The sequence below is a fragment of the Rhopalosiphum padi genome, chromosome 1 (assembly GCF_020882245.1).
Source record: "Rhopalosiphum padi isolate XX-2018 chromosome 1, ASM2088224v1, whole genome shotgun sequence".
NCBI classification, from domain to species: domain Eukaryota; kingdom Metazoa; phylum Arthropoda; class Insecta; order Hemiptera; family Aphididae; genus Rhopalosiphum; species Rhopalosiphum padi.
In genome coordinates, this window is record NC_083597.1 from 76,743,803 (window position 1) to 76,807,354 (window position 63,552).

Sequence of the window (63,552 nt, forward strand, 5' to 3'; positions counted from 1 at the left end):
CGTACTTTTACAGGGTTTTTATCTGGTTGCTTTAACATTCCATGTTTTCGTATCGGTTTTAATACACTAGGTAGGTACTCAACTATTATTAAATAAGTTCAACGCATAAAACATTAATGCGAGTATATGCGCTTAAGGCTAAAATTAATTAATATTATAATCATCGTTTAAAACTAATCAAGCAGAAACCTTTGAACTTTGATTTCGTAATATTAATATTTATTCATAACAAAGAATATTTCATCATATTTTATCTTTTATAAACAGTTTTTGTACTGTAAATTATTGGTACTTATGTATAAATTATTCGAACGCGTAAGTCTTACTTATTTTGTATTGTAAAATTATTATCGAAACTACTTCGACAGAACAACGCGAACCGTGTACACCGATACATACCCCGTATAGCCATTGTGGGTATATGGTGGCGAGAAAGCGATATATTGCAAATTTCATTGTATATATATTTATATACGTGTGTCCGGTGTGTGTGTAAAAAAATAGGTATTACGAAAGAGAAGTATATCTTATTTCCCCACCGCGTCCGGTATTATAACAACTTACTATTCAGAGAGCACGACGTTTGTAGGTACAATAATATTATAATACACGAGATTACGCACAGACCACATATTTTGGCACGCGTGCGATATATTAGAGTGCATAAAATAGTGAACGTTTCGTACAACAGTAGGCCCAATAATGATATGCATATGTGCAACGCGCACAGTGTGTACAGAGAGTCTGAAAAACGTTGATACATATTACATCGCATCGCGGATGACTATACTTGTACACTGCTTTGACGCGTTGTGCGGCGTGCAAATGCGATAATAACAAATCGTATGTAACATTCTTGTCATTACGTATAGTGCAACAATAGCTGATATCCGAGGTAATAATTGTATTATGTGTTATTTATGCAGTAACAAAATTATTCGCGTCAGACGGATTTAACGGTTTCCTGTGTTTTCCGCGCACGGTGTATACGAAACACAGACCGAACGTACCTATCCCGCGTGTCACGTCCGCAGAAGCAAATAACACTATTCGTAAACCGACTAAAATGCATCTATCGGGATCGATTTTACGGTTTATGTTTTTTTTGCTCCCGTGTACGCGTTCAATATTAATACGCGAGGTATGCCGAAGGCTCACACACATTGGATATGGATAAAATAAGGAAATCGTCTGCATAAACGCGATGTATAAATGTATGCATGTATGTACATGATATGCATGCCAAACAGTTTTCTCGTCGAAATAGGTGCCTAATTAATGTGAATAATGTAACGACGCTTCATTGACGTTTTTTTTGCCATATATACGAGTGAATTATATAGGAAACTTACTGTTGTCGTATACTCCGATTCCTCGAAATATACAATTTAAATGAACAAACAAAAATATCAAATAATACTTTATTTAAAGAGTGGTAACCGAAGTCACACGATCACCACCACTGCTTTTCTTGGAGTTTTCATCCTCCTTATATATCAATTATATTATGTCTTCACCTAGTTACCTTATTGACTAAGCATAAATTGTATTATTGTTATCTTATCCTACTTACAGTATGTTAAATTAAATTGTTATAATTGTTATGTTAACCTACTTGTGCGTTTGTTTAAATTAATAGAAATAGTTACGCAATTTTACTTATTACCTATAGCCCTATACTAATAGGCCAATAACCTATGATTATTTATTAAATCTAATTTTTAAATACTAACATTTCTTATTTAAGTATATATTTAATTTAAAGCTTAATACAACACTGTAAAATAAATTTCTAAAAAGTACCTTTTCACGAAAAGAGAAGAATGTTTTTGTTATATTTTTTCTAAATGAATTAGTAGGACGATAGAATAGCTGAAAAAATAGTCACTGAATGTCTACCAGTGTACATTGCGGCTTAAACAATAATTTTATAGAGTAATTATAATTTTACTAAAATTAACGTTTTACGACTATTGTTAACATATAGTGGAATAATCATATTCCAATAACATTACATCTTGTCATTTTAAGTTCAAAAAAACGGTAGCGTTACAATTTGAGTATTTTGACTTATGTAATTATAGGTATGAAAGTGTAAAGACGAAACTAACATATTAATATGTTAATATTAACGTAATATTGTATTATAAAAATATTGTAGGTACATAAAATAATAAATCTTTCTGCATTAGTATAAACAATAATTATTATATAACTTGACTTAGAATAGGACATACTAGATACGTACACAAACGGCTATATCATGTCGGAGGAAAACGCAACTCGATGCGCAACCTGTAGAGTAGATACGCAATTGACCATTAAATATCTCCTTATTGAATGCTGAAGAACAGCAACTGCCAGAAATAAAAATAACATTACTGATTTTCTATTTATAAGTAAACAACAATTTCAGCCAATTGTTTAGTCAATACTTAACCAAAAAAAAAAAAAAATGATACAAAATATATTTCAATAATATTATGATATATCAATATACAAATATAATTATATAATATGTTTATAATAAAATTAAAATTAAACAAATGAGACGTTAGGCACAAGCATAATTTTAAATGTTGAAAACAATAATATGTATAATTAAATGGATAACAGCTCTTTTAATATTATTGAACGATAGATCATTATTGTATGACAAATTTATAGCGTACGAGCAATGAAGGTATTTTAAATGTCGTCTAATAAGTGAGGGAGCAGTGGATTTCATTAGCAAATAATAGAAAATCACATGCATATGGATCCGTTTGATTAGAATGCTTATTATTATACCTGCAAACACATAAAGTAATGAGACTATACAGAGAAAGTTTGGACTAGAAATATATTTATGATGAGAAACATAAACGGGAACAACGCTTTTAACAATATAATATTATATGATAAAAGTATTATATTTATATTCTCGCTGCGTCCAAGTAGTGGCTTTGTCGGGTTACGCTTTGAGTCGGCCGCGCACAATCCTAAATCATGTATGGACACACCGTCGCCCGAGGCGTGGTGCCGTTAGGTCCGGTGAATCTTAGCTAGGATCCTGATTAACCCCGCGCACTACGGTGTCCGAAAACTCTGTGTCAGGAAACTTCGACGGTCCGCAGCCACTCGGGAAGTTTGCCCGAAGTTTCGACTAACCGTGAAACGGTTCTCTCTCCGGAAAGTTTCTCGCCGCTCAAAGTCACTTCGTCCTCACACATCTGTTCCTCTCCCCCTTCCCAACGGCTCTAGAGTGGGCAAAGGACTATTCGTGTATATAAATCGCTGGAATAATTTAGAAGCGTATCTGCCTCGCGCTCCGTCCTCCGCGGATACGCGTTCGACTACCGACTACGATCTACGCGCACAAAATGTGTATAGACTCTGACTTTGTTGTCGTCAATCCGCGCAAACGGAATCGATTCCCAAACGCGAGCCACTCACATTCTACCTCAACAAACTCGTCTCGTCGCACGTGCAATATCCTATACACATAGACTGTAAGTTATTTCCGCACACGTTCACTCGGACCTACACCGCTGTCACGCGAAACTTTACTCAAAGTCGGATCGCCGAAACGGTCGACTGTTTGACACACACACACACACACACGTACACACATCTGGTCTACCGACGCGGTAAATGCGGTGTCAATTTGTGGTCGACCGCTTTGACATGGCACGCGTAATATATAATATTATTATTTATACTAATATAATATTATATAATGTATGTATCGGCGGTGGTCTGCAGATATGAGACTGCACGCGAGTATTATTGTCATTTAAGCCTTAAGGATTGTGTCTCGTCTTAGCGAAGAAGTTGTTTATGATTATTATATATTTTTCCGATAAGAATATATGTTCGGATTTTGCAGGTCAATTTTTTTTTTTTTTTAATTTATATAGTTTTCATTATTCTACGCATTGACTTCATTCGTAAAATTTCATCACTCAGCAGCTTAATACATTACAACCATATTGTATAGCTATATTTCAGTGAGTGGTGAAATATTTTAAAAACATCAAACGAAAACAACAGAATTAGTCTACTATAAACGATCAATACAATATATAATATCACTATTACGATTTTCCGGGTACCTACATTACCCGTGTTTGTTTAAAACATACAAAGCAAACATTTGGTATACATTACAGTGCCCTTGTTCAAGTATCTGATATATTTCATCGAACTCTGACGTTTTCTATATAATTTTAGCTTAACCCTATATATTATACTTAAGTAATGTTAAAAATTTGGCTAATTCTATATTATAAATGCATTATGTTTGAATGTATGTAATTGTACCAACGCTGAAAATTACATACAATAATCCATAATATAATATTCGTTTATTGCATTATCGTACTTTCATTCAAATTATATGCACCAATTTCACGGTTAACAAGACTAAAGTGCATCTGAAATGTCTCATTTGAGTGCATCATACTGCAGCTGCTATGGCAGTCTGATTCATCAGGAAATAACGCAGTTGAACAAAGTGTATAATCGATGTGCTTGACCGGCGCCCAACAGCCATACGAAATTTCATCTGGCTATCGAAATGCATTTACGTTGCAACTATTCAACGGCTCAGTCCATAAATAATACTATGAATCGTGAACATTTAGTGAGCAAAAATAATAATTTTAAATGAAAATTTGTATTAATCCAGATAATTTTTAATAAAAAAAATCACTTAAAAATATGCAATTGAAAAAATTGAAAAAAATATAAAATAAGGAATATTGATTAAAACAAATAAGTAATCAAACCAATTTTTAGTAATAAGACATATTTTTGGACATATTTCATTATTAATCGACTGGACTGAAAGTGGATTTAAAATTAAATCATAGACAGTGAAATATTGTAATGGAAATTTTCTGATATTGATTATAAACAATACAACACATTATAATAATATATTAACTGACATTTTTTTAATAGTTAAGAAGTTAAATAAATAATAATTAATGTGGCTTGGGATGTCGAACTTTTCTACTTATATTTTATTATTTATTAAAGCTTGTATATTATTACATTTTGCTCAACTACGTTAATAACTTGGATAATAAATTTCATCATCTTATCAAATTTTATATAAGTTATTTATATAGATATTATATGAAACAATCTACATTTTTAACATAGCCTTTATATTATTTCTATACTAAGAAAACCCAATTTTTCTATGAATTAAAGGCACACCATTTAAATTTGATAAATATTTTAATATGATTAATTAATCGTATCTGAAGTTAACGTTCTTATATTTTAATAAATATATAATATTAATTTTTTATATTTATAAAAACTGTTTAAACTTTATACACAGCTGTGTATAAAATAATAAAAATGATTTCAAAATAAACATGCCAATTAATTTAAAATCACTAAAAATATAATATTTTTGAACTCTACAACTTGAATGAATTCAATAGTTTACTATTATGTCGTAATTTTAAAATTAATATAATATGTATCCTTTACAAACTTAGCTCATTTTTAAGGTATAGAAATCGCAATTTTAAAATTTAAAATAATAAAATACCCGTAGCATGTAATGTCCATATCGAAGTTCGATTTTGATGTAATACTATTCATAAACGTACGTTGATAAATGATATAACAACTTTAAATATAAATATAATTTATTAAAAGTATTAATAAATACAATGTATATAAAATATGCATATGATATGATTAAGATAATCTTAAAAAAATATGTAATATCTTTATTAAATTAATATTTCATTAATATAGATTAGGTGTATAATTAGGTACATATATTTATATATAATTTATAATTTGAATTTATCCTCAATACAAATCAGTGATTATCTTTAAAGTATTCAATATAAAATTTAAAAAAAGGTGGACAAGTGGGAAACGCTCTTCTGTATATTACACGTCGAGTAGGTCACTGTAATGGATGTGTTAAATTTGTATTCAATGATATATCATTTTATACGAACACCGATTCTGAGCGGAGACAGTCTGCATTTTATGTACATTACATGATATGTTTCTTGACATTGCTATTAAAAGTCGCTTTTTTAGTATTATTTTAGCGGTGGGTTGATTCATTTTTATTATATAATTAGTATTTACTTATTATAATAATATACATATATACCATAGATTATTATTGTTATTAAAATATTAACCTTAGAATTGATAACATCTTACTGTAAATAGTAGGTATAAATAGATAATATCTTATAATTAATCAATATATTATTAATATATAATTTCATATAGTTAAATTTATAATACATATAAAAGTTTTAAATCCACGCAAATTATATTTTAGAATTATAAAAAAATAATTAATATCATGGTTTGTCGTTAAAATATGTAATTTTATCCAAAGCTGAACTAAAAACAATACAAACATCTGTGAAAAATATTTATGTATGTATATATGTTAGATTGTTTAGTTATAGTAAAAACCAATTACGAATTACATTATTTAGATTTTCAAGAATTTATATATATGTAGATTGTAGGTATATAAATTAAATGATAGCTGAAAAAGGGTCCCCGAAATTCATCTAAACGTTTATTATTGGTTGATAGAGTGAATATCTTAGAATGTCTATTGAAATCACGTATATGTTTAAAATGCTTAAATACCTATTTCAATTTAATTATTGAAAATAGAATTCATCGATATATATATAATAAACGTCACATCATAATTTAATGAAATAATGAAAGAAAGTACTTGAAAACTCGAATAAAATAGATTTGTAATTATTATTTAATTTTTTAGGTCTGAAAAATTGTATTTGAATTACATACACGCGTAATGTATATTATCATATTATAATATTTATTTTAAATATTTTATAATAAAATGTATAATCATTTATAATATAATGATTTTTTTTAATACCACTCATCTTATTTCGGTCAATGTACGAGTTATCCATATGACCTACATATTCATGGAGATTTACACTTTGCCCTATTCCATCATATACATACATATTATATAACATATTTTATAAATATAACATATAACATATTATATATAGTTTATACAAAAGTACTATATATAGCGAATTAACTTAAACCGTACAAAGAACGAAACGTATTCAATTGTGAACTGTAATCCAATTTGTTACACGAAAATACCGATTGAACTACCGATAATAACTCCACTGACACATTTGTTTCCGGTTGGTCAGCGCACAAATTCAATATATAGACACATACACATAGTTGGCGCGTAGAGGATGATTTCATTATCGAGAATACTCACTTTTGGCGTTTTAATTCAATTACCCTTGTCAAGTTAATGTTTTAACGCGTTTCCGTAGTACATTTTTATCGAAAAAGGATACACATTAAAATTAAAATAAAAAATAAATACTATAAATCATTTACCACCAAAATGGTCATTAACTCATCGATGCCCATCGAATAATTTCCTAAAGTAAAATGAACACAATTACAACTTTGACAATATAATTTTTAACAAGGTAATTAATGCACTAATGATATGAACTCGTTTGCCGAATTATATTATTTGAACAGTAATAGTACAAAAAAGAAAAAAGAAAATCTTTTTACATAGGTTAATTAGTTAATTTATTACATTCGAGAGTCGTCTGAAATCTCCTACGCGCAAATTTTCAGCGAATGTGTTATTACCTTATTAGAATACATATTAATACATTATTTTATGGAAACACTTAATATTCCGTTACGTATTGAATACTTATTTTCGTTTATTAACTAAATGTCGAGAGTACAAGAAAAGAAACATATAAAAATAGAATCATATTTTACACTTAGATAAAATAAAAGTCATATGTCGTGAACGAAAACTGTCACTGTGTAATATGAATAAAAAAAAAAAAAATACGAAAAATATTTGAAGATATTATCAGATTCGTTATCGATGACATGTAGTGAAATTGTTGTGAATAAATGCGTCTGAAGATGGAACGTTTGTAAGTATCGCTCCGATCGAGATTGACGTTAGATCACGTGATAAGTTTTCTGGCGTTCAAACAGTTATTATATTATTATTATTATTATGTTTGTCGCGCAGTCTCTTTATAATGGACTGCGAGAAATGTATTTTATGATACACGAGAGTCACTCGCTTTAGCCATTTATCTTGAACTCAAATCACAACTAACGACAACAATGATTTAAATATTTTATTCGTATTATAGAATCGTATTGGTTGAGTACTGTTCTGGTATTTAATGGACGGTAGTCTATGATAATAGTATTGTGTCTTACGCAGTCAACCCTTAAGAAATCAATAGCCTAAAAAATAAAATATTGTAAAATATTATAATAATTATACATTTTATATTGGAAAATCATCATATTGACAAAATGTAATGATAATCAATGTGATAATATTCGATCGTCACAAACGCGACTGATCCACACGTGTCATATTGTCAGAGATTAGGTATATTTAAGATATTGAAAAATTGACTATGTATGTAGTCTGATCTAGTGGACCCAACTCATTATAAATATTGATCAAAATGTCCGTATAATAACTCATTAATATGTATTATTTTTGTATATTAATTTCACTAATACATTAGAAAAACATTTATACGATTTTATTACTAGTTCGATGTTAAATAATTTTAGATTAAAATACTTAAAAGTATTCAAGTTTTAATAATTTGGTTTTTTTTACGTATTTATTATGTTAGAAATCAATAATATAGAAAAATAATTACTACACTTTTTATAATTTAAATTTAATAAAAAAACATAGCCAAGTGGATACCACTCTGTTGTACATTTGGTTTCGAATGAGGAACTAGCTGTAATGGGTGTATTAAATTTTAATTAATTGATATTATATAATTGTATACGAAACACGATTCTAATAGCAGAAACGATATATACTATAATATACACATTACATAATATATAATAATACTAAGTAATATATTTTTTGATATAACTAATAAAGTTATTTATTTTATTTTTAGTATTACGATAGGATGATACAATATTTTTGAAAATATTGCATTTATTATATTATTTGTATTTAATTATTATAATAATATATAATATATCCATACTATATTATATCAACTTATATAACTCAAAATTACTGTAATTACCATAAAACAGTAAAAATAGGTTTATAGTATAAATAGTTAATACCATAAAATGAACCAAAAATGTTATTGTACATTATAGTAAAATTCATAATAATATAATATACGTAAAAGTTTTAAGTTCTCGTGAATAGTGTCATTAAATTATAACAAAATAATGAACATCTTTATTTATCGTTTAAATAAGTAATTTCGTCCAAATTTTAACTTAAAATGTCTATAAAAAGTAATTGTCATCATATATTTTTTAGATTTTATGGTTTCAGCATGAAATACTAATGAGGAATCTTGTATTAAATTTTCAAATCTTAGGTATAAAAACAAACATATTTATGAAATTCCAACTACAAAATAATTTACTAACTTTCACGATATTCATGAATTATATTAAAAAATCTAACTTTGAACGCTTTAAAAAATATTGTTACTAGAGATTCGTTTTTGAATTATAACAAAATATAGATATATATTAGTATAGTAAAAAATCTGGTTTATAATAACTATTTAAGTTATTCCTTATATTTTTGATTGGTTTACCCGATTATAGAAAAAGTACTGTGAATTTTTTATAATAAACTTTCTAAAGTACAAACTAGATTCAATTTTATATCCAGGACCACACTCAAAGTTAATATTTGAAGCATTTTATTAACATCCTTTTATGACATATATTGTACATACACAAATCACTTCATTCATCGGCTCATCGCTCCACTTAATAATTCGATTATGCGGCGCACTAGATAGGCATTTCAGGTACACATGATCATGCTTATTTTTATTAGACATTCTAAAATCACTGTTTTTTTTTTTATTTTAGAAATTAGAGGAAACTTCACATAAATTCACATAATATTGTGTAGTATCTACCTTATTAATTACTGCAAAATATATACATTCAATAGAACCAAATTTGTGTTTTAATCATTAATAAAGTTAATCAAACTTAAATAAGGTAAACTATTTTTACGACACATTATGGGAATTAATTGATATATTAATTTAAAATCTGGCATTTTAAATGGTAATAATAATTTACACAGTTATAACTCAGTTTAAAATGATAATAAATACAAGCTTATGATATGCCTTAGATAGTTTTGTTAGACTATGACCAGAAGTATTAAAATAAACATGAATGCATATATTTGAAAATTAGCTAATGCAAATTATTAGTCATGATATTGTGCATAATATGTTTAGTGCAATTCTAATTATTTTAATGTTATAAATTACCATAACAACTATACATTTATGTTTTGAAACACAAGCGAATTTAATACCCAGGGTTAGTCATTCTTTATGGTTATAATTTTTAAATTATCGGACATGATATTATTATTAAAGTAAAATATCTACTATAATATTAAAAAAATAATAATAATAATAAATAAATAAATAAATAATAAGAATATTTTATTCAGACCTATTTTGATAACTCGCATAAGGTTTCACATTTTTTTTTTTTTAATATTAAAACAACTGTAACCACAAACATTTTTGAATATACATTAACACTCTTGTTTGTTTTTATTTGTTTTTTTTTCTAGGTAAAAATGAGCTTGTTTTAGTTATATTTTTAAGTAATGTATTTACTTCTTGATATTGCAGTTTTGGATGAAAACTTTAAAATTACAACATTCAAATAAATAATTAAATTTAAACTTAACATTTTGGTAGTTTGCCTTTATTACAACTGATTTGGATTAATTTAATGTAAATTTTTTATGAATTCACTAGTCATGAATAGTTTATTATGTAGTTAAAAAAAATATTTAAATAATTTATTAAAAAGAAAGATTAATCAAAATAATTTTGAACACATCGTAAACATAATAGAATTAATTCATGTATTATAGAAGTTTTCAATTAATATTAATCTCATTTATAATCAACTGATCATCTCTACAAGTATAATATCTACCTATTAAAATTAATTAAATATTGCAAAAGTTGCAAAAAATTGTGCATTTCTAATACATTTGGTTAAATTTATTCAATGATTAATGAAATTTACAACTTGTATAATATTCAACTTTATCAGATGATTTTAAGATACATATTATCATAAAGACAACGAAAGAATCGGTTATTTATGCCTTGTCACATAATGAATATCATTTTTAAAAATAAAAGTATTGTTACGCAAAATACTGAGGACGTTAACTGCATTTATATGATTATTATGCTAGATACCTTGATTGCATAAAAATGTATTATAAAACTCAAAGACTTAGATCCTACTGGGCCTTCTAGTAAGTTTTTGAATATGGTGAAAATGTTTTTGCTACTTAATTGGAATCTTTGTGATTACAGTTTTGCTCATACTACGAGAGTGGAATTTTAACACTTTCATTTTATTGTTCACATTGTAGACAACCAGACACAGGATTAAATTTGTTCACATGGTGATGGGCGTCAACTTGTTTAAGCATAAAAGCGGCGGAGGGCACAATTTAAACTTTGAAAGCCTCTAGCGCGTACACGTTTTAAACTTTCTGCATTGTTTGTTTAATATTAAAATAGCATTATATGATATGGAAAAATATTAAAGGAAATTATTTAATTATTCACACGTGGTTTTAGAAGCATACCTGTCTATAATATTTAATGTGGGCGATTATATTTGCGCAAGGCATTGAAAAAATAATGCGTACGTACTTTAATGTGAAATAGTTTCTACTGTAATATAATTCCTTCAATTTACATTTATTTAAGTAATCGATCAATTCTTAACTACGATGAGTTATGATAAATTTACGTTTAATGTGCTAGCCATATGTTTTTTGTGCTCGAGAATATTCATAGTTCATTACGCTCAATTTATTATTAATCCAAGTGGTGTTATGGAAATAAAGTTCACAAACGATGTTCAATATAACCAACAATATAATATTTTGAATGATCAAACGTATTTTAAATACATTTATTCTGAAAAAAATGGCATTGTTGGTTTTCAATGTACCTAATACATAATAGAATAATAATATTGTATAGAAAAAAGTATTTTAAATTAAATATTTTCAGAACCACATTATAATCATGGCATCTGTCCATTAATAATAATAATAATAATAATAATAATTTATGATTTTATCATTGATAGAAAAAAAATTAGTTATATGGTGTCTACAATATAACTCCTATTTATGACAAGAAAACAATTAGCGGTACTTAAATTTCGACTGATCGATCCTCATAAATGTCATATGAAATAAATTTAACAAAACCAGATATACACACAAATCATGTTATAATATATAAATATTATTGATTGGAATACACAGTAGAGATAATTTTTAATAACTATATTAATGACCTTTATCGAAACAAAAGCAAACCAAATCCGTTATACAAAGTACTATTAACGAAAATGTACATGTTGATTTGTATACTAATTTTTTTTTATTGAAATGATAAATAAATTCATTTCTCATTACTCACGTGACAATAAACTATTACTTCATCCAATCTTATATGCAGCTGTAAGTCTCAAAATAAAACAAGTAACAACACAGGACGAACACATTCACGTGTATAGTTCCCATGGGGATAATTTGGAAAAACCTATCGGGGCACAGATACAGTAGTGAACTGGGGTCGTAAGGAAGTGGATCGTAAGTCACGAATACTAATTTTTGAATGTCAAAAAGTTTATAGATGATTTGTCACCAACTAGCTACAGTGCTATACATACCGTACAAAGTCGCCTCACGTGAATGGACCACGGCGGCGGTAGAGAGGATTGATCGAGCAGGAAATGCTTGGATGGCAGTGCTGTTTTATATAAATATATTCTTAAAACGTTTTCTAGAAAAATGTCTAAGAAAATCAAAACGCAGTATTTCTCAGTATAATCATAAAAACAAGGATAAGATAAGGTACGGCTATGACTGAATATTACAGTAAATTTATATATAATATATACATTATACATATGAATTTATGATATATTATTAATTAGTATGTCATAAATAATATTTTCGGTGATGATTATACGAATCATGTAATTGTGATAATAACATAACAATGCAACAATAATGATAATTATTCAATAATGGGTTGGTGATATCTGATAACTCTGCACACTGTAAATTTATGTTAACATCGTTACAGAAGAGTTGACTAGATAGATGCATTGAATACAATTTGTATAAATACGTAATAACGGATATTAAAAGCAAATGCCTACAGTCTACACATTATTTCCAAATCATAATCATTTTCTGAAATACAATATTCATGTTGTTTAAATAAAAGTATCGATAATTTTAAAAACGGCACTTAACAGTTAACACCTCTATACACTCAGCCATTCAATAATATTTTTGTATACCCTCTATTATTAACTTCAATTCAATGAATATATTTTATCGATTAATAATATTTTATTATTATTACTATTAAAGCAATTTATCATTAATAAACAATATAAGACGTCACTATATAACAGATATAATCTCAAAATATTCTGTCCGAAGAATATTTACACTGACGTTCACTCTTGCCAATTCTGTCCTATGAATAGTGGAATTATGGATAATTAAGTTGATTAGTACGGATAATCGGCATACAAAATATCTGAATATTCTATGGGCTCTATGGGCTAAATTCTAATTCTAATATACAATTTAAAAAAAATCTAAGCTCGCGGAAATCAGGCCTATTTAAATATAGTTTGAAATTTGTGTAGATATCAATATTACGGTTTCAGAGTTGTCACCACCATCCACCATCATAGAACATAAATCCAGCTAGCTATATACATATATATATATATAGAACGCCGACGATGGACGAAGGGAGTAGAGTGATCACTTGCATTTGACGTTTAATATCTACACTCCGGAACTCTGCGCACAAAGTGTATTTCGATTTTAATCTTTCTCGTTGACATAACCTAACGTCGATGCTGGATTGTCCGGCTCTTGTCTATAAAAATAACTTTTAAATCATACATTTGTTTAAGTTAACCACTTATATAGAACCAAGGTACATTTTATAAGATATATTTTATACACGAGTACGTGATTTCGCGAGAAATATTTCACACTCATAACCTAACATAATATATAATAATATATGTACCTATATAAAGTATAGTTTCCCAACGGCGAAACGCGATATTTGCCTGGCGGCTGTTGATTAATGACGGCTGCGGCTGCGGCTCCCGAAAAGGCAAAGTGACAATTATTATTTACAAAGGGTGCCGAGGCGGCCGCGCAGACTAATGGAAAACGGCCGACGGTGAAAAGGGGCAAAATACTTTGACGCGTAATGACCGACCGCGCGCCGCAAGAGCGAATCCGACCCTCACGTAAACGTACACACGCGACTACAACTGGTGTAATACTATGTGGGAGACTACTGCTATCATTCACTTTCTATATCTATATTATATATATATAAAACATTAGAGGGTTATTTTTTTTTCATATTTCCCCTTTTCTTCACCCAAAAAAAAAAGGTTCGATTACTAAACAAAACAGGGACCTGCAAATATTATACATATTGATCAATTTTAATCCATCGAACAAAAGCTCTCAAGTTGTATAAATAGAACATTTTTAATAAACCCAATAATGATAATTATCATCATAATAACCTAATGACATACATAATTTACAATCAATTTGTAAGGAATTGATTGAGTTATGTAATATTAAATTAATAATATATTATAAACAAATAGTATTTAAAAATATTAAAATTTTTCAAATATTGTAAATAATTAACTTGGATTTTAATTTTCGGTAATTTTAAACTTATTATAATATAATATTATACATATTATGTAGTGTTGAAATTAAAGCTCAAGTAGGTTTAGGATTTAAGTATTTAATTTAGATCAATAACACGAATTTATGATTAAGTTAGTACTTTCTGAGGTTCTGTTAATGAATGGTCTCCTCTTCACGTGATTCATATTTGTATATAATTTTTCTTCTACATTTTATCATTATTACTTATTGTTTTATTTTGTAAACAGATTGAATATTTAAAAAAAATAATAAAATAATAAAAGGTTAGTACTTAGTACTATAATAATATCACTATGACATACACGTATACAACTATACTGTATCAGAAACTCATAAGTAATAACCTATACATGCGTTTAAAAATCGAAAGTTGTGTCCTTAACTCCTAATAATATATAATAATATAAGTAGAAGGTTTATAGTTAATAGTAACTAGTAAGATACAATAATGATACGTACCTAAACGTTAAAACATAAATTGTAGAATACTAATAATAATTAAATATTTCGACAATATGAAACGCGTTTTTAAATACCCATTGATAATAAACTTAATAATCTACTATGTTTATTGTTTATTCATGAAGTGGTTTTTTTTTATGATCAATTTATTTTGCTTATAACAGATTGAATTATAATTGAATAGATTTTTTTTTAAAAGTTAAATCTTGTAAAAATACGCCTATTGCACCAGACGAAGTTATCCACTATAAACATATGATTAAAATACAAATAAAATTCCTCCTTACAGTTTCTTCTTTTGATGTTGATATAAATTGGTTGTGAAATAAATATATTTTCAAGCTGTGAATAAACTTTATCCATTCATTTAGCATTTGACACTGGGTATTTTAAAACATATAACATTAAGAAGTATTCCACCTAGAAAAATTACTGCCATTTATAATAACTATAATAACTCTCGCTAACCATCCCTCGGGTAACTTTCTAAAAGTCGATCTTTAGAAAATATAATGATATCATCATTCATTACAATAAACTGCAGTATACATAACAATACTATTTTGTTGGAATTAAACTTATTATTTTTGATTGTTTCCCAGACTTGTAAAAATCTTTTAAAAGTGAGAAATGGCTACATCTAGGCCCCTTGTAGTTCCTATAAACTTTAAATATTAAATCTTAAATACTATTTAATGTCATTTTGTTTTTAATGTTTGACGATAAGTATACCTAGATAACAATAAAAATTGAATAGCAAAACAACATAATCAACATAATGTTATTATAACAATTTCACTAACTAATAAATCAAATACCTATTTAATAAATCTAATGCAAAATATTGTAAATAATAGCTCAATATTAATTTAAGCTAATATAATAGATTAGACTACACAATGATTCATGAAAATAATTTACACGTAATATTAGCAGTATAATGTACACAGGTATTGAAAACTTTTTTTAATATATTATTTTTGCTTTTCGTATTGATAACTATTAATAACAGTTAAATAGATGTTTAAAAATATAATTGTTATAATATATATATATAATTATAAAATGAAAAAATTAATGTTAACTTACGTAGTTCTCTATAAATACCTAATACCCTTGCAATTTCTTTTGTAAAATTGTTCTTAAGTAACGGTTGATTATGTTAAACAAATTAATGGTTTCGTAAAATTCTCCATTTCACAACTTCAGAGTTTTTGTGGCACGTTCACTCAAATTAAAAATTATTGATTCAACTAAAATTTGACAGCTTAAAAAATTAAAAAAAAAATTTATTTATGTAATAAATTAATAATTTATAATAATTAATAAACATAATATTATATAACCACTAATAATATAATTAATAGAACACCATTATATTTGGTTTTTAATTCAGTGTAGTGTAATCACATTCGACATACTTAACTTACACAGAAATGATGTGGTATACCACTACTACCATCAGCATATAACGATGATTGTATTGTTATGGTCGTTCATATTAATACACAGAAATTAATTGTAATACACGGGTACCTATTGCTTCCTGCAGGCGTACTGTTTTTCAAATATTCTATTTTATCCGTGTATAAAATAATTATATATGTTTGACGTAATACACCGGTTGGATTTTTACTGAAAAAATCGTAAACAAAACTAAATTTAGATTTAACAAAATAGATTTTTTCATTGTCCGACATTAATTAATTAATAGCAAAAAAAACCTAATTAAATTTGATCTGATCATTCTTTTGTATAAATATACAATCGTTATTATTCGTTAACAACGCAAAAAATTCCAGACATCTTATTTTGAACTGTTTTATGCTAAAAATATTCGTGACTTTAAATTACTATTGAAAGAAATCAATGTTGTGAATTCAAACAAGGTCACAATAATGCTGGAAAAAATTAAAATAATATCGTTCATGAAAATAAAATTAATTAAACAACAATGGCCACAGATTATGTATTAATGCGTTAATATTTTGTAATTTGTTCTTTGAAGGATACCTACTTCAACGTTGTACGAATAACATTATCGATAATGGTTTTTACATATGAACGGAGTCAAGAGCTGATTTATTTGTATTCTCTGGTTATTATGAATAATTATTGTGTATAGTCGCTATTTTAATTAACTCGAGGAATTCCTTTTGAACATAAACAGACTTTAAAACAATACGATACTTATTACTGTGTTATAAGTTATAACATTCTGAAAATGCATGATACAAGATAATTATATATATATATATATGTATTCGTGTGTGTGTGTGTGTGTGTGTGTGTGTGTGTGTGTGTGTGTGTGTGTGTGTGTGTGTGTGTGTTTGTGTGTGTAGTTTTTTAGCGTATAAACACATACACGCTATTTAAATTGCATTACAGTACAACAACATACTAAAATACTAAAAGATTATGGAATATGTATAAGCTAATGCCATGGTATTTGAAATGTTTGTTTTTTCTATTTTTATACTTGGATTATCAAATTATCAGTTGTTTATAAATATAGTTCGTAGCATATACATTATGTAAGTTAGTACAATTTATATTTTATTTTTTAATTCTATCAAATTTAACTATTATATAATAATGTTATTAATTAAACTATTTATCTTGTGTTTCATTTAGCAAAGTAGCAAAAAACAAATTTTGAAGGCGTATTAGGTACTTACACTTACACTTATTTCACTCCACTCATAAGAAGCTTAAATACACTTATATGTTTAAATACAAAAAAAAATTCTTGTTTAATATTTGTTATATTTTAAAGGTTAACATTTTAAAAGTATATACAAGCCACTTAAGTCATTCTGATTAAAAATAAAAACAAAAGAAATTCTAACTTTTTACAATAACCAATATAATGGATGTAAAAATTAATATAATTTCTGATAGAATTCCTAGAAATAAATTTTATATTCGGGATTTTTACGGAAATCTGATTCACAAATCAATTATTTGTTGATAAAAAATTATTCATTGAATTAAGCTTCTTAAAAATGTAATATAATATCCCACAAAAGTTGTTTTTATTTCTGTATACAAATATTAAAAATACATGAACATAATTTATAGGTACATTTGAAGTTAAAATTTTGACAAAATTCGTAGTAACGTAGTGATATTCGTAGAATTCGTAAAATATAATACATAATATGTAATGGTAATTATTTTATTAGATGTGATACTTTTTAAACGTTAATTAAAACATTATTCGTAGGAATTTAAAACTTTTACGTTTATATTATATTATTATTAATTTTATTTAAGGTAAGCAATACATTTTTTTTCGCATTATTATATTATCTATTTATACTATCAACCAATGTTACTATTTTATGGAATTTACTGAAAGGTATTTTGAAATCTAGTTATATAATTTGATATAATATGGTAAAAATATATATAATTAAGATAATTAAATAATAATATAATAAATGAAATATTTTCGGAAATAATTATATATCTAAAGTAACCTACTATATTATGACATTTTAAAATATATAAGTTGTCATTTGAAAATCAAAAGTTGATAGTAATTTCACTATTAAGTATAAGGGTGAAAAATAAAAATGTTTGACAGTTTTAGAAAAGCATGAAACTATAAACATTTTGAAAAAAAAATTTAAAAAAGTCAACACTTCTTGAAATAATGAGTGTTTAATGATACAAGAATCACTCCGTATACTTAGTAGTTAGTGATATAAACTGACAAACCATCTCCACTATAAATCATTTTTTGAATACAATAAATAATATAATATATTATCATTTAATTTCAATTCAATTTAACATACCTATAATAGTGACCCCCTTGCGTATCTTTTAAGTGTTAAAAACATTATTTTTTCTATAAAAAAGTATGTATATTATAAATTATTATTTTATCATATTGCATTTTTAATATTCATATAAGCATAATATGTTTTGTATACTTCTATATTTATATAAAAATAAATATATAGTATATAAAAATCGAATTTCAGACGAGTATTAGTTTACATAGAATTATAAGCATTTGAGATGAGCGTAAACCATAAAATGTTGGTCCACTGCTAAGCTCGTCAATAAACTTTAAATAACTAATTAAAACTAACAAAAAAATTGGTCAAAATTTGATTTTCATAAATCGCGAAATAACTCTAATCATGTTCTACTTCGGAATATGAAAACTAAAAACTAAAATATATAGTTTTTCTTCGAAAAAATGTAGTTTTTTAATAACTTATAATATTATCGGTGTATTCTGAAATAATGATTGCTATTATAATAATAATTCTCGTGTTTAATGCATCACTCCGTATATAATATATTATTATGTGTCACTCCTCGGCGCGGACGTGCATCATTTTATTATTGTTTGAGTGGTCGACTGCATAGGTACTCTGCACCGACAACGCGGACGCCAATAATTCCGGTGCAGACGATTGGCGTGCGACAGATATATAATGTTCGTATTGCGTATTCGCGGGACGAAGTCACCGCCGTCGTCTAACGAGCCGAATGCGGCGGCGGTGGTTCGGCGTCCATGTAATACGGGGATAGGTAATGTAATCGAATTTGCACGCCGAAATCAGCGCGGCGGTGAATTTGCTTTGGGTTCATTTTTTTTTCTTCTAGTTCGCCGCATTGCGCGCGATACGCGTTTCGAGTGTGTGAACGTATAGGGTCGGACGTTGGTGTTGTATATGTACATATTATTATTATTATTATATTACGTGCAGAGGAGAGCGGAGAAACCCCGTACGAGAAGCGGCAAGACCGTATGATAAGGTTTTTATCGACATTGATGCAATTTATAAAATACAATTATTCAGGGTTTTTTTGATTAATATCGTATGAATTGAAGCTGTTAATAACTGTAAATTCACTTCGTTTGTAATGAATTCAGCTTAAAGACTTATTGTCCCGAAATTATTACAATCATTATTAATTTTGGTTTTTGAAATTTTCAAGTTTAAATATATAAACATACTTAGATTTACGAAAAAATAAGAGAAAAATACAACAGACCAATACGAACCTATAAGTACAAAATAATCGGACCCGAATGTCAGGCAGAAAACGTCATGTCATTCCTCGGAAGAATCGAAATGGAGAAATACATTTAAGTGAAACTCAAATAGTTTTAAGTCCCAAAGTCCCTCTCAATTATTGTATTCAAACTGTATCCTTAAATAAGTCAAATATAATGTATAAAGCTAATGTCTCTGTGGCCGAAGCTGAAGACCAACAAAAAAAAATAGCTAAATTTGTTTGGTAATATTTTTATATATAACAAATATTATGCTAATACTATAGAAAAAAAATAACACGTTTATTATTTTGTTTTACAATTTATCATTCTAACTACAAAATAATTGTATAAATAATGTACAATATAATTAATAAATAACCAATATTTTTTCATTACATGCCTTTTAAGTAGTAGACTCTACTTGTAGTGTCAAAATTTAAAATTCCCTTTATTATTCAAAATAATTGGAAATGAACATGAACATTTTCCAAATTATTTTATAGTTAAAAATTCATGTATTTATATATTATAATATTCAGACCTAATGTTTATAAATTAAATTAAAAGTTTGACATAATTTGTTATAACTAAATTAAAAAAAAAAAAAGCTAAGCGTTATTTTATATATAATGAGTATAAATTTGGACAAAATAAGATATTCATGCCTAATGTAGTCATTTACTCGTATAAGTAAAGTGATTATTATCAAATAAGTACTTTTTTTTAATTCGCCGATAATTTTACCGACTAAAAATAGTATGCAATAACAAATAATACACTTCTAGTTTATAGGCTTCTAAATAATATAATATCAAAATTTTTTTTTTTTTTTGTCGGAACGACGTTTAAATTTAAATATTTTTATATCACCTAAACAATTAATATATCGTAAAATAATATACTATTATACATCTTATATTACAACTTATAACGTGCCCTATAGGTCATAGTAATTTTATTTAAACACGGCTATGTTACCTATATAAGTATATAAAAATGCTTATTTGAACATTTAAATGAATTATTTACAATATTTTATCTTAATGGTTTTTTTAATCTGGTGTAACTTAACTTTAAACTACGGCAGTTGAGCAGTTTTACAAAATAATTTTAAGTCGAAAATTCATAATGTTGCTAGAACATAATTTTATATAGATGTTTGTTAAATCAGACTTAACAAATTTGGAAACGGTCAAAGCTTAAAACTCTAATAATTATATTTCTGACCTAGAACGTATCCGTGAAATCTTCATCAAATGTTTATATTATTTATAAAAATCCATAAGCATGATGGTTAAAATACTTTATTTAAGAATTCCTTGGTGCTTGCCACTAAAATATTCACAGAAACATTTCGCGCTGCTCGGTATATTATATGAATATGATGAGCGCCTACCCAGCGAAAACCTCGAACAAACGTCATCATAAAGTAAAACGATAAAATATATTTTTAATGATATGACACACGTACAAAGTACGTATTATATACCAAATATAACTTATACTAGTTCCTATTTAATATACAAATAATATTAAGTAAGTATATTATACATATATTAATTTCGTATATGCGAATATATTATAATTATTTTTCATCGAAGCATCACTAACTAGAGCTATAAATTACATATTACTTAATACTTATATTTGATAAAGTTATATTATGTAAATACGTTACATTAAATTACGTACAAATAGATACCTCCATAACAACCAATAGTATGTAAATATTATACTATAAATAAATTTGAACATAACTGTGACTATAGGTTATGGATATAGAACAAACAAATGGCAATGTTACTTTAGTAAAAAATGTCCATTCTTTGTTGTAAACTTTTTATGATATGATAATAATGTTTGAAAAATCATATTTTATTAAATTATTGACCTGCTTATTCCAACAGTGTATACATTTAAAATTAACAGAATAGGTAGGTTTATGGACTTTGCGTTTTTATCGTATATTTAATCAAATTATTTAATTAAATAGCTGTAACATTCAATAATACACTTTCCATCTAAAATAATATACGAGTACATGATGAGGAAAATGGGTTTCATGATTTCCGAGAAAAACATATCAAAGAACCGTAGCGCTTTCCAAATTTAATTTCTCATAAAATCATGTACTATTATTATTTTGTGTACCTATATTACATTGTTTTGTTTGTTTAATTATCGTATAATAGCTCAAAAAACTGTAAATCATTAAATTATAATTCAAAAGACAAATAGCTGCCTTAAATTAAACACTATTTGTCAAACCAGAAAGGCTACTTTTTCCTCAAATGTATTGCGCTAGAAGGGCTATTTAATTTATTATTGTACCTGTTTATGTATATGACTGATTTTTAATTAACTAATTTACACCAACACAAACATTTAAATTGTATATTGTTATCATTTATATTTATACATACTGATTGTACACAGACTCAGACATAAGCTTCTTCTTAAAATCTTAACGTAGCTCATCGATATTTTCCCAGGAATCACTACCACATTCTGATTAAGCTACAACTTACACTACTAGTAGTATATCGTGCGCCATAAATACATACATACATATATATATATATATATAGATCGGTCGGTCTAAAAGGTAATGACGCAAAGTACTTTGGTGACCAAAATTGCATATTATTATTTTATGTTTCCCGCGCGATGGTCCGTTTGACATATATCAATGCATAGTTTTACTCATAAATCATCACGAATCGGAGGTACGAGTTCTAAATTTCAATGATGTGATCTTATAATTAAAAATATAACAGGTGTAACGTACCATTCACAAACATCTATCTACTTTTTTTTAGCTTAAGAGATCGACTGATACACAACGAATACCTACAATATAGGTCTTATATACTTAAGTACTTATTATTTAATTGTATTATAATATTTTAATCATAGCAGTTGAATTGACAAAAACGGGAATAAAATATTTCTTAATATTGATGTGAATGGGCATTAAAATTTTAGTAAAAACGGCTAGGTTAAGTGTTACACTTTTACTCAATATGAAACGGGACTGTAAACTATAAACCTTTTTAGATGATTTTTTGTATTATAAATAAGAATGATAATACGAATCATTATCAGCGAGTGTGACAATATTGTGGTATTATAAATATAATAACGATTATAATGATTTAAAAAAACTGTTGGGAATTGAATTTTAAATTAATCGTGATCAACCGTTTGGCTTTCCCCGTTGAATAAGTATCTCGAATATTAAAATTTTTTCGCATCTTTTACGCTACTATATCATAATACGAAATCCTTCCCCGTTCCAAATTCTCAAAACCTAACCAAACCTTAAAAATTCTTACAGGCCTCGTCGCAAAGCATTATACATAATTATAAATATATTTGCCTGGTTATAATATATATATGATTATTTCGGCAGCGATACTTTTAACACATTTAGGACTGCAGGCCACAGCTGTAACTGTTTCAAAATCAAACGGTTCCGCGATGGTTTGAATCAATTATAATATTATTATATATGTTTCACGGAACGAATTGTGTACATTTGCAAGTGCACAATTCAAACCTATATTATACGTCAAAAGTCACTAAGAAACTTGCATATGGTCCACGAGAAGACTTCAAACAGATTATTATTGGATTTAGTGTTTACTTAAAATACAATGTTTATTTAGGTCTAGAGCCCGGATCAATAAGGTCAATATTTAAGTACAACTGTAATAAGTATAAAATAATGGAATATCCAATGGATCTATCGAATAACAAGTTCAAATTAAAACCTTCCACCGATTTACGTAAAAAATATATTGAAATGTACAAATTGTCTGGCTGTACGCCTTATACAATATAAGCTTTAAACACAATAGATATTGATATATTTAACGGGACTTTTAATATTTATCTTAGGACTAAATGCCATTGATATAATTGGTATAATATATGGTTTGAATATTCATCGAGCCGATCGGTAAATTAATATAAGCGTAATACATTGTATAATAAACGTTTTTAAATTGTGTAAATATAAAATGCATTTTAATCGTACCTGCTCTACTAATTATTTGCATTTTATTATTTGATTTGCATAGTACATTAGCTGTAGCTGGTACAGTAATTCATACAACATAAATATATTTTAAATTAAAATATTAATTTTTACAGCAGATACAAATAATTAATATTAGGAGAATAACGAGACGTACCAACTAATCAATAATTATTTATATGGTTAATGTGGGATGGTGCACAATATTATTAATTATAATATTATATATCATCTGAAAATAATTAATTACTGCAGTAAAAGTGGGGCATAAGCTTTTTGTATAACATAAAAGCCATTGGACGTTAGGCCAGGAATCTTCAGAAAATTGAACGTGATTAAAATTATGAAATTAAAAGCGAGGTATGTATAAATTAAGGTATACGGTAACCATAGCCCGGGCACACTGAAATGATAAATTTCTTCAGTGGTGGCAGTTAAAAGGAATTCATATTTATTTAAATTATATTAAAGAACCAGGGCACAAGTCTGTACGATTTCGATAATATTATGCACGGCGAAGACTCAAAGGAGGATAAATTACAACAAATCATGGAAATAAAATATTCGTGAAAATTAAAATCTTGAGAGATAAGATTAAGTGAGATAGCTGTACGAGTAACTCACGTGGGATCATCTGTGAAAATTAAAATGTATTTTTATGACGGGGAAATATGAGTTGTATGTAGTCAATGTATACTGAGTAGAATGGTACCTATGGTAATAGATGTAGAAATTCAGAAATAAATAAAACAAAATAAGAAAAAAAATTGCACCAGAATAAAAGTGAAACTTAATATTATTATTATACAAAAAAAAAAAGAAAGAAAATATACTAGATACGTTCTTGTGCGTAATAAAATAATTAAAAAATAATATTTCGATATAAAGCTTTAATTGAACATATTTGAATATCATTTTAAATTTGTATAAAAGTCACCCGATAAAAAAAATTACCAACTATAGAAACGTACCAAACCAACTATTAAGAAATATTATTTCAATCATCAATATATTTACTTCTCAGTCAACGTAGAATTATTTCTATAGTAGTTATGCTGTGACACGCTCACACGACTATGGAAATTCTACTTATTATAATAACTCAGTGAGAAGATACAATCAAAATCATTCTAGGACTACTATAAATTCGCAGATGGTCGTGCATGTGTGACGATATGTATGGAAAAAAAATAATAAAAATTAGGTTCATAAAACTAAAATGTTTACATTAGTTATAATTTGTGTCAATTGATAAACTATTTATAGAATCACACGTTTGCAGTAATTTATTATGAAATCGTTTGTGGTCAATTTTTCTTTTGTATAATATTAACAAAATAATAAACGAAGTGTATAAAAGTATGCGTTAAATATATATTATTGATAGTAAAAATCTGTCATCTGTTTAACGTATAATCATCGACAAAGATAACCCTAGTATTTGTACATACCATGTAAATTATATTATAATAAAGTTTTTAATATATATATAAGACATATTCTAGTTAGTCGATGAGTAACGACTGATACGTGAAACTAACTATATGATACTCGACAAATGGATTATAGAATATACCTACACCTATGAAGTAATAAAAATAATTAGACGTGTAATAGTATATTATACTACTGCTTGATGATCAGTTGAAAGATATATTATTTTTTTGAGTAAAACTGTGGTGATTACGAATCTAACGGTAGTGGTCGAGACCAGTAACCTGTAATATAGTATTATATGATATGTTTTTGTATTAATATATTTACTCTCTTTGTTATTTTATGTCATTTGCTTTAGCAAAATGGTTGTTCACTACTCTACTTTTGCTCACATGCTATACAACTTTAACATCGATTTTCTATCACCGACAACGCCACAGCGGTGAACATGATATAGTTTAAATAATAAGATATTTAATATATATATATATAGATAATATTGTATGCAACTAAACCATCCTACGCCCGTTAGTGTGTTTATGATACGAGGGATATGTCGAAAAGGTTTTAGGTACACGGATATGTGTACTTGTTTTTACTCATAAATACAATATCTCAAACTATCTGCAGTGAGATATAGCGAGTAGGCATTCGCGGATTTTAAACCGTTTTAACGCCATCATAATAATATTATAAACGCACAATGTGTGATAATATGATCGCTATCTTGTATACGAGTACAAGACAAACTTCGGTGTACCGATAGCAATTATATTAATATATTATATAGTCCCATATTTTGATATATTATACGTTACGTATATTATAGTTTAAGTGATTAATCAACTCTTTCGACGACGACGACGACGACGACGATGTACCGACGCATGCACTCGTACGTGATAAACGCGGGTGCGTTAATTAATTTCAAACTTCTTCAACCCCCATACACCAAACCTCAACCATTCCACACCACACCCATCGGTCATGGCAATTAGATTTAGCGTTGGTATATACTGATAATCGACTCGCGTGTCTCCCTTCCGACGGCCACCGCGCGTTCAATGCAAAATAATAATATCTAGTGATATAATTTTCACATTAATAACACAATGTATAGGATTTATTATTTAAAAATATTGACATTTGTTTTAAAAATATAAGCTGTGCGTTTTTATGAAAAACGAAGTATAATATTATTTACATGACGAAAACCAACCATTCGAGTTCCAATGTAAATTATTACGAAATATATCAATATAAACCACACGTGCGTCGATTAATATTTACTTTCGCCATAATAATATATATTATATTATTAATTTTGTATTCATGAAGATACTCTAACATATTGCTATTTACATTTGACTTAAAAACTATCGTTTACTATGCCAAAACATATTATACTCACTGACGTACCTAGCTTCGATTTTTTTTTTTTTAGTTTAATATCGTATTGATTTATACCACAAGTATACATATCCCCTATCTTAAAAAATTATCTAGCCTATATTTCTGTGTTCCAATATATATTATTTCAATTGTCACTTTTAATAATAATAATAAAAAAAAAAAAACAGGATATTACCATTAATTATAGAATATTACCCAAAATCCTTAATTCTGGTGTTATACAATTCAATTTGCCTTATTATTGCTATTATACGCCCGACTGATGGAGAAACATTTTTTGAGATCTTTTTTGAATAAATAAAAATATGATACAAAAATAATTTAAAAACTGAATTTTGAAAGTTTAAAAATAGTATAGTACTGAAATAGTATATAAATTCCTCAATAAAATTCGAAAAGTTTAATACTCCCAACTGACCATGAAAAAAGGTATTATTCATATGCTATTATGATAAAACTCAGGTAATAATTTTAATGCTATACTACTATATCTATTGTTATGTTTGTAACAATAGCATAATATATATTCAAATAAAAGACACAAAATAGCTAAAATCAATATATCTTAACTACAAATATACACAACTATTAAACTGTCTCCATTCTCCAATTAGTTAAAGTTAATTGACACCAGATAAACAATTCAGAGTAATAATATAAAAATCGATTTTCAAAAGAGTAGTTAATAATTATATTTAGTTATAGGTATTTTAAATTTGAATTCGGATGAGCGATCTAAATGATCTAATGGATCAAAGTTGTGTTAAGTTAACCAGTGCCATTACGCTCATCTATACTTTTTATACTTATAAGTTACAACTTATAAAGATTTTTTTATAAAATTTATGTTATATCACAAAAAAATTAAAATTGAAATAGTAAAAAATTATTTAAAAATGTATTTTGCGGTGATACTTCAAATAATGTAAAAAATATATTTTCAAAAAAATTTACTGAAATAATGAGGTGGATACAGAAATCGATCATAATGTATATTATAAAATAATAATGCCACCAATTGAAACAATAACACGAAATAATAGTATTGACACCTCATAAAAATACTTAATGTTTGAAAAAGTAAAGCCAGAAAAAATTTAAAATCATATACACCTACCAGCTACGACCGTCAGACTCGACATATTCTACACCCCTAGTACTACATTTCTCAACTGTATAAGAGTAGCGATGACTTCTCAGCACTGCTGAGTGACAAGTATTTATAATATTATAGCAAAGGCATGCTTAGATTCTAGTAATTGATTCAAACGGACATTACAAATAGGTAATAAATATTCTTATAATTATTATTGTTTATTTCTTCAAAAAAGATAATAAACATTTTCATGTGTTATTTATAATATAATTAAAATTATCTTACCTTCAACGGGCTATTGAATGTTATCAATGTCAAAAATTAATGATATCTTAGTATACAAATAAAAGAAACGCGAATAAAGAAAAACAGATTAAAAATCCGATTCAAAATTTATTTTATATTTTATTTGTTTAGCAAATTATTAATCCATGTTTGTCCATGTAAAGTTTTAAGGTTATATCGTTTCAGGTATACCGATAATATAGACTGACCAATCGAAGTATTATACAGTGAAACCTCTATTAATGGACACCTCTCAATAGTGGACCCTTCCCAATAGTGGACACTTCTAAATGCCCCGGCAAAAATGTATGCGTATAATAGGAGTTATAACCTCTTAGTAGTGGACACTCCTAATAGTGGACGTGGACACAATAAACTGGTACCAAATTAAAAATTACCTCTCATAAATGGACACAATACATGTACATTTCAAAAACGTTTAATAAAAATACTATATTTATCTGTTATATATTCGTTCATATTTTATCTTATCTTAATGGTTTTCCTAATCGAAAAATTACTAATGGTTCGGTTATGTGTTCGGTCGTTAGTTGTGTGCAGCACATTGTGTGAACACGTACCTACGTTAAAATGAATAATAATAAAAGAAAAAGATTGAACTTAGAAGAAAAATTAAATATTATTAAAACCAAGGAAACAGAAAATCTAAGTGTTCGTGTTTTAGCAGAACGATTTTGCATAAGCAAGTCACAGGTAAATTTAAATATTTAATTTAAACACATACATATTTTGTTTTAATTTATCTAAAAATCATTTAATGAAAAATACAGGTGAATAACATTTTACAAGATGCGTGTAATTTGAAAAAATATTACGCTGAGAACGGCAATGAAGATATGAGGAGAAAATTTTCGAAGACATCGGATGGAGCACTTGTAGATAAAGTTACATTTGAATGGTTCTGTAGAGCCCGTTCATATAATTTACCTGTTTCTGGACCATTGCTCCAAGAGAAAGCACGAGAAGTTGCAAATGAGGTAGGTCTAGAAAACTTTAAAGCTTCAAATGGTTGGCTTCAAAAATTCCGAGAACGTCATAACATTTCTTTTAAAAATATATGTGGTGAAGGTAACTCTGTTGATACAAGTGTCGTAGAAAAGTGGTTAGAAAAATTGAAAACATTAATTTCAGATTATGAACCAAAAAATATATTCAATTGTGATGAAACAGGTTTATTTTTTCGAGCACTTCCTGATAAAACATTGTGTTTAAAAAACGAAATTTGTCGTGGAGGTAAAATAGCTAAAGATCGATTAACTGTTTTACTATGTGTAAATATGATCGGGGAATTTGAAACTCCGTTAATAATTGGAAAATCACTAAAACCACGTTGTTTCAAAAGTGTAAATGTATCAACGTTAGGTGTTAATTGGAAATCTAACCGTAAGGCATGGATGAATCGAGATTTAATGACAGATTAGCTAATGTGTTTTAACAGAAAAATGGAGATGGAAAATAGAAAAATTATTTTATTTCTAGATAACGCTAGTTCACATCCTGATACATTAAACTTAAAAAATATAAAACTAATATTCCTACCTCCAAATACGACTTCGATTTGCCAACCACTAGATCAAGGAATTATTAAAAATTTTAAAGTTCATTATCGCCAACGATTACTTCGTCATATTTTATCTAGAGTTGATCAGAATGTAGAAAACAAATCTATAAACGTTTTAGATGCAATTTTTTGGATAAAGTCCGCATTAAAAAATATAAAACCAGAGACAGTCAAAAATTGTTTTAAAAAGTCGGGATTTTTTTCGTTCGATACAGCAGAATATGTAATGGAAAATGACAATGTTGCAAATTTGGACTTATTCTCAGAACTTGTACCGAGTACTATCGAAATTGAGGACTATGTTTCTATAGATAATAATATCCTTACAGAAGACAATACATTAATCATATCAGATATAATCAATTGTAATCTAGACAATTTTAGTGAAAAAGAAAACGAACAACTCGAAGAACAAGAAGAAGAAGATGAAGACGATTCGATATACAATCCAACGTTTGAAGAAGTTTGGAAAACAATAAATAATTTAAAAACATATTTTAAAAATAAAGAAGATGAAATCGCATTATCAATGGTAGCCAATTTACAAATTCATTTTGAAGAGCAAAAAAAATTTACACAAAAAAAAATTACAGATTTTTTTAATTTTACATAATCATTAAACATTTTTATAAGCATTTTTATACTACATAATTTTTTAATACATACATACATACATTAAATATACATACATCTACATACATATTTATATTATAATATACATACATAATAAATAATAAATTAATATTCCAATGTATATGTTCATATACAGTGTACATATAACCTGCAATTTCCTATAGTGTCTCCCTATAGTGGACATTTAGTAATTTTTTGCAAATGTCCACTAAGTAGAGGTTTTCTCAATAGTGGACAACTCTCTATAATGGACAATTTTTAATTCCCCGTGGCTGTCCACTATATAGAGGTTTCACTGTATTATAAATCTCAGCTCTTATCAACACAAATTCTTTACGGTAGTACTGAACTTTGTACTATTTTATTCATTTTTTCGATCCTTCGTTTATACGCGACTATAGTATATATTTTTGTATACATAATATATTCGCACACGCCAGCCACTACTGCCGATTTGACAGGGAATCGTTAGCGGTAATTTGGTTTGGTGACGAGACATGCACACCCATAATTTAAAAAAAAAAAAGACAAAAAAAAGGTAAATAAACGAAAAAAGAAAATCTCAAGCGTGACGCCGCCGTGCCATAGACACTTTTTTCGACGTGACAGGCCCGTTAAATTAACGTCTCGCGAGTACTATGTACAACAGCGGCAGTGGTGGCAGGAGAAAATTCGGTAATGGGACATGACAAGGCGTTCAGCTGCGCTAACGAGATACACTATATGGGTGTGTGAGTGTGTGTGGGTATGTGTATAAGAGGAGTAAAGGAGCGCCGTTACGCGTACACCGTGAGCATTACAAAACAGTTTCGATATTAAATAAAAATCACTATGTATTATATATATATATGTATGTGATACGTGTGCTGAACGCGTGCAATTTGAGTATGAAGGACATGGGTTAGAAGGGTCGTCGTCATGAAGGGAAGAATCCGACGGGATTAAATGAAATATCAGTGGCATTACTACATGCATTTTTCCCCTTGTAAGCCGCCATCGCCGGCGGCAACTATACACATGTATATATTCCATATACATACACACACGCCACACATACACGTATATAAAATAAATGTATATGTATGGATGTATCAGTCAAAATTAAAAAAAAAAAATAAGCTGACCCAGCTGACCTTCCAACTAGTGTTTGGACTGTAATATGTACGCATACGCCATACAGTGCTTAATGTGCGCAGTCTCGACTCAATAGCGGTACAATGGTAAGGCTATGTTTGATTCTGCGACTGGTATCTCTCTTTATTATCTTTTATGTAGGTAACCTTTATCCTTTTCTTCCTAACGTCTCTTTTTGATCAAATGTTTTAAAACTGATTTCCGTTTTTGCTTAAAAATATTATTAATTTATTAAAATCAATAGTAAATACAAATTTATAAATAAAAATACAATACAATATTTATTTTCGATTTACCTATCTAATAATTAAGCGTATTATAAATAAGTATTTTATACTTCATGTGTTAAAAATAGATAAATATTTTATTACCGCAACTACATAACCAATACATCTCAAAAAATAATTTATTCCAAACAAGTGTTCTGGCAACCATAGAACATCGGAATCAATATATTATAAGGAAAACTAACGCGTGCGATTCTTTTCATTATAGCGAAGAAACTAGCAGAACATTCAACAATATTACTGTTTAAACAGTAGAAAATTAATCGGTATGATTTTATTATATCAATATAATTTAATAATTATTCCATCTAATATAATTATATTAACTATAACACAAACTATTAATAAAATATAATTTATAATTTTTATAAGTAATCTTAAAATTTATTTTATTTATCATATTTTAAACTTACACGAGCACAAAACTTTTTGGAGAGCAATAAAATACGTTTTTTCGAGGTACTCTCTGAGTTTATGGCTTTATAAAACTGATTTATACAAATAAATAATTTAATGTAAGTGTTTCCCAAAGTCTTTATGACGAAAACGTGGGAAAAGTGGACTATAATTTTGTTAGGCAAAAAGGGAAACAATCTTAAAATATTTGGGTGAAAAGCAAAAGGTCATTTTTGTACGAAAAAAGTTCCGTCGCCGTTATAGACCACTGACCGTGGCCTTAACTTTATAACAGTTGTCTATTATACAATATTATTATAACAATAATGCATATATTATTCAGTATATGGGTGCGTTATTGTAGCACATTGTAATTTGTAATGTTGTACTATAATACTGTGTTAATAGTTTATTACGTTATAGTAAATTAATTATTATTATTTTTTTTTTGTAGAAAATCGGAGAACTGTACATTTATTTTTGTTTCTAACAAAAGTGTACAAAATAACGACAGCGAATAAAACAAGTTTTCGTATCTGATGACGGTATATTGATTATGGGATTCGTTTTGATATAATAAGTGGGTATATAGTATATACGTTAAAAAAATCTTATATTTTGTGCAAGTACGAATTTTCAAAGAGTTAAAATTTAAATATCATTGTTTTCGCGATCCATATTCACGTGCTTACAGCAATCGATATGAAACCTATTCGCGTAGTGTAATTAAGAATTGGAAGTGTATTATATTATACCTATATTATTCACCCACTTGAAACAGTTTAATATTCCGATTGGGTTATATGTGTATTATTTACACACATATATATATAGGTAAACACACACACACACACACACACACACACACACACGCATACACAAATACACGCTAATACATACATATATATTATGACTGAAATGGTGGAAGTGGGCGTGTATCATATACAGAAGGTGACGGCGGATATTAAAACAAAAGCGGTAACCCTTAAAATATGTTATTAAACATGTATAACCACATATACCCATATATATATATATATATAGAATTATATATAACATACACGCAAATAGGTAGGTACATAATATTATGATAATAAACGTGGGCGACGCGCACTGCGAGATATAAAGCCACTCCGAATGACTCTTTGCTAGTATCTCGTACCGTATATGTAAAACAATTGCTAACTACAAGAAAAACGTCTCAACAGCGATACCCGAAGAACACACATCTAAGGGTTTGCTTCGCTGTTTGATCGTTTAAGGAGAACTCTGCGGCATGCAATCCGTTTCGCGGAAAACTGAGATTACGACCGTTTGCCACGATAATTAGTAAATATTTTCCGACTCTCCCTGTTAACTTGGCAAACTATTATAAACCGAATACCGAGCGTAGATATTTACACAGCAAACAAGTAATCACCGTGCAACAATCAAACGGTATCAATATAATATGAACAACCGTCTTGAAACTCCCGAATTCGCTATCCAATCGTCGCCGCCATCTTCGAAACGCGATTTCACGTTAGCTACTGCTGGAAACGCGTGTATTCGTATAAATTATGCCAAATAAACAAAGTGATTTCGTGCAATAGATTATGCTGCAGTATGCAGAGTGACCAGTCGTTTGATCAGTAAATGTATAATATGATGTTACATTAACCACCGGTTTTCAGTCGCTTACTTTTTTCTCAGTGTCGGAAGCATTGTTTCTATCGTGTTTAATATTACAGTTATCGCTGCGATTAGTATATTATTATATTATATTAGTTTTTATCATAGTAATATAGTGTTTATTGTTTTTGTTTTAACAACCTTTACCCTGTACCGGCTGTACCTGTTTGTACAGTTAGAGTTTAGAGTTGTTTATTCGCATTTTTTTTAACGACATACATGAATTTAATATTAACCAGAATGATTTTCTGAAAAATTATAATATGTGTAGTTACAATAGGAATTTTTAAAACAGCAGTTAATTTATTATAATTCATGTACGTTTTTAGATGAAGTGTTCGTATTTTATGTATTTTGATCTAATAACATTTTCACTAATAACGGTAGGTCGTGTTTTGTTTTATTAAAAAAAAAATGTAGAATATACTGTAATAGGTACATTTTCTATAATGGTATTATATACATTTATTAATTTCAAGCATTCAGGCTATATGTAAAAACATGTGCAAATTATACTCGTGAAGCTATAATTTGCATTACAATAATTAATTTATACGTTTCAACTGAATATCTCATATCTGATTTACCCTTTTTTTATGTTTTTACAAAAATACTTTATTTATTATTATTTGATAGATACGTGTAATAATAATAGTATAATTTCCATGGATAATTATTTGGTTATTAGTTTATGAATTAATATGACCATCGTTTTTTTTAATAATATTTTATTATTTTTATTGATATTCAATAGGATTTTAATTTACTGTCCAAATTTTAAATATAATAATAATTATATGCATACTCGTATATGAATATAGCTCAACATTGCTATAAGCTATAAACCTAAAGCTATCAAAAAAGAACAAGCAAACTTATTTTTTTTTCACATTGGTGTATAATTTTTATGACAATTTAAAAATACATATGATTATTAGTTTGTATAGTTTATATACAAATATTCAATTGTTCTTGTTTATATTTGACTTTTTATTTCATCTTATAAATGATAATATTATATCATTATATCAAAATTATACCTAGCTACCTATCTTTAAAAAGACTGTTAAATTATTTTTTCAAATAATCTATTAGCCTAAAAATAAATACATATAAATAATAAAATTTGTTCACTTGTGTGTATAGCTTTAATCACTTAATATTGATTAGTTCCGATGTTTGAAATAAGTAAACAGTAAACAAAAATGTTAAATATAATATGATTATTTAATTTTAATTTTAATCTTAGTATTGTTGTAGTTTAATTCGATGACGCTTTAAGGACCTTGTTTAACAACGGCTCTACTCAATCATAATTTAATTAGATTAATATGTTTTTGTAAACGTTTGAAATGAAAAATCAATTGATTTCGTGCAGGGGTTACGGTTTTGTAAATAAATGTTTTCTCTGAACACTTTTGTATTGTCAATATTATTAACAGCAAAATACGAACATTTTTCTCTTTTATTTTTAGATGCTTCATTGGATATAATATTTGGCCTTCAGTTCAGGTCACTGATTTTCCATTTCAATATTTTCACGCAAGCTGAAATTATTCTTTTTTTACAAAACGGCTACATGAAAACTTTAATGCAAAAAATAACTATAAACACGCTGTATCAGCTGACCATGTCGTTGCCGTGATTACACCGAATAATAAGTTTTATTTTACTTTACAAAATTTCGAGAAAAATGTATTAGATAGTTTTGATCGAAACATAGTTTTCAACAAATAAAACTTGAAATAAAATACTTTTTAAAGGTACATTGTTTAAATGTTTACTTATATACATATATATAAACGTTTATTAAAAAAGAATTAGCATCGAATTTATTTTCTTTGCTCTGAAAATGGAAATTCGCCGTCAATATAGTTCAAGGGACAGCTCAAATGCAAATTAAAAATTATCATTTTCAAGTGATAAATATGCTAAGTTCTCATTTTCATAAAATATAATAATTTATTTCCCTCGGTATTTTATTGAACATATTGCATATTATATATTTCAAAAGTAATTTTCAATCGTTTGGCGATAACGGGGAACGTAAATATATATATATATATAATATTAAATTACGCCAGCGTCGATAGTGATACACGGAATCCCCGCCGACGCCGTGACCGGAACGAAAAATTGAAAGGAAAAAAAATGCTTTCTTCGATCCGTGTATTCAATGCAAAGGTATCTCGAGCTGTATCTATAATTCCACGGTATACCATGATAGGAACGGAATTATACTTACGCTGAGTACACGAGCATCCGATTCGTCAAGCTCACACTGCACGCGAATGTCACAGATAAAATTGCACCGTCTGTGTCTCGCGGTTTCGTCGTCGGTGGCGTTCACGTTGGTTTTTATTTTGTTGTTAGTGTTCGTCCCGTTCGTTAAATTCATCTACGCCATAGGGGTTAGCAACGTCGAGTGTTTGCCGGGACCCTCTGCAGACGACTTCATTAAAAAATAAATTTTCAGCATCAACATGCATAGTACACCATTTGCCATTGGCGATTTTTCCCTCAAGCGTACTTCACACACGTGTCTTTCGTCCGTCACACGTACTCTCTCATATCGTTTTCTTTCCCGTTAACCTCGCTCCGCCGACTGACGATCGGGAATCTGAAATCTAACCCGTCATCCACGTCCCTTGTATAAACGAAATCCACGACCCTTTATTTCTATAACACGTCAACGGAAAACCAGACAGTCTTATAATAATACCTCATTAAAGTATATATTATTATACTACAAAAGTTAAGTTAAATTTCCGATCACAGGAGTCACGGCGGTACAAAGACAAAAAAATGTTGTGTGATTTTAAAGAATTTTCGTTGTACTTGAAAATATGAAAACTCGTAGTGTAGTTTAAATGGTTTAAATGGCATCATATAAATTCGAAAGAAAATATTAGGCAAGCTTTTTTTTTTTTTAATTATTAAATACTGAATTCGTACATCTTTAATGTTTAAGTACAGGAACTCTTATATATTTAATGGTGAAATAAACCTTAAATAAGAAAATGTATGTATCCCTCTCTTTAACATTATTATAATTTTTTTATAAGAGTACCTGGAAATGAATGCGAACTATTTAAAAAAATAGTAACAGTTTTCCCTAAACGTATGCGTAAACGATTCATTTGAACGTAAATGAGTTGTTTTCTGGGTAAATGTGCGCAAAGTGGTTTTAGTCCAGCACAGTATAGTGTAAATTAATATTATCAAGCCTGCAACATTCAGGTCAAACTTTTTGCTTACCATAAATTATTCAGTCATCTTAATTATTGGTTGTCTAAAATTATTTTTTGGCGATTTTTTTTTAGTAAAATAATATGTTAGGTATATTTTTTACATTATTAATTTTTTTTTTTTTACTTAGTAATTATATCTCATAGCATCGGAGTTAGAGCACCATGATCCAAACGTACTTGACAGTCAATTTCAATGAGGTATTTTAATTAAGTTGTAGCTTTATGTTTCGTTTGAACTAAAATTATATTTACTTTAACTTAATACGTAGCTATTGGAAGAATATCCATCGATGAATATTAGTTTATTGATTGTTAGTATTTCAGTGAGATTATTTTTCAATGCGTTTAAAATACTTGGCCACTTGTGGCCACTAAAATCGTGCATTTCAAAGTTTTTTATACAAAAGGTACCCATTAGTATACAATAATTTTCTTGTATTTGTATTAGGCATTATTATTTTGTATTCCATTTTAATTAATTTAAATTGCATCATATAATAAAATATAAAAATTAATTTACTAAAAATGATTACCTCTTTTTTCTTTTATAACAATGCAATCATTCAAAATTTGATTTTTAGAATATATAAATTAACTTAAAGATGATATTTTAAAATTTTAGAAATATTCCGCTAAATAATTCATTGTATAAAAGGAGATTTATCATTTTAAAAACAGACGTGTAGTGGTGTAGCCACAAAACTATTCTTAAGTAGTAAAAAAATATTAAAAATTTGAAAATATAATCTTCAAGTAAATTTAAAAATTCCAAAAATCATAGTTTGAATAAATTCATTATTAAATTTATATTTAATGGTGATTATAATTGATGAATCACTGTGTATATTTAGTATTTATATCATAGAATGTATTGAAAAGAACATTAGTGGATAATAATATCGAAACATGAAAAAAACTTATAGGAATAATAACATAATTTTAAAAAATAACGCCCAATGTTCTTATGTAGATTCATGTTATTAATAATTGTATATTTTTTATAATTGCTTTTTTGTAATAGGTAGTAATTTTTTCTTTCATGCTTTTTCCGCATATTTTCTCAATTGTTGTATTTTCCAAACACAGAGAACAGTATAGCTCAGAGAGATTACACTTGTAGCATACACATGTGATGAAATAAAATGGCAATGATATGTAACAATATACACTCACAGGGTTCTTTATTTTCTTTTAGCCTCGTTCAGAGGGTGAGTCAAAAGTCGAAACAAGTTTTCCTTTCTTTTTTGTTTGAAAAAAAGTAGAATTAAAAATACTTGAGCTACACAGTTTAAATAGGTAGCATACGAGTATTTTGGTTAATACCATATGTGCTGCACCTCAGTAAGTACAAACCTAATTAATAGAAACTGCAATGTTAAATAATATATTGCATTGAGTGCTTACTCAGCTCATACAAATCATATATATGTGTATATACATGTTTCTAACGTATCCTGTAGTTAATAAATTTGACCAAATTTATTTTCGGGTTTAACCTATGATATATGTGAGTCATGAAACATCAAATTCGAAATATTTAATTTGTGGTTAGTCAGCTCAACTTGTCACCTTTCGAGTTTTCGACAAAGAAATACAAATGATAAGGACGACGACATCAGTTTTTCAACATAAAGTAAATAAAATATAAAATATATAATATTAATTATTGATTGATATCAAATAGCGTATGAATAATACATATTTTAGTGATATAATTTGTTTGGTTGTTTTGTTTTCCAATTCGAAAACAATAACTGATTAAAACCATAATATTACAGCGTTTCTTAAAAAAAAAAAACTTTTTCAGAGAAAAACTATTACACAGTCAGCAGCGAATTGAAATATTGTACTTACCAACAGTTACTGTTTGCATCATTGTGGGAAAATACATTTTTTAAGAATTTATTTATTTTAATAATAAACTAATTACCAAAATTAATAAGAATATAAATTTTAATGTATTGTGAATATTAGTTAACATGGTGATCAATAATCCAAAATTTCAATGTTTCGTCAGTATTATTTGTATACCCAATATAAGATAAATGGAATACCACGTTATCAGCAACCACTAACCAGACATTAGCTTTAGCTTATATTCACACGAGTTGTTTTATTTTTTTATTGTTTCATACTTGACGCTAATGTTTCTTGTAATTTTTAAACAATTACAAAATATTAAAAATCATATAATTAATATAACAAATTGGTATAAGTATTATATTTTATAACCCCTTTTGCTATTATTATTTGCATTACGAATTTTAAATTATTCATATATGTAAACGCGGTTTATTATTCTAATTCATTTTCAATAGTTTTGTATTCATGTACTATTAACTATTGTGTATTATAGTCATAATATTATTCGCTATTCAATACCGCAATTTATAGGAATGAAACGAGAGGTGTGCGTTAGGTACCAGGCATGCAATTCAGCTAGACTTTTACAGCTATGAATATTTTTAAATACCAACTTAAAACGTATGTGTATTGTGTACAAGAAACGTACCTATTTTAATTATTAATATAATCTAACATGAATATAATATGATTATATAATTAATACATTATAAACATCTAAGTAATTCATGTGTTATCCTTCACTTAATTTATTATAAAAAATGTACCATATTCCCTAATCTAAAGTATGTATAATATTACAAAATTTATCTAGTATATATTTATCTAACAACTGTAGGTTATTGAATTTAAATATAATATAAATAATACTATTTAATATAATGATTTATTTTTAATTTCAAAGATAAATACTTCAATGACATCGCAATTTGTATTAGTTAATCCCATTGGTTGATATAATTTTTTTCGGAAATCCACTAATACCATCTTCTTGAAATGCATTATTATTAAATTGTAAATTAGTCATTCACTCTCAACATTTTTAAATCTTATTTTATTTTTTCTTATCTTTTCATATTTTTTGCATTATCGGTCTTTATATTTTAAGCAATCAAAACGTAATTAATTAATATGATATATTGTTTATAAAGTTTCTGAAAAATAAATATTTAAAATATTTCTTTTTTCTTTACAATCAAATCTCAGTCAATTAAAAATTCAATGATATGTATAAAAATCGTAAAAATAATAATGATAAATTATAATATATATTATATTGCTTTGTCTGACGTATCTAATTATATAAAAATTATTAGTTTAGTCAGATTGATGGAATTATACTTACCACACAAATCGTAAAGTCACATTTTTAACAAATGTACATTCTGAACATGGTTCGTGAACACTTTTTAAAAACATTTAATTGCAAGTAAAGTATTTTAAAAAGCGTTTCTAAATAGCTGTAATAATATATGCAGGTCACATAAAAAAAATATAAATATTTTAATTGCTACACCTACTTTTTAGGATATATTATTTTAAAACGTCGTTATTTGAATATTTTTCAAATGAAAAAAAGTAGCTAGAATATGACCAAATGATCAAATAAACAACAAATGTATTTAAATTATAGTACGTAAAAGAAAATATAAAACGATGTAACATAAAATTTCGAATTCACAATTAATAATTTTTACACATAACATTATGGTTCCGCGTGTAGTGTACTCGTTCGATAAAACTCTCAGTATTTTGATCTACATAATATAATATACATACCATAACGTCCCATTGTCCTACTATAGTATGACCGCAATAACCCATTCTCCCCACCCATCATACTGGGTCACTTAGATAAATATACGCACATTATATTACATCAGATAAATGTGTAGTAGTTAATTATCGACTTGACGACGACAATCAGTCGGTCTATAGTCACGCGATTACAACGCAGCACGACAGAGGGTGTCGTGACGGCGGTGGTGGTGGTGGTGGTGGCTGCGAGTAGAGGTAATCGTATAAGGTGTGACGGTGATAATATTATGATAACACATACACAGCCGCGGGATGAGGTTTTCCCCGTGGACCCGCCACCGGTCTACGCACAGATCGGATGAATTTCGGAATCGGTCGAGAGAACAATGCGACCGCCGCAATCGGCGCGGAGGCTGTGGGTTGAGGGATCTGCCGGGCGGGAAGAGAGGGGGCGCCCATTGTTTTCTGTTCGGATGTATAACTGCAGCTTCCGCACCGCGCCCGTTGATGCTGGCTGCGACGCAGCGGACCTGTGTGAAATTATAATAACATGAGAGGCGTATTTCCGGTATCACTACTGTTCGGCCGCCGCCACAGATGTCACACGACCGGGTCGCTTTTCCGCAACCCGCTCGCCGTTGTCCGCCCGACGTAGGTACCGTCGTGGTATCGCCACCGTAGACTCCTACTCACCACCACGCGCCGACCATTTACCCGCCGTGTGATCCGTTCTAATCCGTCTCTAATCTCGTGGTCAACACACTTTATTACCTCCGATCGTCCGGCCGACCCGGAGCTTCGAAACTTAAGTCTCCGACGACGTGCGCGCGTCCGTCGGGGTTATCGCGTCGACGAGTTACTCGCACTTGCGCCGCACACGATCCGTTGAACACCACCACCCTCCTCCCGTCACCGAGATGGTTTGCAATATGGTACTATGGTATAATTATATTCTAATAATATGTTGACGTTCGTCTTTTTCGTAGTCCGTTAAATAATAATAATGTTGAACCCTCGTGCTGCAGATCGAGCAATCGTCAAGTATAAACTATACACGCAAACCATATGAAATACCGAAAAGTTTCATCGACAAAGTATCGTATACAATAGACACAGAGTATTATTTTTTTTTTTTTTTTTATGGTATTTAAAATGGAACTGCATTGTATTTGAATGAAAATCGTTTAGATATTTGTATATTCAAACGCTACGAAGAGGCTGAACTTCTAGTTCAAATCCCGCCACTTGGACGGTTGATGAACGGTCCGCTATTCTAGAAAATACCTATCATAATACGACCGTGGTTATAAATTTTACATAAAAAAAAAAAATGACGAAAATGACTACCATTGAATAATCATTTTTAATTTGTGGTCTAATACAGTGTATCAGTTTATTAGGCTCACCGTACATACTACATGCAAATGTTATATAATAGTCTACGAAATAACGTTTATTACTCTGACTACTTTAATAATCGATTGTATCGCAATAATAGGCTTACTTATCCAAAGAACTATTAAGATTGTTTAAATTATATAATTTAACGTTTCAACTAACTATTTATTAAAACACTGGTCGGTTTTAAATGAATATCAGTTAGATATATGCATCATAATTTTGTATTGCTTTTTCAAAAGATGCACAAAAGTAGATCTTTAATTTTAACTCTAAAATATTGTACAAATAAATTAATGTTCCTTGGTGGATAACCCTGTATACGACTACTGTTCATTCATTATAATATTATGGTTTTGTAAATCGATAAAATAATAAATTTCTAACCGTGATGTATTAATTGGCACAATATATAACTACTTCAATAATACCTATATTGTATTATGATAATAGGCTAATCAAACAATTCAAAAGTGCAGTGAGAAAACTGCATGTGCAGCATTCCGTCGATAAATTCATAGAATGACTGATATTTACTCTATAAAATAACTGTACAATTCTAAATATATTGTTTTGAAGCTTTAATTTAAAAATAATAATAATAATAATGTATAGTGTTTGAACGGGAATGTGCATATGAAAAGATTTTCGTGCATGCAATAAAAATATATTAATGGGAAAAATATACCAATATATTCACAGGGTAGTCTCTCTCTTTCTCTCTCTAATTTTTTTTTAAAAAGTTATCATACAAATTCATTATGGACACAATATCACAGGAAAACTCGAGTAATCACTTCAAGTTATCCACAAAAAACCGATTTTGAATTCTCTTTGATCAAAAACACAATGCGTGAATTCCGACTAAACATTTTACGACAAAAAAATAAAACCTATACAATATTATAATACTTGTGGGTAAGCTAGGTACCTACTATTGTCATACTGAGCTATACACAATGCACGCACATAATATAATTTTATGCATTACCACGAAAACACTTATAACGCTTTATTAGTACCTACTTATTTTAATACTTATGCTAAGATAGATAAGTGAACTTTAATAATTCAAACAAGTAAAATAAAATAATGCATTTGACGAGTTTTAACTTTTTTTCCACAAACATTTTTCCCCAAAATAATCGACTACATAATAATATAGTACGATATCTGCAGACGTAAATAATTATGATTCAACATCAATTATACGGTTAATTACGTAGGTCACGTTTAAAATATTATTTGCAATGACCATAAAGTATTTATTACAGTTGTCTAACATATAACTTAGTTTGAATCGAAATTGAAACGCATCCAGTTGTGAACTCTTGTAAACTAAATCAATGAACGGTATCGGTCGAGCGTATGACTATAAAAAAATATAATTTGCGCGTATCACACAAACAATAAACCAATATTATTAAGTTCACGCTGTACACCATACACCCAGAATACAACCCGCTCACCCTCCTCCCCGATCAAAGGCTACTCGATAATACGAACCTATTTTACAACCGATCACTGATCAGTTTGAGGTCAATAATAATCGATCCATCTAATTTACTAGTGTCTATTTCTGTAAAAGCATTTTCTATGGTAATTTTTTTTCGAGTTCAAATTATAATTATTACATTTTTGAATAAAATAAAACTTTTTTTTTCATATAATATCATAATTCGTTATCAATTAATCAAAACTGTGTAATTATATTTCCTGCTAATGATATCATTAAATTCGACGAGTATATATTTTACAAACACTACCATACATTATAATAATACTATCATACATATACATATATATAGATTACGTTCGGTCTCGTGGAAGACATTTCATTATTTTTAATAAGAGTGATTTTTTTAGACTCGTCTCGCCCATAAAACTCGACCGGTACACGGTGACGTCGTCGACACTACGCGTGACGAGCAATTTCGTAATGTCTCTCGTCCTTGTCATCGCGGCGCCATTGCTCTCCTCGCGCACCGTATACATCATATACACCACACTATACCTATACCTATATTTAATATTATATTGAAACAGTATTTACGGTTCGCAGGCGAGTCGCTCAGACACCGTCTGAATTCGCTCGTGCAAAAGTATAATCAATTTCGCGTGGTTCTTGTCGGGAGAATTATTATTTTTCGAACAATAAAACCCTTGCGCCACCTGCATACAACTTGCCAGTATATGTAATGGAGTCTAGTGTGACCGAAATATTTATACGAATGACATTCGCCACCGCCCGGGGGAAATAATTTATTATATACAACAGTAATAGTACAGTAATAATAAATTATGTGGATGAACGGTTTAAAATAACACTCGTAAATCATGCATAGACAATATTATAATATCGTAATACACACAATGCACGGTCAACGAGTATACGCGATACGCCAATAATAATGATTATTATATGATATACACCGCGCTGGGCGTAATCGATAGCGTGTTGTTCGGCGGGAAAAATTAAAAACAACGCAGACACTAAATTACTGATCTATATAATATAAAGTCAAAAGTGCGGTGGATTTTGAGAGGTTTTTTTTCAATTTCAGACGTTTTTATTTTATTGTTGACTGGCAACCGTAATGAGGCTTTTTTTAATCTTTCGGGCCCAGGTTAACTTGATTTTTTATACTCTGACTTACTAGATACACGTATACTAGTGCAGTGTGGTTAATTCCAAAATATGCGTTTTTTTAATTTAATATACGATGTACAAAAAAACAATAAAATAAAATGTATATTAATAATGCCTTTTTTCAGTAAAAATTAAAAACTCAAAAACGATTTTTACAATTTGTACAGTAGATTGATCCTTATGAAATTCTGGGGAAAAAAATATTTGCTAAAAGACACTATACCTTGTACCGTCATCGATGTGACTGAAAGATATCAAATCCAATTGATCTAAAGTATTATCGCAGTCATACATAATAATATATGCATCAGAAATTGAATTAAAAACGCGATTCGTACATTCGGAATGGAAAGTAATGCCCACAGTAATTATAAATATTTATTTTTGCTGTTTGCTGTTTTGAGGTGAAGTTTTCTGCTTTCGCGATTATGAATCCCAGATTATTCTATAGCATTCTACTAGCACGACTGTACGATAATAATACGTCTCGTTACCTATTATATGCATATTATATTTTATTTAAAACTTAAAATACGTACCCAACTTACGAGTGGAATTAAATTTTCGTTCATCATAAAAATTCCATCTAAACCACATAAATTCACATCGCATAAATTATACCGTATAATACATATATATATATATAAACTCGTAACAATATATTTTACATAATTTTATACGAAAACATTATTGCATTTCAATAATTAGATTTTGTATAATATACTCGTAATACCATAATAATTTAACTACTCTAAATAATGCTATTTTTTAATTAACGCAATGGATTTCTTTTATTTTTATCATTATTATTTTTGCAAGTACCATTGTACCAAGTAATATTATTTGTATATGAGCCCCCCTTTCCCACACCATGCTTACATGTTTTCTGTATACCTTACAACCGTATTTCGTATATTTGTAGGTTATGCAGTTTTTTTCACATATATTATAACCTTACACACCACAAACTAATTTTTGCACTGTCTATGTATACACACCGTCGCAGGTCACCACTAGTGGTCAATGGTTATGAATGTTATGATCCAACGTGTAATATCTGGCCTAATAGGATAATTTTACAAATTTCAACAATGATGAATGATAATTATATAGAAACGGTAATCGAAACACATCCAATTTTGCGAAGGGCATAGTTGTATTGTTTTTTTGTTAAGTTATTATGTTTTTTTCATACCTACTCACATGTAAATGGATACAATGGTTTTCCACAAAACCACACGAGGAAAGTTTATTGTTCCAAAACTTTTAGCTTTTTATCAAATTATATGAATTTTATAGTCTAAAAAATGTAGCCATATATTATACTCGATATTTTTGAATTTCCGTAGGTTCGACATGAACGACGTTGTTTGAAACTTACAAACATTTTTATTATTTATAACGATACGCTTTCTTATCATTGACATTCCCCGAAATTTATTCATTATCAATCACTAGTACACTATACAGTGTCATACTATTGTCATGTTTTATAACAAAACGAAACGAAACAACACTGTATTATAATTTATAGTATTAAATTATATTGTATTGTATCCGTTCTGAACTTGGACTACACATTAAAATAAAAAATAAAACAATAGTTGATAAAATATTCAACGAAAACGCAACTGTATAATAATTATTTTCGTGTTCCAGTGGCGTGTGAGTGGCTTGGTTTATTTGAACGTTATAATAACAATAGTGGGGTGGGTGACAGCACATGGATTTTCTTCGAAGTCCCCGGTGTTCAACGTGTCCAATCACCTTGGGCGTACGGCGGTTCGCTGTTCGTGTGCAATGCGTATTGACCTCTGGCACTAAGACAAAATAAAACAATAATAATAATAATCGCACACACAAAAACCGTTTAATAATCAAGTATCGAGTCGAGCGATTATTATCGTACTGCAATGGACTTTTATCGAAATCATATGTATAACATTGTAATAGTATCGATTCGCACAGACGTCGGATGACTCGAATGCGGAGTTGCTTGTATTGTTATTATCGTCGAAGAATATTTTATCGTGATGCGACAACCTCTCACATTTTTACGGTATTAATATATACATACACATATAAATCGACCCACTAAAAATGTATATTACGAAATCATTAAAATTGTTTGATTATCATTTTGATAACAACACTATTTTAATACCATAAATGGTATACCCAAATCATCGAATGATTTGAATTGTTTCAAAACAATTAATCGTAAGTTCCTCACTAGCAGAATAATATTTAGAGCTCCGTGGTTTTTAACTCTTAAAGTTTATCTATATATCTAATGTTCGACCCGAGACGTGCAGTCGTCAAGAATATAGCAAACTATGCGACAATACTATAATTTCGTATGTGATGAAAACGCAAAGACGACTGACAGTTATTATTGATACACCACTGTTATTGATTTATTATATTCATTATATATCACAAAATAGTGTCACGTAAAAATGACGTCGAGCTCACCTGTGGTTCACACACTCTCCCATCAGCTCATAGTCGCCTCTACGGGGACATTTTCCAGAAAAGTAATCGAACACACTCGGACAAGGCCATGACCAGAATCCCGACACCGACCTGATGCTCTCGGCGAAGTAAGTTGGAGCCATATGATGATCACAATTGATAGGATCTGATGAAATATACAAAAAAAAAAAAAATTTAATTTACAATATTACAGCATTATTATAATAATGACCGATGATTCAAAGCTTGTTTACTGTTGTACGGATTGATGTTTATATATATTATTATTGCAACACGGTTGTTTTTTTCATTAATTTTTAAATACAATTTTGTTTACATTTTTAACATTTAGAAACTATTTCAATTTGTTAAAGGTTATATAATATTTTAAATCAAAAAGTAATTATTTATTTATTTATTTTTTTTTTTTGAAATATTGGTTTTAAAAATATTATAATTAATAGTATAATATTATAATATTAATATTGACATACTTCAAATTTTGTTCTAAAATTATAACATTTTAAACTTATGTATAAGAGAAATAATATAGTATATTATGTGGACGATCAATAGTATAATAATATATTAATATTTACCTACTTTAAAAAAAACCGTTATTTTTCCAAATTTAAAACACCACAACTAGAGATACTGGGAGATCCGAAATATTATCTCAGCATAAAACCCTTTTAAAAAAAACCGCCATCGAATCACTCTCTTATAATATTATGTATACACGCACTTGAACTGTTGTGGCAACCAGGTTGCGCTAATCCACCGTTGACATAGAAGTCTACGTCACCGCATGGCGCCAACTGGCCCTGGATCATTGCGTTCGTGTGTATCACGTCCACGAATTCGGCGTCGTTTCGATTCAGTCTACTGTTGAGGTGCGTGCTATAGAACAACGGCAGGGCCGGATCTAGTCCTGAAAGCAAAGCACTTTATATTGATTACTATATTTGTTATTTAAGATTACAGATATGAATACGTTATTCGTGCGTAACGATAGGAATAATTTTCATATTATAACCCGTCCGCAACACATTCACACATACACGCACACGCGCACAGATACACACAAGTACGTCGATTTGATAGCCGAACATATTGCGTACGAGTGTTGTCAATAATTATTAATATTGCGTACGTGAGATGATGCAAGTTCGATTGACCCGATATGATATCGTAGCGTTCCTCGCTTGTTATTATATCGTCATCGATTATTTGTAGTAGGTTAGGTCTTGTTCTCTACTAGGCAGAACACACCTTATATGTGTTTGATAACTGACAGTCGTTTAAATTTACGTAAACATTGCTATGTATAATATGTTATGTATACTATGTCTAGTTTGTGCAACTGTAGTGAGGTATTCTGAAATTTCGGTTTCTGCGAAGTTCATTTATTCGACATCGTGTACAAGTGATATTAAGACGAATACCCTTAAAAGTTCTGAATTCTAAAACCCAAATGATATATTTTATTATACTCACTCGATTTCTGTACACGAACCGACGAACCTCTATAACACCTGTGTATAATCGTCGCGATCTTTATAATTGTAATATAATATTATGTTATCGCTCACCCGTGATCCTTGGTAACTTGATGGGCTTCAGATATTTGGCCAGTTGACTGGCCAATTGGCCCCCTAGGCTGAATCCGATCACGTGCATCGCCTCTTCGGGCGCTTCCACCTCGGACAGCTCAATGATTTTACGCACGAACAAAGCAGTGCACTTCCCTACAGCCGGCAGATTGTACACCGCAGCGAAATAACACTCACGGGGCCCTGCCGAAACGTCACGGTAATCGATCATCCAGACGTTTATGTCTGACTGCATTAGGTATTCTGTAGACAAAAATAAAAAATAAACATCGTCTCACAATGATAAATCATGTTTTGTAATATAAACCAAAACAACGCCCACTGATAAAATTAAAAGAGAAAAAACGTGTCCATTATATTATTAATATTACCTTTAATACCTAATATTAATATTATTAGGTGAAATTTTTTTTCTCAATATATGTTTAAAAAAAAAAAAAAACTAATCACTGTTCTTAAAATTGTATGCTCATGATGTGGTTCTTTCAATGCGGTAGTAATACAAAAGAAGGGTAGTGGCATTGTCGAAAAAAACTTCCGAAAAATTTAGTACAATATAAATTAATTTCAAAAAGTTTGGACTTTTAGACCAATAGACAATAATTTAGTGGACCAAACTCAGTACTCAGGTCAATTTTCAATACAATGAATTTAGGTATATTATAATAATAGTTTGTTTTTACATAATTATAATACGGCGTTATGTTTATGTAAAATAGGTACATTACCGTGTTTTACAACACTATTTACGATTTCAAATTTTAAATTTATTTCATAGCTTCGTCTGGGTATATTGTATTAATTAATTTTGTTTTAATTAAACTCCCATCAATAGTAAAAAAAAAATATTTTGACCTTATGTCAAACTACTGATAAATAATTCAAAAAAAATTTTTTCTCATTTACACGACAAGTAAAATATGGTGAGGTATTCAACAAGTCCATTATCCCAAATTCATCAGCACAATAACTGATCACTAATAACTGCCATTTTTTTTTTGCATTAGCATGATATTCAAAAAAAAAAAAAAAAATGGTTTCAACATTTTTATAATTTATTGTACTATTGAAAAATATATTTAATTAAGTATTGAAATGATATCTAAAATTTGACATCAATAACATGTGTTTTGACGAAAAAATTCAATTTCTAGACTCGTAACAAATTATTATTATTGCTGAAAATAAATTGATCGTAATAATTAAATTGTAAAGAAAATATAATAAATTGACGTCTAAATTTAGGAAACATTTTTTTGAGAGTATAATAATAATATAATATTCACTATGTGAATATAAGTGAAAAAAGATAGGTAAGTGAGTATTGATCTACTGCACATTATAGGTATTGTGTGAATCATTATCATAGATGTGTTAAATTTTAATTCAATGGTATTATATCATTGTACACGAAAAACTGTTCTAAGTGAAAATGGTATATCCACATATTATAATACTAAGTAATAGGTTTTTTTATGTAACCAATAAAGACATTTATTTTACTTTTGAAATTATAGTAGATTGATATAATATTTTTTCCTAAAATATTTCATTTATTATATTATTAGCATTTAATTGTTACTAATTAACATAAAAATCATCTTTCTTTATTTTGATTATAAAATTAAGTACCATGACAAACTAAATCCAATTTTATGTTCAAAACCAGCCTCATTTTTTGAAAATCGAAGAATTTTATCAACATACAATTTATCGACTATTCATTCCCGAAAAAAAAACACATGATAAAATCAATACATTCATCGCTCTGTTCAGAATCTGAAAACCTACCATAATGACATAATAGTGTACATAATTTCATAAAATATTATAAATAGTTCTTAATATTGGAAACTCAAAATCTAAAACTCAAACAATTAAGATAATATTAGGTACAATAAAAATAGTCAATAAATTTTAATTTATACTGATAATTTTTTAGAAATTTATTCAACATGCATATATAAAATATATAATAAATTACAGAAATTAAATATTGAAACAAGTCATAAATCAAAATAGATTTAAGTGATATAACGAAATGTATTGATAAAAATTTTATTATATTTCTATGTTCACATTAAATATGATTTAAAATATTTAGCTTAATATTAGATTTTATTAAAAATATTATACTTATTATACTTTTTTAATAAAAAAAAACTACGAGAAACTCATAAATTATTAAATTTGATGAAAAGTTATAAAATAATAAAATACATTTATGAACACAATGTTAAGTTGAAAGAAGTTATTTTATTTTATTTTTATTAAAAACTAAGTGCTATTTTTAAAATGACGATAAAAGCATTTAATTCTCAAAAGTGTAATGTTTTAAAAATGTCATATTACTCAATCGCTGTACAATGCCTGCATTTTTCAATAAGAATAAAATACCATCAAATAAATTTAATAACATTATTCCACGAAATAATAAAGATTTTGAAAATTAAGTGTAACGCTTATGATATTTTTCTGTTATTGAATTGTTACTTGATTATTCTCAACAAAATTAAACAGACAATATTGTAATAATTGCATTAGAAATGTTAATTTAAATTAATAAATCTGTTTTTTAATTTAAAACGTTTCGAGTTATCATCAATTCGTGTGCATCTATAATTCACATTAAAATATGATATTATAGCAACATATCCAACTATACTTTTGCTTTTATAGTTAAAACTCATTCAGTATACAAACGTTACCATTGCATATCATGAATATTAAAAATTTAATTAATTAACACTCAGAAATTAAAATATAAATTGTTGTACTCTTATTACAAAATTAAATAGAGATTGAGCATATAATATAATTTAATTATCATACTATATTAATGCAAAATCATTCGTAAAGAAAAAAGTTGTAACAACATACAGTTATGTCAATATAGTGTATTATTGTATACAGTATACTTATACTAAATATAAACAGTTATGTATTTGTATTGTTTAAATTATATTTATACATGTATATAAATATTTTTGTTATATGAATTATAATAATTACATTTAATTTGTTAAAAAAAAAAATGAAACACTTCTATTCAGCTTATAAGAGTATTTATATAATTAACAAGTAATGTCATAAAAAAACTGTTTCACAGATTAAAAAAAAATTAATTTGAGAGTATATTATATTCTATTTATAAAATACCTACTTATTTGAAATTAAAAAAAAAAATAATGCCTTTTACATATATTTTTTTTAATTTCATTTAAGTCATTTGAGTTTAATGTTCAGTTCAAACACATTTTTTTCAAATTTGATTGCAGTTTTTATTTTTATTATTTTAGTTTCATATATAGTCTTCAACTGCTATATTTCACTATCAATATGAAATTTTAAGGGATAAGAAATCTGTGTAAATTTGACGAGTGTAAATATAATTAACACTATGTTCTTTATTGTTCAGAATAGATTATACCAAAGCGTTTAATCATGTCACAAACTATATAGAACAGATCAAGTTAAGCGGTTCCATTTCAATTATTATACATGCAAGTATAGAACACTGTTTTGTATTACATAAACTATCACAAGTCAAATGTATTTCAAAGACAATACGAACCGTTTTATTTTGCGCTCATTGTAAATATTGATAATAAGAAATCTCGACAGAAGCAGCAACGATTTGCACGGATCATCAGTGCTACTACGAAATTACATATAATATTTAGTTTGAGTAGTTTGCAACTATATTGTTGATTAAAATCTATCATGGCTAATTTTAAAAAATTGAAATATTATTTTGTATAATTGTATTCAGGTTTTAAAAACGCGCAAGAAACTATGTTATTAATTTTGAGGATAGAATATTGTGTAACTTTAAAAAATGAAAATTACATTAAGTTCTATCTAAAACCGTTTGTTATCATTACCTATCTAAAGTAAAAATATTAAACTAGCAAGGCCAAGTTCATAAGTCTTAAAAAAAAATTATTTTTGATAAAAATGTGGCAAACATCTTAAGTTCGTGTATTATATTATCGAGTCCAATCTCGTGCATATTTAGCAAAATTTATTTTTGGTAAAAATGTTATGAACTAAAAAACGACTAATCTCGGATATATAATGCCCTTTATTCATAACGTAAATATTATATTACCAATGCCATTCTCGTGAATTTTTGATCAAAATCGCAATACACGTTTTAGATAACTTTTCATTGGGTTACTGAAAATATTCGATATTCCTAACAATAGACTAGTTTTTTGTGCTTCTTGTAAATTTGGAAAAATTTAGATCTGCCATCATAATTCTAAAACGATGATATGTGTTGTAATAAGACCGATTGACTGCGATAAGCACTCTGAAATTTATATATTTCAAAACACAGCAATAAATTCATAAGTATATACTGTGTAGTATTATTGTAATACACATCGCGATAGACCGAATTAAGTTTATTTAATTGATTAAATATAAGTTCCAAGTATAAATAACCTTCTGTTTTATCATAATAAATTCTAATAGTTATTGTAATGTCGTTCCCAAAGTTTTAAACAGGTCTCTCTAAAGCCGAAATAAATTTCAAATATGTATACGTATATCAGTGGCATATTTACGGGGGGAGATTAGGAATATATATCTCTCCCCTTTATCCCCCTTTTTTTTATACTTATATGGTTTTAGTTGTGTTTTTCCCGTGTATCACTTTATCAGTAGGTAATAAAATTCTGGGACATTTGACATCAACGATTTTAGTCATATCTCCCCCCACAAAAAAATCCTATAAATACGCAACTGACATATATTATATTATATACTTATTCGCTTTCTTCAAATGTATATTATTGTTCGATTTTTACAGATTTATTAAAATATATAAATTCAACTTTAATCGAAATCATTGATTTTAAAACACAACTTTTCGAATCCATCAATGTCATTCGGGTTCAATAGCACTGATCGTTTTATATAGTATGAAATGTTACCAATTTTATACGATTTCTATTAAGAATGCAAATAAAATATGCATGTACCTATATCGATATCATTTCTTAGAAGAACTGACTACTGCGAAATAATTGTGATTAATTTAAATTGTAATATTAAAAAACTAATCACGTTTTAGAATTTTAGATGGACTGAAGTATTTGATTGTACAACTTATTATTATATTACCTTATTTAAAAATACCATATTCTTTGAAAAAAAGCCTAATGATTAAAAAATTATTTAACTTAAATAAGTAGTTAAATACAACGTTATAAAAAAATATAAAACAATTTTTGAGAATAGTTAAATAAATATTATAAACAGTCATTTATAAAACATATCATTTTTTATTTAATATTTATTGATAAGCAACTCAAGTGACCAATATTTAGTACGAATTTGACTAAAAATAAGTTTTTCGAGTATATAAAATGACAATAATAATAATTCTATATTATCTCATAAAGTTTGAGTGATTATAATATAATAATTTATACTTTAGAGTGAAACTGTAATACCACGAATATCGGATGACTTAAACAGATAAGAAATGTACTTGTGTAACGTATATTTTGTTTGAGAGGCACCTCTCATCAAATCTAATGAAGAGTTTGATGTAGAAAACTTTTTTGATGATATAATATCGTAACTATCCGTTTCGGCACTCATCGTTATTTAAATATTGCAGGTACAAGTGTGAAAATAACTCAACTCAGAATACGAAATTTAATCAGAAATAATCGAAATTTAATTTGAGTTCTATTGAATAAACGATGAAGCATCTATCCTAGTACAACATATACAAGAACTTATAAAGAACTGATATCAACTACTAATGAACGAATAACATTCATGCGGTAGGTTCTGACACTAGAAAACTACAAGCAGACTCAATAGCAAACGAAGCCACCTTATCTTAACTCATTGCACAGTAATAAAGCTAATAACGACTTCAGATAAAATTAATATTATCAAAAACAAAACTATGGAAGCAACTATAGAAAAGCTGAAATAACTTTCGAGTTATAAACAAATTTAGAAATATAAATATCACATTTTCATAAAAATGAAATAAGAAGTACTTAACGACCATTAAACATACGAGAGATAATAGGAAACATGTACTTGACTCACTTCTATCTGATTACCAACTCAAGCATGCGACACTTGCATTACGATCAATCGTATATTGTAATCAAATTCCAACGGAAAATCTTCAATAACCCAGTCTTACAGCCAACATGCATTCAACGAAGAAAACTCAAAATCAATCTATAATTTTTTTATTTATCTACAATTTAAGCTATGAACAATTCGTGTATGAATTATTTTAAAATTAATAATAATAATAATAATAATATCGTGGAGCGTGGAACGTGGCAAAACTACATTACCTATATTTTTATTATAATAGTACACTATAACCTAATTTTATATGAACATAATACTTTATAGTGATTATACATTCATGTATAATAATATATTGATATATCCATACTTATCAGATATTATAATACCGCGTCTGATTGCAGCAAGAAGTGCGCGTGTAATACGCATATCTGTACATACTACCGTTATACACAACGGTGTGTGGTTTATTATTTTTATTAATATTATTATAAAAGTGATTTAGTGATATGAGCCACTGGAATTACTTTTTTGTAATGGTGGCGTACATTATGTTTTAGTATTACTTGTTCAATCAACATACATTGATATTATATTATATACAATTTATGAAAAACAAAATATTTACCGTCTTTTATGGTTTGAAGTACGCCCAGCGTCATATTACTGTTAAAACCGTGTAAGATGAACTTATTTGCGAGGGTCTTGACGTAGTATGACTCGGTAATATTTTCGATGTTGACCAATTGAGGATCATATCGGTTCTCTCTACCATAAAAAAAGCATTGATTATCCGATAAAACTTAAATAACTTTATGCCTATATATTATCATAATAATTTGATGCGAGTTACGTAAAAATTAAACTTATTTTTTAGCATATATGCACACATAATTAACTTATAACTATTGAAAAATAATTATTACACTATAATATAATATAAAATAATTGTAGGAAGTAGGCACATATTATCATAATTTTAAATTTAATTATTAAAATTGACGTACTTACGTGCCTTTTAATAAATTATCCTATCAATATGTGGCTTATCGAGGAAATCACGAACAATATATATATATATATATGTGTGTGTGTGTGTGTGTGTGTGTGTGTGTATGTGTGTGTGCGGAAATGTTAAATATTTTAAAATATACGCCATAAATATAGGTAATAAGTTGCTAATTTTTTAATTATATGATAGTTTTTAATTTTATTCTTTTTTTTTAATCCGACAAAAAGACCAACTTTATATTTTGTCAAAAAGTGTTGTTGTATTTTGAGTAATATATTATATTTTATTATATATTATTAGTTTTTCACGATTATTTTTGAAACACTGAGAATTGTTTACCTTTTATCTCTAAAATACCAACTAAATCCAATTTGTTACCAGAAACCACCCTTTACGTCGAAGATTGAAACATTATTTTTCTGTTCTAAAAAGTCACGAAAGGCGTAAAACGAGGCGTAAAATGAAAAAAAATAAATTAAATCTAAAAAAACACGCCTCGTTATTATATCACTACATTTATAGCTTATCTCTGAATCTTAAAGTTAAACTTCTACTAAAATTCAACTACATATCTGGCTATGCTATTTTGGCAGTATTACACGTATTACTACAATAATGAATTTGATTGCTTATGAGTTATGACGATAATAGTCACCTGGTGTACAAATAAAAATTGATCGAAGGGTCGGGACACACAGGATGGACGATAAACGTACATTTGCCGACTCTTTGGTGGTTTTCGGCTGCAGCACATTGCGTGCTCAAAAATCCCAAAGTCCACACAAGAAACGCTGTAACTGTACTGTACGTAGCTGAAAAAAAAATATTATACTACATTATTTTTACGAATCTGTCAGACTCCCATACATGAAAAGAGTTAAATAAATAATAGCCAAACCACGACAATTAATTACAAAAACCGAACTGTCGAGTAAATATCAGGCGTTACTTCAGACGTTTAGAACAATAAATTATATTGTCGACATTCCATGACCAATTTTGTTCAGCCATTTCGTATTTTAAATTTTAAATATACAGAAATAAAATAAATTTTAATACTATAATAGTATGTACCTATATATTGTATTAGCATCCAAGTTATCCATCCGACAATATTATTATAATCGAACGAACATTGTATTGTAACCATGATATTATTTGTGTTAGGTCTAGACGATATTTTAAAGGTTATTAATTATTATTTTATACGCATTTAATTTTTTTATTGACATTATTTTCTTTTATTATATTATATACTGTGTTTATTAATTATTATAATTCATAACCTACAAAACTGAGTCAAGTAGTCAATTAAATATTAATACGAGAATATGTGCTAATAAATATTAGTTTAATGATTACATAAGCAAATATTACGCATAGATACTTTCCATGTTAATAATATTATAATGTAATAACGAAAATTCAAAAAAGGTGTGATTGCAAATAAAAATAATGCTGAGAATGGAGCAATAATTTTTTTATATAACCAAGTAAAGTTATAAATTTAAAATAGCGTAATTATGTATTTTACTTGAAACCCCCCAAAAACATTCACACAAAAATGAAAATAAAAAGGGAATTTACATGATATAATAATTAATATAATATTAAATGCCACGACATACATTGACACTCCGTGTTTTTTAGAAATAACGATTTTGTATAGGTAAGCTTTATTTCTAAGAAAGTCTTCTCAATAATATTATTAAACTTTTCGCCGTATTTAAATATATTATTACGATTAAAACTGACAACTACTCACACAAATAAATTGAAGGTGTGAAAGGTATGAAGGTTACGAAGATTTTTCACGATATACCAACCGTTTCATTCTGTTACTTACGTAATGACACGACGATAACAAGTGTGTTATCGTCAGTATTTCCAATTTTAATTCGTGGGCATCGTTTAAAATAAATATTGAAATAAAAATATATTATTTTCAAAATTGCCTAACGAACTGGTAATTTATTGTTCTGTACATTATAGGTATATATTACTAACATTGTATAGAATTTAATATCTGAAGGATATAATTTTAAACGTCGTTTGAGAATAGCGTGTACATGAATAATATTATTAATAAATTATTATAATACTGAAATACATTCACTGCAGCTAATTTTTACCAAATCATAATAATTTAATTTATAAAGAATACAAAAATATGTTAATCAGATTCTGCGTTTAAGTACCTAATATTAACGAAAAAAATATAAACATGTACAAGTAAAAATGTCTACTCACACACCACTCGAAGTAAATTAATAGTAATAAATAATAATAATAATGATAATAACAACTATCTTTTTTTTTGTACATTTATACATATTTAGGTTTATTTTTGATTTATTTTTTTTTAGATATTTTTCTTAAAATATCGTTTATCAAATCTACAATCAGTTCTTATACAATTCGGTTATTTGAAGACTTCCACGCACTGCTGCAGTTTGGTCCATTAAGTATTTAAGTGTACACTGGTATACCGACTTGGGTATTTTTCGTGCCTTATTTAATTTCATCATTATCTTAGATGCTATTTAATTTATTTGTTTTTATTTTTCACTAATAGTAAAATAGTTGAATACATAAATTCTGAGATATGTTGTGAATTTTGTGTCTATAATAATATATTCTCTGTACTACAGATAATATAAAAAAAAAAAATCGATCATATCACGTGTAACTATTTTTGCGATATTTAAATATTTAAATGTGTACAATACATACTTAAGACCATCATATTAAACAATGCGTGATAAATGATGAATATTGGTGAGCCAATAGTGTTATAATAATGACGTATTACTATTATAACATTATGCGCTTCTCTCGCACGAATTTCCACGTGGTAAATATTCGAATACACAAATGACTGTTTTGAAAAAACAATACAAGTCGGTCCTGTAATGCTTTTGATCGGACTCACAATATTAATGTTGTCATTACACGCGACGCGGTTATAAGCGAGGCAACGTTCCGCGGACAACTATATACATAGTAAGCATAATACTATTATTATAGATACGCACGCATAATGTCGTTCTAATTGGTCTCGAGAAGGGGCACATCACAGCTGTAAAAATAGAATGTCGATTATCGTAATAGTAATTTTTGTTTTAATCTCTACACGCATTTAAATATAGAATTAATTATTTTATCAAGATAGGTACATCACTCTTATTGTTTGTACAGTAATGTTATTATTAGCAATACTTTTATCTTTTGTTGAATGCCAAAAAAAAAAAAAATCATATGAACGTCGTGCTTTAATAATTTTGTGTATAGCTCTACGAATGTGTGATTGAAGAATCGGTTTCTGAGTTTTTTATACTTAAAATATAAACACTGTACACAGTGTATCATATAATATTTTTTTAAACACATTACCTGACGCTTATAACCGCACGGCTATAAATTATTATGAAAGCTTATATACTCAGAATTTTTTTCATACATCTAAATATAGATAAATTATTACAATTTAAAAGTTGCAAAAACAAAGTACGTGTTGTTTGTACATAATATATAACGGCAAATAAACTAAAATGTGTTCAATGACATAATAATAACACAAAATCGTCGACTTTAAAAATGTGAAAATATATAACGTATATAAATAAATACTTTTAGCTATTACCGATTCATAGCCATAACATGTTAAATTAATAAATAATACAAATTTAAAAATAAAGTAGTATGAATAGTATGATAAATTATAAATATAATACCAACTCAAATTAATTAAATATTATAATTATATTTACCTAATACACACAGTCTTAAAATCGAAAAACTAATAGAATATCGTATAAATACTCGTTCACTCGCCCTTCTAATTATTAGTATGATACATATTTTTATGTTAATTTAAATTATTTTTTAGTTATAGCTGATGTACCAACGTCAATTGTAAGTGTATACAAATCAATTGATTTTTATTATTCATGTATAGTTCGTACTATACGTCTTATAAAATATCAAACCTAAATAATTGTTTTAAACACTAGCTGCGTGACTTAATGTTGATGACCTGCATCCAAAATAAACAATTAGTTATCTGATAACTCCAGACGATGATGGCTGTTGAAATAATATCAGATTGAATTTTCTATAGAGAACATAATATTACAATTATTAACCGATAGTTCCCATACGAGTTTTTAATCAAATTAAGTATATTATGTATTTGTATAACACAAAACATATAACAAAGGATAATAATATAATATATAATAGTAATAAAATGGTACTATAATAAGATAATAATATGCTTCACCATAGGTTTTGAATTTTGATTAACATAGATTAATATGATAATGATATAATACTAATATTGTATTGCAACAATTTATTTATATTAAACTACAATAATTATTATTTTTTATCATAACATAGTACATAATATGCTACAGAACTTATTGTTCTACTTACGTATCTACTAATTTATCTATGAAAATTATTATTCAAAATACGTGTAGGTATAAATACTATAAACAGCTTTTAGTTTTACTATATTCATACTCAGATATTTAGGTCCATTGCAATGACTTTTTATTGAATAACAATCAGTGGTTTACATAAATATTTTCAAGGGTGAGGAAAACCCTTCGGTTTAAACACACACGTAGTCTATATGTTATTATTAGGACCTAGAAAAATTCAAACCACAATCCAATTAACTTACAAAATTTATTTATTTTTTTTTTTTTTTAATTCTAAGAGAAATTGTTTGTTTCGTAATATGAAATTAAAAATTTGTGGTGTTATTAAAAAAAGTAATAACTTAAAAAATCATAATGATATTATTATTATATAATAACAATATATTATTTAAAAAAGTTTTTCATATTGCTTAGATTATGATAAAAAAAATATTATGAAAAACAAAAGATTGGTTTATTAAAAATAAATTCTAGTAAGCACATACCACACAGCTATGTTTATAAACTATAAACATTATTTTATACTCGTACTTAAATGTGTATAATAAACTCGCATATTATTTATATTATAATATCAATATATACAAATTATTATTAGGCAAGTAGCTACATAAATGTATGCTTGATTACTTAGACCTTGAACTCAAAAATACAAATAAGTTTAGCTAATAATAATAGTTTTACAATATATTGACTCTGACACTGCTCTAATAATTTTACAAATGTTGCATGTAAGTTGAGTTGCCTATACAGCATACCTCACGAATAGATAGGTACAATTATAATAATAAATAATAATATTATCTAAAAATAATATAATTTAAAATATAGAAATAAATACAAAAATAAATCCGACAACCTAAATTGTAGGTCTTTGTACAAAAACTTTCGTAAATAATTTATAAAACAATACATGTTCTGAATTTTGTCTTGACGCCGTTTATTGTAATCCTGAAATGTTAGTAAACGAAACTACAAAACTCAATTGTTGTATAAAACTATTTTAATACTAACTTGTATTTACCTTTGTAGCAGCATCATCATCATCATTTAAAAAATATTTAGTTTAGTAATGTAATAATGTGTTACACAAACTGTCTCATAGTAATATAAAATATTAGAGATGGAGAATATGCATGTAAAAAAAATATTGGTAAAAATGGCAAAATAACTTAATATTAGAGTCATAGTTTCTTTTAGTAAATAAGATTTTTATTTCTATTTTTGTATACTTATCAAATTTTATTACTTTCTTATAATATTAGTACTTATAAAGAATATTTAAATATTCATAATACGATTAAAAATAATTAAAATTAACATAGCATTTCTTTATTTTAATTTTGTTTTTTTGTTAAAATAACAAATAATAACAATGCAAACTATGTTAACCCTAGCAAGTATATCAATATGACAAATCATAATATCACAGTAAGTAAGTCCTTTTTGCAGTTAACCCACAAATACGAGTAAATATGATTATTACCTACAATGATTATTGTATTATTATCTGTTGATAACAAATATACCTCTTTACAAAGACATTTATTTGGATAAAAAATTATTTACTAGTAAAAAAAAGTTGGTAAAATTTTTATCGGTAAAAATATACAGTACACATCTCTACATAATATGATCTATTTATTTTTTAATATCTTTGCATATAATAAGTTATTAACTATAAATCCCAAAAATGCGTATTTTAATGCTATTTTAATTCAACTAATAACATAAAACTAGTGAGTTTGTCTTCTTCTTTTTCTTTTTAAATCTATTAAACATTTTATTATTTCTACTGATTTATATTAAAGGTTATAAAAAAATTAAAAAGCAACTAAAGTCTTATCACCCGTAAATTTTAAAATTAATGGATGTATTAGTGTCACTTTTACTCTATGTTAATTTGAAAACTATATTGAAGCCTAATTTCATACTACCTACATATTTTATCAATCTTTTACTTTTTTTTAATAATATTAAATTCATAAATTAACATTTTAAATTGCATTTAATATATAAATTCTTTCTCTATGTACGAAGAGTATATCCGACTGTATGTTCAATGGTATATATATAAGGGCTAGAGTGTGTGTGTGTGTGTGTGTGTCTGAGAGAGAGAGAGAGAGAGAGATACTGCAGACAATATTTGTATCTAGAAATAAATATCGTCGTCTCGAGTTACTATGAGAACAATGATTTATACATGCATATCTCACATTATACTATATAGTAAATCACCAATCATATTGTCAAACGGTGCTGGTAATATTTTAAAGCATAAATACCTACCTAAAATATAATACATGAGTTAATATAGTTTCAGTGTATATTATACAATAATATTAATATATGATAGTAATAATATAGTATAATAGCTGGTACATCGCTTCACGTCATCATATACTGCACGGTCACAACTGTTGTATACGAGTTTAACCTGAAATTGTGTTACATGCATTTTTAACTCGAAATGTGTAAGAAAATGTTGAACCAACTTGTTAAGCGATGTTTGTAGAGTTGTTAATTTAACTAAATACTTATTTTAAGTTAGAAAAATAATAAAAATGAAACATTTTGTATTATTTTAAAAATTTAACTATGTTTTTTTAAATTAATAAATTAATTATTGGTATTCTATATATAAAAAAAAAAAAAAAACTATGTATTATTTAAATATAAAAATAA

At 27.6% G+C, this 63,552-nt stretch overlaps 2 protein-coding genes across 3 annotated transcripts; one reads left to right on the forward strand and one right to left on the reverse strand.

Moving 5' to 3' along the window:
• The first annotated feature begins 29,188 nt into the window (after positions 1 to 29,188).
• LOC132918363 (tigger transposable element-derived protein 6-like) lies at positions 29,189 to 30,906 on the forward strand. Its single transcript, XM_060979557.1, is given in 1 exon segment — positions 29,189 to 30,906. A coding segment is annotated over 1 exon segment (1,338 nt). The 5' UTR covers positions 29,189 to 29,481; the 3' UTR covers positions 30,820 to 30,906.
• A 15,862-nt stretch (positions 30,907 to 46,768) lies between these two features.
• LOC132917588 (pancreatic lipase-related protein 2-like) lies at positions 46,769 to 59,423 on the reverse strand. 2 transcript variants are annotated; one of them, XM_060978392.1, is made up of 7 exons: positions 59,153 to 59,423; positions 57,075 to 57,231; positions 56,036 to 56,175; positions 49,315 to 49,578; positions 48,468 to 48,653; positions 47,723 to 47,888; positions 46,769 to 47,067 (listed from the first exon to the last, which is right to left on the reverse strand). In XM_060978392.1, exons 1-7 carry the CDS (start codon positions 59,163 to 59,165, stop codon positions 46,998 to 47,000), a joined length of 996 nt encoding a protein of 331 aa, XP_060834375.1. In that variant the 5' UTR covers positions 59,166 to 59,423; the 3' UTR covers positions 46,769 to 46,997. The 2 variants fall into 2 exon arrangements, with proteins under 2 accessions (XP_060834375.1, XP_060834374.1); XM_060978391.1 differs by lacking the exon at positions 59,153 to 59,423 and adding an exon at positions 57,494 to 57,623.
• Positions 59,424 to 63,552: the final 4,129 nt, after the last annotated feature.

Coding starts and splice junctions, on each gene's coding strand:
- LOC132917588 (XM_060978391.1), bottom strand. CDS start 57,569: ATGGTTACAATACAATGTTCGTTCGATTATAATAATATTGTCGGATGG. Junction 57,232..57,493: donor GATGCTAATACAATATATAG/GTACATACTATT, acceptor TTTTTTTTTCAG/CTACGTACAGTACAGTTACA. Junction 47,068..47,722: donor GGAGAGTGTGTGAACCACAG/GTGAGCTCGACG, acceptor ATTTTGTCTTAG/TGCCAGAGGTCAATACGCAT.